Source organism: Trifolium pratense, linkage group LG2 (assembly GCF_020283565.1).
Source record: "Trifolium pratense cultivar HEN17-A07 linkage group LG2, ARS_RC_1.1, whole genome shotgun sequence".
Classification (NCBI taxonomy): Eukaryota; Viridiplantae; Streptophyta; class Magnoliopsida; order Fabales; family Fabaceae; genus Trifolium; species Trifolium pratense.
The window spans coordinates 62,983,181-63,055,269 of NC_060060.1; the positions used below are offsets into that span (position 1 = coordinate 62,983,181).

Below are 72,089 nucleotides of genomic sequence, written 5' to 3' on the forward strand. Positions count from 1 at the left end.
TCCGTTCATGTTCAGACATCTTCAAATCGTTGGGAACGAAATGGAGTTTCCAGAATCTGAACTCACCTTTCTCTCTGAGAAGATGATAGATTTTGATAGCTTACAGGCGAACGGGTTCGATGTGAAACAGTACTTCTCCACTCAAGGCTGGGATAAGTACTTCGACATGCTAAATGGTCCTATTTACCCAGATCTCTTGAAGAAATTCTGGATGAAGGCTAAGGTCTTTGATAAGTTTGAAGCTAAGCAGGAAGAACGTGCTGCTATTGAAAGAGATCCTAGTTTAAAAGGTAAATCTAGGAAAGAAATGGGTTTACTGGAGTTTACTGGAAAACAGATTAGGTCTAATATCTGTGGTATGAATCTGGCTTTCTCTCCTATTCACTTCAACGCTCTGCTTGGTTTGAACAACTCTGGGATAGAGTTAGATGCTTTTGAAAAGGACACAAGGTATAGAGATGATCTTCTGGATCTGATGTGTATAGATCTGAAACTGAAGGGTAAAGTCAAGGGTTTGACTGATGTTTGCAGAGTGCTATTCAAGATCATACTAGCTGCTATCAGTCCAAGAGTTGGTGGTACTGATACAATCTCCTGGACTCATCGTCATCTGATTTACTTCCTTTTGAAAGGAACAAAGGTGAATCTGGGAGAATACTTCTTTGAGAGGATCTGTGAAGCAATCTTCTCAAGCAAATCTCAGAGGAAAACAACCATCGTTTATCCAAGATTACTTTCAGATCTTCTTTATCAAGGTCATGTTGTTCATAATCTGAAGAAGTTCCATCCAGAACTTGTGGAAAAGAAGTTTACTCCTGAAATTCTGAACGCAAGTTTTCTAACCAAGATGCGTCTCATTTCATCAAAATTGGTTCAACCTCCACAAGAGTTTACAGCTCGTCTTGAAGATCGCCTGTATGTGGATGGATATCCAGTAATCTCTGAAATGGATGCTGAGCACATCATTCAAGATTATCTGGAAGTTCTTAGGAAAGAAGGGTTTATTGTTGATAGGAGTATGGTCCCTCCAGCTCCTGTAAACATGTACAATCCTAAGAGGAAACCTAAGAGGAAAGCTGAACAAGAAAAACCAGATCTTCTTGCTCAGAAGAAGGTTAAGGTAGAAGAAACTATTGCTGAGCAAAGAACGAAAAGGAAACATGAAGCTATTTCTGGAAAAGCTGCTGCAACATCATCAAAGGAGACCATTGTTATTGATGAAGAGGAAAGTGAAGAAAATGACTCTTCTGAAACTCAGTCTGATTCAGAAACTCAGTCTGATGAGGAAACTCTGAGTACTAGGATGCATCAGAAACAAGTTCCTGATCCCAAAGGTAAGTCTCCTAAGTACATCTTTAAAGAAGCTGAAATTGGAATAGGATTTACCAAACCTCTTAGAACTATCCTTCCCAACATTTCAACTTCTGATAACCCCCTCTCAGAACTAGAAAAACATCTTAGCCCTGACCCCCTCAATAATCAACCTCTTACTCATGAAACCCACAAATCTTCATCACCTTCTAAAACAAAATCACCTCAACCTCAACCCCAACCACAAAAAGAATCACCTGACATTCCATCATCTGAACCTCAACCAGATATTCCAACTGCTGAACAAATCTCTCCCACCAAACAACCTTCTCCACATAAATCTCCTGAACCATCCTCTGAACCTAAATCCCCTGAACCAACAATTGAACACACATCTCCTGAACCTCAACCCAATCCAAGTGCTGAACATGCTTCTCCTGAGCGTATTCACACTTGTGCCCCTAAACCTTCAGAAGCAGATGTTGTCATCATTGACAACCCTGCTAATGAATCAACTAAACACTCTACCATTCCCAATATCTCACCCCCATCATCTGACCCTTTTGGTAACCTCTCCAATCAGCTTTATGACGATTTACTTAGGTTATCACACATTCAGGACAGGTTCTTGGTGTGTCCCTCTGATGTGGATATGGAGGTGTCACTAATTAAGGCAAAAATCTGCAATGCTCTGGATGCAGTGGGTGCTGAGATCAAGACGGTTATTGGGCAACGGGATTTGGAAGTGGTGCATCTGATGAAGGAAGGCTTAGCAAGGGCTAGCTTGAAAAGATTGACTATGTATAGCCGTGAAGAGAATGAGCGTGCTAAGCTGGCTGCTATTTCTGCTACTGCAAGGCGTCTGACTGCCTTTAAGGAGTGCTGGGTGGATTCCAAGCTTTTCAAGAGTCTTGAGGATCAAAGGATTGAGAATGAACGTCTGGCTGAAACTGCTGCAAGACTTGCTGAAGAAATTCCTGAGCTGAACCAAGAGGATGCTCCAGATGCTGATATTCTGATGATTGATTATCCAGAGGATGGTGAACCCTCCTCTGATAAAGGCAAGGCACCTTTGGTTAAAGATCAGCTGCAGGTTCTTCAAGAAGCTCTGAGGGAACAACAAGAAGGTTTGGAAAGGCAAAGGACAGCTCAACTAAATTTGGAATCTAAGGTGGATGGTCTAGTTTCCAACGGGGGTTCTCTGAACGATAAATTTGACCAGCTCATAGCCTTTCTCCAAAAACCCTAGGATTCTATGCACCTTATGTTATTAATGTTTTCTTTATTTTTTTTTTTGGTATTGTCTGAACAATTTTATTTTGGATTTTAACTTAGTTATGTGGTTTGTTATTTTTATGTGTTGATTTTTTTTATAAACAAGACAATAAGAACACAAGCTGAATTTAAAAGAAATTTTTTATTGATGATCTAACAATGTTGAGTACATTGGTAAAACGAAAAAGACGACCTAATCCTAGTCAGATGGATAATACTCAGAAGAAATCTCAGATTTCTCCTCAGCATCCTCTGATGAAATCTCTATGGGATCTGGGTTCTGCTCTTCTTCTTCTTCTTGTTCTTCTTCTGGAACATAGCCAGCCAAGAACTCAACATAGTCAGCGTCATCTTCATTTTCCTCAGCTTTAGAGTCTGATGAGATGATTATAATTTCAGTATCTTGTGGTTTCTTGTCGTCTTCTTTATTTTTCTCTTCTCTTTCGCGTTCTTCTTTTCTCTTGCGAAACTCTGCTATGCGCGTGCTGAATCTTTTCATTCTTCCTAACCTTCTCTTGATATAATGTTTTATATTCTTTTGGTGTGAAGAATGTTTGTCAATCAAGCTCTCTTTTATAGCGTTTTTGGCACTTTGGTTTTCGCTTGTTGAAATAAATTCACCTTTGCAACAACCAATTTCCTTCTTTGACTGTCTTGGTTATCTAAATTTTTTTTACTTTTTGATAATGACAAAAGGGGGAGTAGGTTACGCATTAATTGATAAGTGATAAGTTTCAAAGCTGAAACCACGCTCACGCTTTTATCTGTTAAGTTAAAAGTTGTTTTACGTATTTCAATGTGGAGACTAAGTAAGTTGAAACTGAAATAAATTTCATAAGTAAGGATAAGTTAAGAGTGCAATTTTAACTTAGCCTTATGAGACTTAGGGGGAGAGCTTGCAAACCTCTCACTCTGAAGAAAGATATGAAATTTGTTTTATTCCAAATTATCTTAATCTTATACTAAATTAAAATATCATGGATAAAACTTAAAGCTTAGGCTTTATGGAGTATCAATCTTAGGGGGAGCTTGCAAACCTCATAAACCTAAGAGAAACATGATAAGTTAATTTAACAACAATTGTCAATTAATACTTATGTTTGTCATCATCAAAAAGGGGGAGATTGTTGGAACAAAATTGATTTAAAAATGTTTGCCCCTAAATCTTTTAAGGTTTTGATGATAACAAAGTATTAATAAACAATTGGAAGGACTAAAAATTTAATTTAAGTGTGCAGGACTTAGATTCAATTAAACTCTGATTAAAGATCAGAAGATAAGGAGTTCAGAAGTTTGCAAGCGTTCAGAAGATGTTGTAACTCAGAAGTTGTAATCTTAAGACGATGAAGTCTTCAGAACTTCTTAAGGTCTAAGCTTCGTCAAACTCTGATGATCTTCTTGAAGTTTGTAAAGATTCTCTTTTGCAAGTCAACTCTTCTACCAATGAAGAAAAGGACCTTTCAAGCCTGATCAGAACAGCTACTCTCTTTTTGTCTGTCCTATCTTGAGAATGTGGGTCATCAGTTGTGTTAGCTAAATAAGGAAAGTCTTCTCTGCAGTAGTCAAAGTACCTGAAACTCTTACTAAGTTTTAGATACAACCAAACTGCATCAAGACAGGCTGCTTGAAGACAAAAGGTTATCTCTTCAACGGTCATCTTTGCAACGACTCTTTTCTAGTTATATATATACTAAAGGAATCAGTTGTAAAGAATATCAAGGATTATCAACACGCGCGAACAAACTCTGAATTCCACATACTAGCTCTGAACCTCTGAACTGTGTTGTTGCACTTTTAGTTCAAATATTTAGTATTTGTTCTTCTAGGTTCTGATTAAAGAGCTGTTGTATTCATTCTATTTTTCATTACATTTGTACTTGAGAAGTCTCTTTCTTGTGTGCTTGAGCATTGTGGTGAAGTCTCTTGCTTGTGTGCTTGAGCAGTTGTAATCTTGTGTGATTATAGTGAAATCCCTTGGAAGTGCAAGGGGACTGGACTACTCTCGTTTTGTGAGAGGAACCAGTATAAATTGCTTGTGTGATCTCTCTCTATCTCTTAACTTGTTTTATTGTGTTATTTATCCGCTGCTGTTGAAGTTAAGTTAAGAACTTGAAAAAGTTTTAAACTTGACTAAAACACAATTCAACCCCCCCCTTCTTGTGTTTTCACACCTTCAAGTGCCCGCATAGTCCTCTGCCTACTAGTCTTACCGCACCTACCGGTGTTGTTTAGTAACCATGGTTGGGTGCGGTATGGTATTCGACGGGGAACTTTTGTGTCCCAATATTTAGGTACGGTAACAGTAGTCGAAAAGAGAATCATGGTCGGTTAGACCACAATAAGATCATGATCACTATGGTATCATGATCTGACTGACGAGTTTTTTATTGGGTACACTTTGCTCCAAGAAGTTCTTAGACGTTGCGCAAATGGTCGATAACAGATGGCAGGTCAAATATTTTCGTCATTTTTTATAGCACAAATTTGATTGTAATTCCAATGTAATTTTTGTGTCTATCGTATAATATTTAGTCGGTCCGGACCACTCTTTGTCTGCCTGTTTATGATATTGTCAAGTGGTCGGTAAGTGGTGTATCCGCGACCTTTATTATTTATGTAATATTTGGTTTTCCTAAGGGGAAAATTCCATATAGTTGAAACGGAAAAAGTATTTAATTTAATGTAATTTTTCTGTCTAATTTATAATGAACATTTATTTGAGTAATTTTTTCATCTTCTTTATCATTTTTTGTTCGGTTTATATTATGCAGAAGGAGCAGAATTTCATTTTCTGTGAAATACATGTCCGCTACTTAAGTAGCGAACGGCACCTGACCAGAAATGCAAAAAAAAAAAAAAAAACTCATTCATTAAATCAATAAAACCAAGGACGACGATAAAAACATAAATAAACACAGACGGGTTCAACTATAAACATAAATAAACACAGGATAATGTTATGAATTGGTGTGAATGAATGAGTGAATAAAACACCCACTCACCCCTATTTATACACGTGCTGGTGTGTTAGACCACACAACTTCTTACCATCGTGCATCCGCTACTAGAGTAACGGACACCCTACGCGGTAAGTCCGCGACTTAGGTAGCAGACAGTCGGTTGTCAGAATCAGTGTGGTCTTTGGTGACAGTCAATGGTCAAGGGCGGTGGTGGGCATTCATTGGCAGTCAATGAAGCTGTTTATTTGTTTTGGTCAATGGGTTTCAAGTTCAAACTCTATAAATTGAGACATTTCCTTTCATTTTTTTCATCATTCTCATTTCTTCATTCTAATTACGGGCCTGTTTGTTATATATTTTTTTAAAATAGATTCTTATAGTGTTAAATAATTTTGTGTAAAAAGTTTTTACAAAGAAACTTTTTATAAAAGTTTCAAATGGAAATTTGGTTTGAATAGTTATTCTTAAAACTTTTAGGTATTTGATCATTTTATTAAAACTTTTTTTGGATATCAAAATTTCGAAAAATCTCTTAATTTTGAAGCTATTTCAAATAAATTTTCATAAAAATCATTTTTGAAATACAACTTTTTGAAAAAATTGTGATTTTGACTATGTTTTGATCTTCAATAATGTGTGTATATGTTATATGATGTCAAAATTAATGTTTAAATTTAGAAAAAACGAACATAAAAAATCTTGTAATATTTTGAAAAACGGTTTTAGAAAATCTATTTTCAAAAATACAAAGAAAAAATCCATTTTTTTAAATCTAAAACAAACAGGCCCTTCATCTCCCATTTCTTTCTTCTCTCAATTTTTTTTTTTAATTTAGGCATTAAAAGGTTTATAATTCGTGGTTGAGATTAGTAATGGTGGTCAGTCTTCTTGGTGTGTAAAAATTTGCGAGTAAATCCCTTTGAGTTACACCCCAAAGAGGTCTGACCACTGTTACTAATCGATATGAATCACTTGGCGGGTAAAAGGTCGGGAGCTCAATGTAATGTAAAAATATTTTTATGTTCTGTCAACTCTTTCTCATGTTGTCTTATATAATGTTCTTAGGTGTTATAATAATTTGTGTTATAATGTTCTTGTGTTTTGTTACAACTGTCAAACGGTCGTCCGCGACCTATGTAGCGGACGGAAATACATAATGGGACTTTTGGTAGGGCGTGGGTTTTAAAATGGTTCAAAACTAAGACATTTTAACACGTCTGTTACCTATGCCACAAAGACATTTCTGTGACTAAGTAGGTGATAGGGGTAATATGGTAATTTTGTAGAACACGCCCCATAATTGATAAGGTGACAAAAGTAAATCTCAAAATTTAAGGGTCTATATTTTTTTTTAGGCCCAACAATCAAGATGTGGTCAAATATAGTGTCTCAAATATGTAATCAGGGAAAATTGCTTTTTTTTTTAAAACAAAATACATTAATTTTACCTTAAAAGTTAAAAGGGTCTCTCTATCCAATTAGCCCCGGGCCTCCAAATGTATTAGGACGGACCTGATGAGATCCTAAGATGGTGTTGGAATCACCAATGCAGTATCATGCATTCAAGACATCTGGTTGTCAGATTAAGATCTGACGATCCAAATTTAAAGCAATTGCAGTCCAATCAAATCTTCTTACAATTGTAACATGATCATGATCTTTCAATTGTGACTGCATGCAATCTGGATCCTTGATCTTCTCCCCCTTATGTTGTTCAAAATAGTATTGAGCAACCTGTGGGAGGGAGAAGAGCAATTATCACAACTGAAACCTATTTCATTTAAATTATTTGATCGGTTAACAACTCATCTAAGATGTTATCATTACAAAAACAGAACTACAACAGGGGGAATAGTAGAGAACAAGTGATATGATCACTCGACGATAGGATTCCCTCATAACTAAAACTTTCCAATACAAAACTTCAAAATGTTGAAACCTGGAACCAAATCAAAATTTAATCCTCAATCGTCTTCCATACTCTCAAATTTCAGATAAAATGACAATTTGATCATATCAGCTGAAAAAAGGTAAGAACAAAAGTCCAAGTATAAATGCAGTCCAACTGATAAACTAAAATGGACAGTATAGATGACTACAGCTACAATTCATCTTTGACCACCCAAAGAGTAACAAAAAGATGAGATTACAGTTCAAGTATTTCTTTTGTAATTTTGGGAAGCAAAACCAAAAAAATCTCATTCTTCATCAGAGCCTGAACTTTCGTCAGCTTGACCATTTTTTTTCGTGGTTCCATTAGCAGCTTGTTTCTTATTTTTTGAGTTTTGATCATCTTCTTCATCTTCACTATACTCACTCTCATAATCATCATCATACTCTTCATCCTCATGGTCCTCATCCTCCTCAATTCCATCCTCCATGATAGGTCCCTCATCAGCCAAAACAGCCCCCCTAGTGCCAGCCCGAGTCCGTTTCAAAACTTTGAACTTTAAATTTGTCTTCCTGTCACAGCCCAACCAAGAGTCGCACAAACAATAGCAAGTTAAATTATAGTTACCCTCTGATGGGGCCTGGAACTTGCCCATTACCAATCTAGAGCCTCCCTTAACCTTCTCCACTGCTTCTGCAACTGCCTTGCTGGTCTCCTTCGGGGTTGCTCCGGAACCCTCCTTAGATTCCGCAATTGCCTTAGAAGCAGCAGTTACAGCAGCACCTTCGTCCATGAAACTAACCTTCTGAAAAAACCACACATTGTTTGAAACAGAATCCGCAAGCAAAAACCAGAAATTCTCTTCCTTGTGAAATGGGTAGTAGGGGGCATGTGGAAGGGCAGCAATCAGGCCATTACCCCTTTTATTATTAATCCAAGCATGGATAGTAACAATGTCACCTTCTTGTATACCCTCTTCTCCTTCAGTTTCACAAGTTACGTCAAGGGTCAAGGAAGGCATCATACCCAGTACAATCTCAACATCCTGCACTTCTTCAGACGATAAGCCTGCCGTTTGAGTAAGTAGCTCATCTCGCTCTTGTGCGTCCATATCATAAAGTTCCTGAAATGTTCTCACCTTCTGCATATGAAGAAGGAAAAGGCTTAGTTCCAACTTGCAATAATATGACGAAAAAATCAAATGGAAAACCAACATTTAAATTTCAGAGCCATGAGTCGCATTAATAGTTCAGCCACTAGATCCTATCTGAAATTAACATAAACCAATATGAATAATATCCTTTAATATGAATCGATGCTATAGAAAACCTGGGAAAATTAAACTTATATTGAACTGGATCCAACGAGTAGCTAACTAGCTACAGTTGGATTCAATAGAAAAATGTGCATAAATGGTTTGCAAGTATGTGAACCCTCAAGATCAATAGACGTTGTAACTACACAAGCAATAGCATGAACATGGGCATTTAGAGCATGGATATTTAACCATATGTATAGTGTTTTGACGCACCTTACGGGCCACCTTCTTAACAACAGCCTCACTAATATGTGGCAGCTGCAGAAATGGTGCAATTCCTTCAGGTGATCCGCCGGTAGTCTTTCTAGCACTGAGAGGAACAGCCTGCATAGGAGGTCATAAAAAAAAAATCATATTAAAATTGTTTAAAATACTAAGAAAGCAAAAATATTAGTTAGTAAAATAAGTGGCTAGAATCAATGTCGTCAGGTTCTCGCACCGGGTCTCAGGTTCTTATGATCCTACGAGCTCGTGAAGGCCAAACGAGCTTAGAACCCATGTAGGTTCCTTTTTTAACCTGTCTGTAGTCAGGTTCTCGCACCGGGTCATAGGTTCTTACGATCCTAGAGGGTTTTTTGACCTGAGCTCTAGGCGGTGTCGCCGTCATGAACCTCGCCGGCAGTTAGTGTATGTTTGTTCGCACTCCTTTCTCACTTTCATTCACTCCTCTCTCACTTTCACTCAAACCTCTGTCCTCACTGAAACCTTCTGAACTCGTCTCTTTCACTCTCAAGTTTCAACCCTCTGTTTTCATTTTGTGTTTTTTAACCCTACTGTTGCTTCTTCTAACCCTTTGTTATGAACTTATGAACATTTGGAATGATGTCTATGAAATATTAATTAATTTTTTTGTGTTTATGTGTATATGTATGTATATATCTGAAGTTACAATTTTACTCGGAGTAGGATCTTACGAATCGAGCTACGATCTCAATCTTACGATTCTCAACCAGCCTACCGATCCTACGTAGGATCTCGAACCTGGCTACATTGGCTAGAATGCTTTGTTGAACAAGGAACAAACATAAAAACAATGAAAATTGCACAAATTAATTCCGTATCATAAAATTAAACCAACCAGACAGCCTTTCATCCTTAGCTAAGAACATATCAATGGGTGCAGCATAACCCAAAAGGTATCAGAATACGAACCAAAGGATCTAGGAGGAAAATCCAAAAACTTTTCATAGCATTTAACGAGCACATGAACAGTTAAACAGTTTTTGCAAATAAAAATTGTATCGAGTAAAATAGCACACCAATATCCTATGATGAAAATTTCTCCTACAATAGTAGACTGAAATGAACGGAGGAAACAGATTGAATATTTACCATCCTTGAATAATGGCTTTGTGCATGGGTATTTCCATTTTATTTAATTTTTTTGAAAAAGGTATTTCCATCTAATTATACTATCATTTTACCAGAGACGAAGGGAAATGTTGAAGTTTAACTTACAACAATTACATTATTCAATAGTCATTACATATGGCATATTTCATTAATCAATTAAATAGTATTCCATATTTTTCTTGTGATAAATAAAAGTATAGATGAAGGGGACTTTGCCCCATTCCCAGATCAGGGATTTAGATCATCTAAAGTGAGAAAATCAAGGGTTTGATTGTAACAACACGGTGATTTGTTATGATGTACCTATAATATCTACCTTTGTTATGATGTACCTATAATAACTCACTGTAGAGGAGATGGATCCCCAGATCAGGGTATCACCACAACCCTTAGCTAGGGGGCTTATAGTGAAACGTTCACAAAAAGTATCAGTTAAATGCAATTCCTTCATTGTTGAACATATGTAAAAGTGCAATTGAAGTAAATAAAATTGACTCAATTGTAATACTTTGCATTGACTTAGATTCATTACCTGGATGATACATTGAGAAAGCTCAACAACACCAATCGCAGGTCTCAGCCACCCATGTCCCTGAGCATTCCGTGGTATAACTGCCATCTTTTACAGAGACTAAAGCATTAAGCAACGGGGAAAATGCAAATATAACAGGTTAAAAATGATAAATACAGAAACAGAAATATCATATCCATCGCATAAGAGAATAATGAGCATATGGTGCAAACATGCTTCATTTTAAATGTAGTTTATCATTTTAGTTTTGGTAGGAGTCCAAGTATTTGAATAAGGAAAATACTAACAGCGATCAAGACATTTCATGTAAACCCACAGGAATAACTTAGCATAAGTGCCGTTAAGTCTGCTTCTATTAATTTTATGTAGTTTTCAAAAGGAAATCTGGAGAAATTAAGTTACGTATTTGCCAAGACAGTTGTGGTCGAGTTGGTCAATATCATCAAATGTAGCATTATCCCAATACATTTGTATGACCAAAAACTGAATATATTCCACATTCTTCCTTAAGGCATTTACATAAAATTTATCATGCTTCAATCAAAACACAATTTTTATTCCTCTAAAATGATGTTTGAACAAAATCTACTTCAGCAATTAACTGTTTTCTTTCACTCTGTGACCACGGTCTTCAAGTAACACACACATAGAAAAGTTAATAGCAGTACATTGATATTGTTGTCAGAAATTTTTATTAGCAGTTAATTTGAATTTTTTATTGTTGACAGGGCCTCTGACATTTTGCATCTTACACAAAAATTAAAGCTTGTCAAGTAACTAAAACTCAACAAAATTATAATGGTTTAAGTTGGATGCAGGCATGAGCGCATGCAGTGGGTGATTTAGTATGTATTGGACAATGTTTAAGGATTCAGTGTTTCAAAGTTGGTATTGAAACAATTATCTGAAATATTTTTGCAATTTACAAAATATAGTGCAGACTAAAGGGAACAGCATGATAAAGAAAGCATGAACATTGAATCTAGTCTACCAACAACAACAACACAAATAGTCAGTCAGTCACCTTCATTAGCTCTTCAAGCAGACGAGGTGCTGTTTCCAAAATCCGTCTGAAATCTCCTGCTAAAGATGGAGACAAGGCACCAAATTCACGAGTCAACTGAGCTTGGACTAACAGCTCCGTCTAAAAGAAAATAACATACGTGTGAGCACACAAAGGACTATTTGAAATCAGAATTAAATACGTATATACAAGTAAAAAAAGAAAAAGAAAAAAAAAATACTATATTTGGCATAGCCAGCCATACAATAAGATACCTTAACTAGTGCAGGATGCTGCTTCCAAAACTTGGCCTGCTCTTGCTTAATGTTCTTGAGGTCAAGATTCAACTCACTCCTTACCAACATAAAAAGCTTCTGAAGAGGTTCATCATCAGTCCTTCGAACTGGAATTTCCATGTATTCAGCAGCCTTTGTGAAGACATCCATGACTTTGCTGAACATAATATTCACATTAAAAATAATAAGTATGTAATATAGATAGTGTTGGTTCTCAAACTTCCCAAAAAGAATTACACAAGGAAGTCTTGGATAAAAGAATATGGGCCTATTTGGATTGGCTTATATGAGTTTATGCGAAACAAACAAATAAATAAGCTTTTATGTATTATTATAAGTTTTTCAAGGTAGTTTATGAGAAAACAGCTTATAAAGATACATTTTTTGTTAGTGAAAACTTATAAATTAACATAAAAGTTTATTTATTTGCAAAAGCTATTTTCATAAGCTAAAAAATTAGTCAAATCCAAACGGGCCCTGTATACATGTATATGCATATATGTGTGTGTTAACAGCAAACTGAACTACTTATAACAAGCTAAAATTCTAAAACAAAGATATTATCAAAACTTCTACAACAAAGTTAAACAATGAATATACCTGGGAGCCAAAGAAGGCTTCATGAAGTAATAGTAAGTGGAAAGTGTTTGATGCATCACATAGTTGCCAGTATACTTTGATGATCTTGAGAGATAGACAACAGCCACGACCAATGGCAAAAGAATGCACAAACCAACAATCCAAAGCAAAAGTATCCCACCAGATGCCCCGTCAATATTAAGCAGGAATTGAGGGAGAGCTATACCCATTTGAAATCCCTGCAATAAAATATTCCACATCTAGTAAATTCCTAACAATGGAATATTTATAATCTTGTAAATTGCATTCTGATTTAACTATTAGTACAATGGTGTATTTATAGTACATCTAGATGTAACTAACTATTAACTGAACTCCTAACTGTGACTAACAGAATACAAGGCAGTAGCCCACTATATATTTTCCTAATACAAACAAAAACCGCAACAAGCTGTTGCTCACTTTTACGACATTTCAGTTTTATTACCTGTCTACCATCAGGATGGCCATACTTTTCGTAATTTTCACGAGCTATTGGATCAGTCAGAGCTTGATAAGCCTTAGCAATGTGCTCAACGAAGTACTTGTGTGCCTCTGAAACAAAACGAATAAAAAAACAATATCAGTTACGTGGGTAATGGCAGAAAGCCCATTTTCTTGCAAGCAGAAAAATTGCAACAATGAGAAATATTTATTAAACATCAGAAACGCCTTCAACCTGGATCTGGATTTTTATCTGGATGGTACTGAATAGAAAGTCTCCTATAGTTTTTCTTTATTTCAGACTCTGTTGCTCCAGGCTCTAATCCAAGAATACTAAATGGATCAAAAACTGTGATCTGCAAAAAATTTACAGGAGAAATCTTAGAACATGCCTCATCGCATTCGAACACTCGGCAAACAAGTGAAATATTATACAACATATACAACAACCATCAATACTAAATTCAAATCTCATGCATTGAAATCACAAAATCCATTTTAACTTCGGATCGTTTACCTCAGTACTCCTAGTCTTTATGTAATAAACCAGAATAATCATAATCACCCAAAGTAGTAATAATGTCAAATTACTATATGTTGAGACACTCAGAATCTGCAAAATCAAAGAGACGAGCAAACAAAAATCAGCTGGAAAAATCACGGCAATATCAGAATCAGATTAGATCTCAAAAGTGAAAATCAATAATATGCAACAATTCGAAATCATTAAAATGCAGATAGGGGGAAATTGATCTCACCCTCTGAAATATTGATTTGCGGTACTTCCCGGATCGTGAGCAGTCATTGCACTGACAGTGAATGCTCTTTGATTTCTTAGAAGCCGCACGACATAATTTTGTTATTGTATAAGGAACTATAGGGATGGCCATTATTGTCAATATGAATATCGGGAACAATGCACTCGTCTCCTCCGAAGCCGCCATCGTTAACCTTGTACAAAATTATTATACCTACAAAAACAACTCAAGTCAGTTGTAACTTATCACCACTCCTAATTCAATCTATGAACATAAACCTTAATAACAAAACCAACAATTAACAAATAACAAACACAAATAACACAATCAAAATTCAAAACACAATTAAGAAAAAGTTCATGAAATCACTCATAATGTGCAGGTAGCAAAGTGATGTATGAAATTGAAAATATGTAAATTTTATTTATTTATTTTCAATTTGTGAAAAACCCAATATAAGTTTCTACACAAAACTTAAAAAAAAAAACCAATTAATTAAATAAGAATCAAAAACACCAAAACAAAACAAAAAATTCTCACACACAAAGTAGCATATATAAATATTCAGTTACAATTAAATAATAAATAAGTCTATAGAAGTTCAATTCATAGATTCAGAATCACAAAATAATTCAGCACAAAATTAAGGGTTTAATCCAATTGAAACCAGAGTAAACAAAAAATTCGAAACACTGAAATCAATGAGATCGAGATTATCAACAACGCAAAAAAAAAAAAAACATGCAGGAATAATGAAATTGAAGAAGAAGAAAAAAAACTGAGGATTGAAACAGTAGAAAAACAAAACCTAGGGATTGAAGGGTCAACTTGAAATTGAAGGAGATGAATTGAGAAACGAAAAAAGTGATGATAATATATATGAGATCGCAGCAAAGAAAGGAAATTTAATTAAATAGTAAAAATAATAAAATAAAATTGTTTTTGTTTTTGTTGAATTGAATGTGTTTGTGTGTTACTTTTTACCTTTTTATTACAGTTTCACAGTTCAACGACCTCACGCGTCACAGAAGAGTGATGTTGTTGTGTTGTGTGTGTTACGTTTTTACGTTTCACAAGTACGTGAAGTGGTGATGTGTATTTTTTACCTTTTACCCTTTTCTCATATTGCATAGCTCATCGTAAAAGCCCATAGATAATTTATAATTATAATTATTATTATAAAATGAGTTGTTTATTTGAGATTAAAAAAAGTGGTCATTTATTTGAGATTAAAAATGAGTTATATTTTGCTTAGTAGTTATAAATTCCATGTGAAAAGAAATGGTGTTGTTTGTGCAATGTTGAGAGAGTTTGAGGATGAGGTGAGATGAGCGTGAGGTTGTTGGAACAAAATTGATTTGTTAAGTAAAAAGTATTCAAGAGAAGCAAATGTGTTGAAGTGTGCAGGTTTTCAAGAAGACATTCATCGTACACTCTTAAGCAAAGAGTATCCAAGAGAAGCAAATGTGTTGGAATGCCTCTGAAGAATCGTGTCCACAAGTTTGAAGAACAGACTCTGGAAGCAGTAGGCAAACTTTGAATGTTATGCCTCGAGGTCCAAGTTCTGAATTAATGTCTCTAGGACGTCAGCCTCTGAGTGAGCAGGCCATGGGTGTTGTTACCTTTGGTAAGACCAGAACTTGTCTTAAAAGGTTTGACTTGTGGAACGAATAAAGCAGAAAAGTAATTGTCTAAATCAAATGTACTTTCCTGTTTTGGCATAGACATTTGTACAAGGACAGAAAGCGAGGAGCGGATAATAACCAAAGAACAAAGCTTCAACATGACTGTTGCGGACAAAGTCCAACAACTCTTTGCAACTCACAAGGCTCTATGCAAAGTTTCTCCAACAACTTCTCCAACGGATACATTTCTTCAACGGTCTCATTCTCAATGCCTATTTAAAGAAGACATCAGTTGAAGAACAATACAAGACTTACAACCTTTGAACGTGCATTAACTCTGCCAAATTTGAAAGTTGTTGAAACACTTCGAATTCACAAAAGTTGTATCTTAGAATTTAGTGTTCTTTAAAGTCTTGAACTGCGTTGTAATTAAGAGCACATCTGATTGTATATATATCAAGTGTACATTTGTAATATATCTTAATTAGATTAAGTTAGAAGAAGTCTCTTGTACGTGGTACTTGAGCAAAGGAAGTCTATTGCAGTTGTGCTTGAGCAAGGAAGTCCTAAGCTAGAGAGTTTAGGCAAGGAAGTCCTAGGTTGAGGTTTGGGCAAAGAAGTCCTAAGTAGGTGTACTTGGGTAACGAAGTCCTTAGAAAGGTGCTACGGCATTTGTAATCAGTAGTGATTATAGTGAACTCATTTGAAGTGTCAAAGGGATTGGACTACTCTCGTTAGTGGGAGGAACCAGTATAAAAATCTCTTGTGTTTTTTCTTCTCACTCTCTCTATCTTATGTTTGATATATCTAATGCATGCTCTGTTTATTGTTCATCAAACACTTGCATTTTTCAAAGAAGAAAAAGAAAACACAATTCAACTTCCTTCTTGTGTTTTTCTCATCTTTAAAGGTTGTTTGCGGCTATGACTGTGAGGATTGAGGCAGAGAGAGTTTCTAAGTTAAGGTTTGTATCACTAATGTGAGTGAGCAAAAAATTTTAATTTTTTTTACAAGTAGTTGGGCCTGTTTTATTTTTTAATAGATGTGGTTGTCTAAAAAAATTATTAACTTAATAATATATAGGCATCATGAACGTCGTACCGGAATCCACAACTACACCACCATCACCTCTCTTATTCACCCTATGCAAAATCTCCGGTATCAAAATCTTCTTTTTTCTAACATTTAAGTCCAACACGGTAAAAATAAGAATATCCCTTCTTGTGTTTTTCTCACCTTTAAAGGTTGTTTGCGGCTATGACTGTGAGGATTGAGGCAGAGAGAGTTTCTAAGTTAAGGTTTGTATCACTAATGTGAGTGAGCAAAAAATTTTAATTTTTTTTACAAGTAGTTGGGTCTGTTTTATTTTTTAATAGATGTGGTTGTCTAAAAAAATTATTAACTTAATAATATATAGGCATCATGAACGTCGTACCGGAATCCACAACTACACCACCGTCACCTCTCTTATTCACCCTCTGCAAAATCTCCGGTATCAAAATCTTCTTTTTTCTGACATTTAAGTCCAACACGGTAAAAATAAGAACCGCGGTAAGAGTATCACGATATAGAGAAGCTATTAAGCTTCCGTTGCCATAAGCATAGTAAAACGGTGGATAATGAAAAGAACGGCAATCTTTTGTTTCAATGGAGTTTAATGGACAATGAACCATTGTGCAGGGATTGGAGGGAGTTGTATGTTGTAGAGCATGCTTTGGAGTTGCATGAGATGGGGGTGTTGTAAGAGATTTTGGTGTTTGTGATGGTGGCAACGTGACGTGGAACAAGTGGTGGTGGGTTGCAGGGCCGGTCCCGGATATTTAGAGGTCTCGGGCTAATTAGAGAAAGAGGCCCTTAAAAGGTAATATAATTTTGTTAAGCATACAAATTCTTTGGAATTAATCTAAAGGTTTGAATTGAAGTTTTGACGATTCTAAAAAAAGTTTTCTAATTAATAATGTGGATCGTAAATGAATAAGAAGAGGAATGTAATAAAATGAAATTTAAAAAACATGGAAGAGGTGAGAGTAAAACCCACACCTTTCGAATACTAGAATCCTTAACACAAGGACGCTAACCGCCACACCATTTTGACTTCTTGTAAAACAATGTCTCAGCAAAACTACTTAACCAATGTTCTGTATGTTGGGCTTAAAAAAAATTGAGACCCCAAATTTTTGAGGCCTTGGGCTGTGGGCCTAAAAAATTTAATATCATAATTTCAGTTAAAAATAAATAGAGAAATGATATATGGACACATATTTTAGACAACACTGGACAACAATAATAAAAAATATTATTTTTTCTCTCTCTCTTATTATTTGTTTGAGTTTCCATTTTTTTTTCAGTAAAAAAATCCCAATGTGTTAAGCAAGTTCCCTCTTCTTTGTTCCCGCTCACCCATTTTTCCCCTTTCCTGATCAATCAGCTCCTTGCTCTCTCATTTAACTCATCTCTCATAGATCTGTCAACTATGTTCACTCTATTCACCTATAGCTTCCAATGAAGAACTATGTTGCAGTGAAAAAACCTCCGATGATGTTAACATATTGAAGATATTGAAGATGTTCAAGTCTGACTTTGATGCAAGAGGTTAGTATCGTATATGAATCATTGTATATGTGTCAATATTGTGACTTTTTCTAACTATTTAGAGATAGGATTTTTCGGAAAAAAAAATAGAGATAGGATTTGAAAGTTTCTTTTGATGATGACATTAATTGGGAAAAAAATCACAGACCCACTTTCTCTTTATGTATGAATTGAGAAGTTGTCATCTATTTCATATGTGGGGTGACATAATTTATGAAGGATCTAATTAGGGTAATTTGTGTAGATTTGGTGAACACCTATGATTGAAAGTTTATGGATAGCACAAACAATATGGATACTTGTGTTGTTTGCAATGACAAGTTGTGTTGATAGTGTTTTGTTTACCTTATCTTGTAAAGATACCTCAAAGTCATCAATCTGTAAAGATAGAGTTGATAATATTATCATATGTATATTATTTTGTTTAAATGCAACATAATGATTGCTTGGTTAATGAATGTGTCTCAACAAAAGTTCAATCCTGTGGTTTTTTTAATATAGTTATATATTTCTGTTTCTTATGCTCTTTTGGATGCAATGAGTTTTTTAGTTAAGTTCAATTCATTTATGGTTTTGATTAGCAAAGTTAACAAAGGAATGCAACATGGCTGAATGTGCACAGGAGAGAATACAATATGGCACAAAAAGTGCAGTAATATGACATGTTTACAAACTACAATACAAATATATCCCTTTGATGATACATTATACATCTCTTAATAACCAGCAACACATCATAAATTTGTTTTCCTAATTTTCCTAACAATCTTAAGCACATTGAACTAATTTCAGAATTTGTCATTTGCCAATGAGAAAACTTCAAATTCTCCATAGTGGTGTATTTGTCCTTTGCCAATGAGAGAACTTCAAATTCTTCATAGTGGTGTCAAAGCATATGTCTTTTGTGTTGTGAAATCTTGGTCTGTTAAAAATTATGCAGAAGATTATCAAGCTATGTGAATCAAAACCAATCCAAACATTCTTCACTTATGATGCACATACTAATACTTTCCTTTGTCAAATGTCATTGTTCATCCAAATGAGCAAGATTCAACAAAATTAAAACACAACCAACACCAACACAAAAGAATATAACAACAGCAGTGAGGAACATTGAAAGCATAAAAATACTCCTCCCAAATTCACTTCCATTTCAATTGAAATATGGAAACAAAGTCACACAATCACCAGGATTGTTGTTGTTGAGGAACAATGGGTTTTGTCTCTCTCTCTCTCTCTCTCTCTCTCTCTATCAGAGTATCACCGCCACTCCAAACCTAGCACCTCTCGCTCTGTTATCGTCACGACGGCACCGCTAAATCCTTCTTACTCGCCGGCGAATCTCACACCATCGTCATTCACCCTCTCGCACTCTCCACGATTTTTTCCTCAGGTAACCGTGCACGACCACCTAGCTCTTCTCGCCGGTGTATTCTGTTTCCTTAATTTGCAGTTTTCGGTGAAAGCAAATTCACACCCTCTACAATTGAAATTTGGAACAACTATTTAAATTGAAAAAATGATTTAGTGAAAGCAGATCAAGAAGAACTGAAACAGGATGTTTTCCAAACAAAGAACAAGACTACCGACGTCGACGGAAACAAATTGTGGAAGGAAGGAGACGACCGACATAGGAGGAAACAGGTTGTGGGAAGTTGTTGCTGTCATGGTTTCAAGAGTTGCAACTCTCAGTTCAATTGTTTTCTCTCAGTTCAATTGTTATTGCCGACTTATCGTCATGGTTTCAAGAGTTTTTTTTTAAAAAAATAAACTGAGAGAAAATAATAATTTTTTATTATTGTTGTCAAATGTTGTCAACAAAATTGATGTTAGAATATCATTTCTCAAATAGATATTAGTAGGCTAATGCTACGGTGGACCACATTCATAAGAGGTGGTCCACCGTGGACAAGTGATCTACCGAATATGAATTTTACGAAATTCACTGTTGGATTGAAATTTTATATCGTATAGATCATCCATAAATTTTTAAAATTTTTTTGAAAATCATTTGATATGTTATTGAGACCCATCAATATTTACGTTATTTAATAAACCGTTAATCTTGATGTGTCTCAATAACATATCAAATGATTTTCAATTTTTCTAAATTTTTCTATGATGGTTTCTCTCCCAACCCCTCTCAATTCTTTTCTACCCCCAAAATTTCCGTTTTTGCCCCTGGGGGTAGAGCTGGGTATACGGACCAAGGTCCGCGGGCCGACCCGTTTAACCCGCAGCCCGCACGGACTTAAACCAAATTTTTTTGGCCCGTTTACATTTTTGCCCGTGTGGGTTGGACCGTTAAAACCGCGGGTTAAATCCGCGGGTTCGCGGGTTAGCCCGTGGCCCGCCTGCTTTTTTTTATATAATTAATTACAAAATTTATCATATATAAATAACTTGGTCCATGTCCAAATTCAACTTTTTTAACAGCAAAAAAAAAAAAGACTTAGTCTAAACCCTAATTATAAAAAGCAACAACACACTCCAATTTTAATCAAGTAGACAACAACACAAAACATCAGGTTTCACTATCTTTTACTTTGTCTTAGCTGTATATACATTTGCTAGTATTTAAAAGATACATGTCCAAATGGGTAGTTATTTTTCTTGGGGGTATTTTCCGTTATTATATTTTGAATAATTTGGTTACCTTGATGTGATTTAGTTAAGTTTAATCTGTTAATCTTTTTATGTTTTTTTGGGTACATGTAGAAAGTTTTTCTCACTAAAATGGACGGTAAAAATATAACGATAAAAATCAGTTGAATTTAATTTTAGTTGCATTACTTACAAAGAGAAGATATATAAACTCAATGATATCACAAACTTTATTTATTTTTATTTGTTAGTTACAATTTATATGTTATAACATAAAATTATTAATAATATATTTTTTTAAGCTTTCATTATATCAATATTTTACTAATTTAGTTTATTTTTTGAAAAAAATGATTTTTTATTTTTTTTTGGTAATAGTCCACGGGTTAACCGTTTAACCCGCGGGCTTATGCGGACCGGACTCGGACTTAATATTATAACTCGTTTATATTTGCCGACGGGCTTGTTCGCCCCGTTTAATATGCGGGTTTATGCGGGGCGGGTTAAACGGGGCGGGCTAGCCCGCATACCCAGCTCTACCTGGGGATACTGCGGTTTATACGAACCGAAATAAGCTGACATTCTGATAAATTTCGGTAACCACTTACCGAAATCTGAGACATTTCGGTTCGCAGGTACCGAAACAATTATTTCGGTAAACTTCTACCGAAAATGGCATAATTCCAGCGACCAACGTACCGAAATCTAGGACATTTCGGTTCGCAGATACCGAACAAGCTGACGTTCGTTTTTTGTGTACCGAAAACGCTAATGTTCGGTTTGCAGTTACCGAAATGGTCTAATATATGGCTTCGGTGAATACGAACCGAAGTTTTTTGGCAAAAATGTTTCAAACCGCAAGAGGCAAACTTGGATTTTTGGGGGGTAGAAAAGAATTGAGGGGGGTTGGGAGAGAAACTTTCAATCCAACGGTGGATTTTGTAAAATTCGTATTCATCGTAAGGTTATTCATGACTGGTCCACCATGAGCCACTTGATGAAGTGGTCCATATTAGAATTTACCAATATTATACCCAAAGTGATATCATTATTGAAGATGCTCTAATATTTTATAAAAACTAAAAAAAAAACTAAATAAACAAATATAAGAAAAATCCTAAATTTTTCTTTTCACATAAGAAAAATCCTAAACCTTGTTGTAGTTAATAAAAGGAAATTGTTTATTGTAAAAAAAAAAAGAAAAGGAAATTGTCAATTAAAAAGGAAAAAAATAATGGTAATAAATAATAATGATGATTGATATCAAAATTAATTTAATTAGTTTAATTGTTTTTTACCCTGTTACTTGTGCACCTTGCTTGAAAATTCTATAAGTATCGTACATTCACACACAAAAATATGAGAAAAAATAGAGAGAATATATATTTTTCATAGAATTAGGAAGGGCAAAAGGAAAACCTTTAAACCCTAAACCCTACTTTAGTTCACGGCAAAGAGGAACTTTCTTTTTCTTAGCAAAGCAATGAGGTACGTTTTTTAAATCTATATTTATGTTATTGCTCATATCATAAATTTTCATAATTTTTGTTTTGTGATTATTTGAATGTGTTTAAAAGTAAGTTAAACGATGAAATTTTAAATTAGAACATATAAAAAGGTGTTGGGTAAAGGGGTAGAAATTTTTAAATCTTATATTCAAACTTATGGTTGATTCGTTATTGTATTCGATATGATTAAAAAAATGTTTAACCGTAATAATGCGGATTGCAAATGGGTTTGATTTTGTGTGAACTAAATCATTATAATCAGTTTCATAAGTATTAGCTCAATCGGTAAAAATGTCAAAATTGTTAGGTCGGACATCGTGATCTGAGTTCGAACTCAGGATCTCACCAAAATTTCAGTGAATTACCATTTCATCTAAGATAAAAAAAAAAATCCCCATAATCAAATTTGTTTATAACTTTTTTTTTTACGATAAAATTTGTTTATAACATCTTAAGTAAGAATTTGGGAAACTTGATCATCGACTGAACTTTGTCACTTGATTATAATTTATCTATTACTAATGTATTAAAATCAATTTTTTTATCATAATATATTGACAAACTTAAATACCGAATAAAACTCAAAGATTCGTGCTGTCTTTAAACTAGCTTATTTGGTTAGTGTCCGATGTATACTGCAAGACACACCCTTCCTTTTTCTTTTCTTTACTTTTTTCTTTTGTTTGTTTTAGTCTATGAACACTTTGAAACTATAATATACTGATAAAAAGGATTAAAACTAGAAAAAGAAATAAATAAAAAACTGCAAGATATTTACTATTTAAAAAAGTAAAATAAAAAATGCAGTGATATGTAATAAAGAAGAAAAATATTCGTCAAAAAAATAAATAAACACCCCAAGGCAAGGAATTAATGCCTCCCACCGACAACTTATAGAGTTAAATAATTAAATTTTTTAAAACCATGAATTTTTTTTTATTGTTTAAAAAAAACCATGAGAATTTTCAAAATCAAAAACTTAAAAACAAAACGTAAGGAAACACAGTATAAAATATTGGCAAATGTCTTTTCATTTTTTCTCAGGATCTTTTTCTTTCAATTCTTGATCAATGTTAAATTAATAGGACAACTAGTTTTTATCACAAATTTCTTACATTTTCCATACATAAAAATATAATTGGGCGTTATTAATAATATGCCAAATATCGTAACATATACGATTTTTAATGCTAAATTATCTTTTTCTCATTTTTGTCTCTAACTCATTTCTTCCTCTATAACACTATCTTCAATGCTAAACAAAACATACAAACAAATCGGCATAAGTCTTGGCTTGCTCGATGTACCGCATCAAGTTTCTTAACATGCAAAAATGTGTTTTGTATTTTTTTTCTTGATTAATATTTACCACTTTACTTTTTCGGCTTTAATTATAAGCAAATTTTTACTTTTTAGATTTATTGAAAAACTAATGTATTTGATATTTAGTATATAATTAAGTTCAAATATATTAATTTTTCAATGAATCTAAAAAGTAAAAATTTGCTTATAAATAAGGCCGGACAAAAGTACATAGCATTAAAAGATGACAAATATTCACTTTTAGTAATTTTTTTCTTGATTCTCTAAACTTTCTACATGTGATCATGAAAGTGCTTTGTGATTTAGTGTGAGTGTGAGAAATATGATATATTTGACAAGATAAAAGACAAAAGCTTTAGTAGTATCCACAAAAACATTTTTCAAGAACAAAATACGACAATTAGTGTTAAATGACAAACCAATGATAAATGATAAAGTTGTAAATAACTTTCATTATTCAAATTAGTCGTTCACTTTAGAATTTATAGCCTTCTACTTTGAAGAGAATGAAACATTTGATTTAGTGAAAGGGTGTGACACAAATATGCATAATATGCACACCTTTGAATCTTAAGATATGTAGCCATTTCTATTTTCTTGGAGTGTGTTTGGATGAAGTAATAAAAAAATTTAAAGAAATTTAAATTGTAGGCAATTCAAATGTGTAAATTGAGAGAAATTGGACGAAGCATTTGAATTTCCTACGATTTATAATTTCCCTAGATTCTTTTATTACGTCATCCAACAAAAATAAAAAATAGATACATTCCTTAAGAATTAACAGCAAGTGCTTGCTACACCATATTCAAAGCAAAACACAATTTGTTCAAGTTTATCTTCATTCAAAATGAATGACCAATTTTTTTTTTTTGAAGGATGAATGACGAATTTGATCATTATCAAACATGTTTACAACTTTATCTTTTATGATAAAAGTTTCTCTTACCACAATTTGTGTTTCACAATGACAAATTGTTTTTCTGGAAGCTATTAAAGTTTTTATTTTTTTCTCTTGTCAAATTCATATGTCTCACACCGACACGAGATGATGAAGCCTTTTCATGATCATTTGTAGAGAGTTCATAAAATTAAGAAACAAATCTTAAAATTAAATGTTTTTCCTTCTTTATTGTTCTTAAGATGCACAGGAGTAAAAATTAATCATGAAAAAAAGACAAAGCATATTTTTGCATGGCAAGAAACATGATGTGATCCATTCGGCAAGCCAAAACTATGCTTATTTTTTGTTTAGATCTTCGGTTTCCCGTAGAGTGTATAGAGAAAAAGAGGAATACTTAGATTGTCACAAGCTTAAATGGTAAATCTTTAGGCACACTCACACAACTAAAAAGAAATATTAAAGATAACAATTGAGTGATGTGACTAATTTATTTTCCTTTTGAATTCTTCTCATTTATTAGTGTGTGTCCAAATATTTTCGTTTTGGCTGTTGTCTATCTAAGTATTCCCGTGAGAAAAATATGAATTGGAGACAAAGAGAATAAGGTAATATAACATTTGAATTCAAAAAAATCATGGGGGTTACCATATTTAAGCTACAATTATTGATGACACACTTTGTTTTTCTCCACTGAAATGTAAGAAAATTTGTGACAAAAACTAGTTGTTCTATTAATTTTCTACTATGTATTAAACCTAGACATGTTTGATTAAAATTTTTATTTTATAATTTGCTGATTGAATAAAATATTATAATATTCAATTTTTTAAAATTTAATATGCATATTTATAAATAATAGACTTAATTATGAAATTTATATTTTTTAAATAAAAAAAGATAATACTATGTAGCGGTGTAAAATTTTTTTAAAGTAGTAGCGATATAATATTGTAAGATAATAATTATTATTATTTTAATAATAACAAACTCAAAAAACAATGCAAACAGTATTTGGATAAACATTGAAAAAAGCTAATAATAACATAGACAAAAAAGATGATTAAAAAAAGGAATATTATTACCCAAAAAAAACTAATTAAAGTAAAATTTATTAGGTATATCCGGCACAAATAAAAAGAAAACCAAATAAATCTTTACTCAAAAATTAAAAGATTAGTTTTGTCAAAAATAATAAAAAATATAAAAAGATTAGAGGGGCATTACAGATATTGTGCTTGGAGAATCCATTCCCTTCTCTATGAGTGTTTTTGAAACAACGAAATCCCTAAATTCCATGGAAGTAAGCCACCGTAGCACTTGGTATTTTAAATTAATCTTTGGTCAAATTTTTGTTTCTCACAGGAACTGGTTTATGTTGTTTGATAAATATAGGCATATTGATCTGTGTAACATATTCAATGGTTGATTGGAATAGTAGTAGGTTGAAGCTGCCCCTTCTCTTATTCACGAGTCATCTTGTTTTCTATATAAAGGTACTTATCAAACTCATTAAACTTGCTTCTAGGTGTCAGCATATACTTATATAATCTAAAGTACCAATTGCAATTTATTGATTATAATAAAATGTCTTCTTCAATTTTTGTTGGTGTGATATTTGCATTTTATAGTAATTAGATTGTAAAGTTCATGGAGCGCATTTGGGTAGCATACAAATAAATTTGACTATTCAATATTTATTATCTATCAAGTATATTTACATTGAGGAAGACCATGAAAAATTTCATGGTGTATTGTACATAATTCTCATCGTGTCCAATAATGAGAATTTTCAAACCGTTTGGTGAAGTCACTCTTCAAAAAACAACATACAGTTATCCATGACTAAATATAGGTTTTGGTAAATATAGCCCCACATAATTTTAATGATTGGTCCTGACTTTTGTTTATTGTCATTGTGTAGGACACCTTTATGGAAAACTGCTTCATGCGCTAAATAAAAGGCCAATTGGAATCATTAGATGTGTCAAAAAATTCTTGGGATTAGTACTTTTGAACCAACATTAGATCCTTTAATTATTTTTGCCTCTATTATCCTTTCTCTTTGATGCAAAATAATGAATCTTGTTTCACTCCACATTCCTCCATTCCACAAATGTCGCTTTAAGTTTGGATATTTTGCCCTTTGTCATTCCTCCAAGCATAACAAACACCATTAAAATTTTACTCCTTCATAGACCCATTACACAGTCATTTCATGTTTATTCCATTGCTGCATTTGACAATTGCACTAGTATTCTTTGAGATTTTTCACCATCACCTGCAGAAAATAGTGTCAACAAGTAAAATACTTTTTTCCTTTTTTAAAATTTGTTTGCCACATTCAAGTGTACTATACTTATTTTGTGTTCCTTCCTTTTGTATAGGATGAAAGATGTCATAGCTGATGGTGTGCATATCTTTCTCAACGAACTCTCCGGTGTTACTTCTTAGTCCATTGTGACGGTCAGAATAACTAAATTGTGGGACACTTGGAACATAAACAATAGGAAGAGCATGATTAATACAGACATTGTATTAATGGACGAAAAGTATTCCTAATTGCACTTATTAAATTATTTTTCATTCAAGTACAATTACTTTGTTGTTCTCTCCTTACTTTATTTTTTTTTAGCACAATTACATACATGGCACAATACTAGATGAGTCAGCACACTTATTCAAGAATATTTTGCAAGAGGGAAAGATGTATGTGATTGATACTTTCACAGTCTCAAAAAAAATAAGAAAACATATATTATAGTGGAAAATAATACTTCCCCTCTACAATTCTCAGGATTAACAAAATTTACACCTGAAGACTATGATGATGGGAAAATTCCACCCTATATTTTTGAATTTGTTCATTTAGAAGAGTTACACAAGCGATTTGATAACTAGACTCACGCAGGTATATTTATCTTATTATTAAATTCCATTTTTTGTTAATATCTTTTCATATAAGACAAGTTTGGTGTGCTGTTGAATTTTTATTACTTGACACTAGCATTTGAGATCACCTACACATCAACTTTTGTTGACTAATTGTGACTTCTATTTAAGATCAAAGTATAGGTGACATCAAATGTCAGTGTCAAGTAATAAATATCCAATATCACACCAAACTTTCCTTATGTAAAAGAGATTAACCAAAAATGAAATTTAATAATAAGATAAGCATATGTGTGAAGTAACAATGTTTGTCACAAGAAAGGGGGGGGGGGGGGGGGGAGGGGGGGGGGGGGGGGGGGTTGAATTGTGACCCTTTTAAAATTCAACTGCAAAATTATTTAAGCACAATAACAAACTATGATAGTAAATGGTTAGACTAACTGGAGAACGTTCTCCTCGAATGTAAGTGCAATATAATGATTAGTGTGAATTAGTGTTTGCACAAAATAAAAGAGTAAGGAAGAGAAGATCACACAGAGAAATTATCCTGGTTCACCCCTTAATAGTATGGGCTACTCCAGTCCCCACTTGAGTGAGATTATCCACTATAATCTAGACCAAGATTACAGAAACTTCCCTTTGATCTAAGCCCAGATCAAAGACCCTTTATGATCTAAACCAAGATCACAAAGTACCCAGCTATAACCAGCTGCTCAACCTTTACAAGGTAACCTCAATCAATTATACCCAATTGACTTGAGAGAATCCTAAGGATTTTTCAATGATTTCTTTGGATCTAAGCTTATACACCTAACCGGATGTTAAGCTTACAAATTGATACACTCAAAGTACTCTACAAATATATGATCCTAGATTTCTAAAGAGCTTTAGAGTAAGAGTGAAAAGGAGAGCTTGATTGAATGTATTAGATTGCTTTGTGTGCTTCAAGTTCTTGCTCTTCCAATTAAACCAACATGCTATTTATAGATGGAGATGCTCCTTTGTTGCTTGAACATCACACATATACGTTGTGAGTGAGGAACTAGCCGTTGTGAGAGAAACAAAACAGCCCATGTGATTTTGTCTATGAGATGCTCCAGGAGATCATTCTTCTAATGGTCTCTGACTGTCACATTGTACTTGTTGGTCAGAAATATTCTTCCACCAACTGTCAATGAGTTGTCTCTGAGTGTATATCCTTTGCAAATGTATTTCCCATGTGGGAAAATAAAATTTGAATTTATTTGGATAAGATTGCCACCTAAGTGCAGAAACTGGGAGATCATTCTCCAGGACGTTGGAGACCATTCTCTGAGATGGTGTGGATAAGGTCCAACGAAAATAGAGCTGTTGCAAGTTGTTGCAAGTTGTCAAACAGCTGTAAACTCTTCATCAAAGGCATAGAGTAGCCACTGTTCACTTGTCCTTCAAAGGACACATGAATAGTGAGATAAGTACTATTTTATGGGAGAGTGTAGCCACCCATGTCATAAGCTTGTACTTGGATCAGATGTGAAGCTTCTTTGCAAGCTGTATGTACTTGTTGTTGAGTTCTTATTGGTCTAGATTAACTTCTTTAATGATGTTCTTGGAGAACATAAAGCCTTGTTGCAAGATGTGAAATTATTATTCCTTAAAGAAGCTTATTCGAGTAAGCTCAAGAACCAAAATCAATTCCTTGCCTTAAATGACTTATTTGCACTGTTATGATCCTTTAATAAGTCCAACTTAAAAGTTCATTCTTGTCTTGTACCAAGTTGACTTGAATAAGTGCTTATGTTTTAGAACACGTAAGTCTGGAGACCAATCTGAGATCATTCTCTGAGGCAGATTTGTCTAAAACGTGTTTGATTCTTTTCTTATGAGTGAAACAAGGTTAATTTAATCCATTGCATCTGTTCTTAAATTAAATCACTCAAGAGCACTTGTTAGATCACAAAATGATCAGAATCAAATTAAAATTTAATTAAGGGTTGTTATCTTTAAAACATCAAAATAGGATTTTGTCTCAACAATGTGTGAGTCTGATTATCAAATCGCTTGTGTAACTCTTCAAAATGAACATATTCAAAAACATAGCGTGAGATTTTCCTATCATCATATTCTTTGGGTGTAAATTTTGTTAATCTAGAGAATTATAGCATGAAAGTATTAATTTCAACTATAATATATGTTTTCTTATTTTTTGAGACTGTGAAAGTATATATCAATCACATACATCTTTCCCTATTGCAAGATATTCTTGAATAAGTGTGCTGACATACCTGATATTATGTCATGTATGTAATTGCGCTAAAAAAAATTAAAGTTAGGAGAGGTTAACAAAGTAATTGTCTTGGAATGAACGATGATTTAATAAGGTGCAATTAGGAATACATTTTCGTCCATTAGTACAATGTATGTACTAATCATGCCCTTCCCATTGTTTATGTTCCAAGTGTTCCACAATCTAGTTATTTTGACCTTGACGGTGGACTTGGAAGTAACACATGAGAGATTGTTGAGAAAGGTATGCACACTATCATTTATGACTTCTTTCACCCTATACAAAAGGAAGGAACACACAATAAGTATAGTACACTTGAATATGGCACCATAAACAAATTTTAAAAAAGGAAATAAACAAATTTATAAAAAGAAAAAAAGTGTTTTACTTGTTGAGACTATTTTTTGCAGGTGACATGGTGAAAAATCACAAATAATACTAGGCCATCGAACCCGAGTTCGGAAGGTAAATAGTCTTGGACAATTACCAATTTTTTTTATGAATAATGGACCTATGGAAAACAACAAATTAAATCACATAGAGATCCCATAAAAGAATAAAGTCGCAAGGGGACTCATCCTGATCAGAGTCTCATTTCGAAAGGGCAGCAGGATCCTTTGAAAAGGAAGGCTTGTGGGATACTTCGCCACCCGCTTCATAGTATTAAAAGAGTTGCCAGGATGCCAACCAAGGATCGTAGCGAGGTTCTAAAAGTGTTGAAGAAACGTGTCCGTCGGCGCAGGGGTGGGGATGATGTCAATCGCTCGTGTACAGTGAGTCGCCAAGTTCCCAGTGGAGAGTCTTCCTCATCCGGATCCATTAATAATGATTGGACGAATTGGGTGGCTGTTCAAGGGAACGATCACATGGCAGTGGACGATGTCTGGGGTATAGGGAAGGCGATAGGGTTGAAGTTTAAGGGAGACAACGTGAATATGTTTAATATTTTGTCAAGGGCGGGCAAAGGAAAGAAGGACAGTTCAGGTCGGGTTTCGGTGGGAGGGCCTCGTAGTGAGCGAGGGTGTTAGTTTGTGCGTTTGCTTTATTAGGGGGGTGAGTGTTTGCGAATGAGGATCGTGTCTTGGAATATTAGAGGGTTGGGTGGGATGGAGAAGAGGAAGGATGTGGGTAAGTTGGTAAGGGATTTGAAACCTTTTATTCTTTGTCTGCAGGAGACAAAGTTACAAATCTGCGATGTTCTTCTTTGTTCAAGTCTGTGGGGTAGTTCCTCTCATGGGTTTTCCTTTAGACCATCGGTGGGGGCTTCAGGCGGGATTTTAACTTTGTGGGATTCTTCTGAGGTGGAGATGTGGTGGACAGAGAGTCGAGAGCATGTGTTGTGGTGCCATGGTCGATTCACTAAGTCTGGTGAGGAGTTTTTTGTGGCAAATATCTATGCTCCTTGTGACGTTTTGGTTAAGCAACGGTTGTGGGAGTCTATTTCGGAGCGACTCCAGTCGTTAGCGGGGAAGAGAGTGTGTGTTTGTGGGGATTTTAATGTTGTGAAATGTGTGGAGGAAAGACGATCGGTACGGGGAGGGCACCGTTCGTTAGATCACGTTCCTTTTAGTCGGTTTATCGAAGATAACTCCTTGGTAGATCTTCCCTTGATTGGTCGTAAATTTACTTGGTTTAAAGGGGATGGTGTTTCAATGAGTCGTTTAGATAGATTTCTTCTTTCTGAGGAATGGTGTTTTGTTTGGCCTAATTGTAGGCAGGTAGCCAGGTTGAGAGGGTTATCTGATCATTGTCCGCTGGTCTTATCTGCGAATGAGGATGATTGGGGACCTCGCCCGTCTAGGATGCTTAAGTGTTGGAAGGATGTGCCCGGATATCACTCGTTCGTGAGAGAGAAGTGGAACTCGTTCCAGGTCGTTGGCTGGGCCGGTCATGTGCTCAAGGAAAAATTTAAGTTAATTAAGGCAGGTCTGAAAGAGTGGCATAGGGTTCACACTCATAACCTTCCTAGTCGTATTGATTCGTTGAAAGCTAGGCTTTCGGCCCTAGATGTGAAAGGTGAGGAAGAGGCTCTTTCTGAGGAGGAGTTAATGGAGTTTCATGGGGTTTCGTCGGATATCCAATCGCTCTCGCGGTTGCATGCTAGCATTAGTTGGCAACAATCCCGTTCTTTGTGGCTTAAGGATGGAGATGCTAACTCGAAGTATTTTCATTCGGTTCTGGCGAGTCGTGGTCGAAGGAATGCCATGTCAGTTATTCAGGTAGATGGGATTACTATTGAGGGCGTTGAACCGATTAGACAGGCAGTGTTTTCGCATTTTGAGTCCCACTTTAAGGCTTCAAACGTGGATCGGCCCGGGGTGGAGGATCTTCAGTTTAAAAAGTTAAACCATGCGGAGAATGGTAGTCTAATCAAACCTTTTACGGAGGCAGAAGTGAAATCCGCAGTGTGGGATTGTGACAGTTTTAAGAGCCCTGGTCCTGATGGGATAAATTTCGGTTTCATAAAAGACTTCTGGGCGGAGTTGCGGGGTGACATTATGCGTTTTCTTTCTGAATTTCACCGGAATGGAAAGCTTGCTAAGGGTATTAATTCCACATTCATAGCTCTGATTCCTAAAGTTGATAGTCCCCAAAGGTTGAACGATTTTCGGCCTATTTCGCTTGTGGGATGCCTCTACAAAATTCTGGCAAAGGTTTTAGCGAATAGGTTGCGTCTTGTGATTGGAAGCGTGATTTCTGAGGCTCAGACGGCTTTTGTTAAAGACAGGCAAATCCTTGATGGCATTCTGATCGCAAATGAGGCAGTGGACGAGGCGAGAAAGACTAGAAAGGAACTTATGTTGTTTAAGGTTGATTTTGAGAAAGCTTACGACTCGGTGGATTGGGGCTATCTGGATGACATTATGAGGAGAATGTCTTTCCCTACCCTATGGAGGAAGTGGATTAGAGGGTGTGTTTGTACGGCTACGTCATCCGTTTTGGTTAATGGTAGTCCGACGGATGAATTCCCCCTTAGACGTGGTCTTAGGCAAGGTGATCCGTTGTCTCCTTTTCTTTTTCTCTTGGCTGCTGAGGGTCTCAATGTGTTAATGGAGGCTATGGTAGAGCGTAATCTGTTTCAAGGGTATAGCTTTGGCGAGCAGGGTATGGCGTCAGTATCACATCTTCAGTTTGCGGATGATACTCTTCTGATAGGGGTTAAAAGTTGGGCAAATGTTCGGGCTTTGCGAGCTGTTCTTGTGCTTTTTGAGACTATGTCGGGTCTGAAAGTTAATTTTAATAAAAGCATGTTGGTTGGGGTTAATATCTCAGATTCCTGGTTGGGCGAAGCTGCATCTGTTCTGTGCTGTAAGGTGGGAAAGATTCCTTTCCTTTATTTGGGTCTTCAGATCGGGGGCGATCCGAGGCGTTTGAATTTTTGGGACCCGGTGTTACATCGAATAAAGAATAGATTATCTGGGTGGAAGAGCCGCTTCTTGTCTTTTGGTGGCCGTTTGGTTCTGTTGCGATCTGTTTTGTCCTCTCTACCTGTCTATGCTCTTTCCTTCTTCAAAGCTCCTTCAGGTATCATTTCCTCTATTGAATCTCTTTTTATTAAATTTTTTTGGGGGGGGTGTGAGGATTCTAGGAAAATTTCTTGGGTGAGTTGGAATTCTGTTAGCTTACCTAAGGAGAGTGGAGGTTTGGGGGTCAGGAGGTTGCGGGAGTTTAACCAGGCATTATTGGGCAAGTGGTGTTGGAGGTTGTTGGTAGATGGCGGGGGACTTTGGTTTAGAGTGTTGGCAGCTAGGTATGGGGTTGAGGGAGGCAGAATTCAGGATGGAGGTCGGAGGGGGTCTCTGTGGTGGAGGGAGATAGTTCGTATTAGGGAGGGAGGAGATGAGCCAGGTGGTAGGTGGTTCGGGGAGCATGTGGTGAGGAGGGTGGGGGATGGGTCAGAGACTTTTTTCTGGACCGATCCCTGGGTGGATGGTACTCCGTTGTGTGAGCGTTTTGGGCGTTTGTTTGTTTTAACGGCAAACAAATACTGCACGGTAGCTGAGATGGGGGCTCTAGGGTGGGGCGTAGATGGAGGAGCGTGGGTGTGGCGGAGGCAGTTGAGGGCGTGGGAGGAGGAGATGTTGGGGGAGTGTCAGGCTTTACTTTCTAACATTTCCTTGCAGGCTATTTCTTTGGACAGGTGGCAGTGGCAGCCTGATCCTAACACAGGTTATACTGTTAGGGGGGCTTATCAGCTCCTGATATCTCATGCTTTGGGTACTATGGATGCTGCGGATAATCTTATTTGGCACTCTCAGGTTCCTTTGAAGGTTTCCATTCTTGCGTGGCGTTTATTGCGTGACAGGTTGCCCACGAGAGTGAATCTGGTTACTCGTCGGGTTTTATCTCCTACAGCTCACATGTGTGTTTTTGGGTGTGGTGAGGCTGAGTCGGCTCATCATTTATTCATATCTTGTGGTTTTGTTGGCTCTCTTTGGGATTTAGTGCGGTCATGGATTGACATTCCTTTGGTGGATTTTGTTTCTTTGCGCGATCACTTTATTCAGTTCACATCATCAGCAGGCGAATCCCGAGCGCGCCGCTCTTTCCTTCAGCTCATCTGGCTTGCTTGCGTTTGGGTTGTATGGACGGAGAGAAATCATCGACTGTTCCGAGGATCAGCAGTTATGCCCCATGTTTTGTTGGACAAGATCAAGCTGTTTTCTTTTAGGTGGTTGAAGCCGACGAATATTACGTTAGCTTTAAACTACCATAGCTGGTGGTCTAGTCCTCGTTCTTGCTTGGGATTTGTATGACTTTTGTATATACTTTTATTTTGTTATGACTACTCTTGTAAACTTTTATAGTCTGCCATGGTACGTCTTGTGCCAGGAAGACTGTTTTGATTAATATATCTCATTTTGGCTTGTTCAAAAAAAACAAAAAAAAAAAAAAAATAAAGTCGCATAGAGATGTTAAATTAAATATAAAAAACTATTAAGTGAAAATGCGGATATTAAGTAAAAAACTATTTTGCATTATTAATTGACTTATACACATTAGAAGAATAGAAAATGCGGGCAAAATATCCTACATTTTTTATTCTACTAACGTGTGTAAAAGAAAAATTTTGAATTTTTCATAAATCTATCTATCTTCTTTTTTTTTCTTTTTTCTATTTTCTTTATTTTTATTTTTATAAATTGTTATTTTTCTCATTTTTTAGGAAATTCCAAAATACTGCAGAGAGGGAATATACTATTGGTACTTACACCAGTCATAATATTTTAGTAATCTCCATGCTTTCAAAATTAACAGTTTGCGTCTTTTTTTATATGTCGTTAATCTTTATGTGTCGCAATAGCATATCAAATAATTTTGGATTTGTCTGAAATTTTACAAAATGATCTATATGATATAAACTTTTAATCCAACGATGGATTTTATAAAATTTATATCGGTTAAAACGTTGTAACATTTGGTGTCAAACGTTATTCATTTAGTAAAATACTTAATTATAATTACGACTGGAGGTTAACAACTTGGACCTTGAGTATCTCATCAACTCATTATTATGTTGAAAAGAAACCTGGAGGTCAAGGGAGAAACCTGGAGGTCAAGGGAGAAACCTGGACATCATACGAAATACATTTGTGATCTTGTATATTTTCCATCCAAGGAGAGAATATAATGATTAAAATATTACCAAAAAAATATATGTTTATACGGTGTCAGATGTCATATTGTGTGTTCAGATAACATTTCTCGAAAGATATTTCATGTATCTCTTCTAATGTACCACATCTACTAGTCTCTGTTTTCTTCACTATTCTTGTACAAAAGCCTCACATTTGTCTTTTGTTCTTCTAGGATTTAACTCGTTTCTTTTCAAATAGTGAATGAATGAATAACTACTTCAATTACTTACTTTCACACACAAAAAGAAGAGGCAGGTTGCACAATAAGCTTCAAAGCAAGCTTTAGAAAAAGAGGGGCAGAACAAAACAACTATTTATTTCACCAAGATTTAATGTCCACCAATCTTCATTGGAGTCAAAAGAAGAAAAATAATTTGCTTTTGATCATATAAATCAATATATTCAAGTGCAACCTTTGTTTTGTCTCAGCAGTGGTAAAAAAACTTCTTTCAAATACTTAATATGTAGATATCAAGTTGATTATTTTATTGGGGGAAACTCGATATCTGACCTAAAGATGAATTAATTTAGAGGACTAATCCCGCTATATACTAACGGGGGGGTCCAATTGAGGCCAGAGTAATGTCCTGTATGTATGTACCCACCCAAATCTTTAAGCAATTCATATGAATAATACATTCTAGTGATGAAAGCTTTAACAAAGTCTCTATGTTCTAAGTTAAATGAATTGTTCTCTTGTACATTCTATCTGTGAAATGGAACATATATTCACTAAATTTATTGTAAATTCAACAACTGATTTCAATTCATCAACTAGATTGCTTATAAAAAAAAATCATCAGGTAGATACTCCTCATTTACATTTGAGCCATCATAAATTCCAAATCCCTGAGTTTTAAATAAATCAGCTTTACAAATCGTTAGTTGGTTCGGTGGTGGTTAGCGTTGGACTTAATAGGGAGGATCATGGTTCGATCTCCCGGAACTACGATCGGGAGAGGACTGAAATCACTTGATGCCAGAATTGACCTCCGAATCAGATTAGACGGTCCAATAGGCTAAATGGTAGAAGAAAAAAAAATCAATTTTTTCTGAGTAAAAACTTCTAAAAATATTCCCATACAACCAATAAACTAAGCCTCACATACTTAATAAACTAAGCCTCACATCCTTCAAAATAAAAAACCAATAAACTAAGCCTCAGATACTTAATTAATTAACGAAAAATGTACAACATATGACAATGTCACAGTGGGATAAACATCCAAAACTAAGTACAAAAGAAATAAATCAAAGATATAGAACCTACATTATATATATATATAGTTATCCTACTATTCATCTCAACCTTAATCCACGTCAGCCACTTACATCCAATTAAATCACTTTACAATGCCACATCACTTCTACTTGCATCATTTTTTTCTCTATTTAGGTTTCACATCATTTATATACTACTTTATCACTTCCACTTACATCATTTTTATCTCCATATACTTTTCATATCCCTCATTTATATAGATATATTACGCAAAACATACAAAATTAAAGTGAAAATTGAAAAGACAAAGGAAGTTACAACTCACACCAATACCCCATTGTGAATACATTTATATAGTTTTATAGCATATTGGCTTTTCATTTATATTTCCCTATAATCACCCATCTATAAATATGTGACTTCTCCCACCAATTGTGTGACTTAGATTTTGTCATATTTCTTTTCATCTAATCTTTTGCGTGTTTTAAAATGAACTCATATACTGTGCAACTGCAAATTGCTCTTGCAAAATAAACATTGAAAGGTTCATTGGTATTTACCGTAGGTTTCTATTTTTTTACTTTGACATAATTAAGTTATATTTGTTTGCAAACTTTTATTATGGGCAGTATCAGGAGCTTAGATAAGTGGTTGAATTGTGCAAAAGCAAGGTTCAGACTAATATTGTTGACTAAGGCGCTGAGCATGAAATCGGTTGCTGATCAAATTTGTATTTGGGGTCTAGATTTTTTTAATTTAGTATGGGGTGCTGATTCACAATCATTGTTTGTAGTTTTGTATTCAACCCTTATAGGGTGTTCTTTATTGCAAAAAATTTCTTTTATTCTCTTTATACCAAAAAAACAAACTTTTATTTTCCAAAAAAGAAACTATTATTTGGTTTACATGTCTTAATCAGATCTTGAGTACTTTTCTTTGCTTTTACATGCCTTAATAATCCGATTAATATTAATATCCTTCAAAATTGCTTTTGTAGATTAAGTTACAATTTTTGTTTTTTCAAGATACAAAATTATAGTTATAGGTGTTTTGCTTTAGGTAACTTATGAATCAGTTGACAATAAATTTTATTTTGTTCCACAATTGACATTGGTTTTTCTATTAGACTTTTTTTTTTACAGTTTTCTCGACTAAAATATATTAATTGTGACTTTTTTTTTTGTTTTTGGAAGGATTAATTGTAACTTTTTAGTATATTAGCAACTCTACAATTTAATAGATAATAATAAATAAATATACGTTCCTTCAAAAAAAAATGTTCTTTGTAGATTTTATATAGATGCACGAGACCGAGACCAGAAGTAATATTGATGATAATTAAGATTTTTATTTTTAAATTATCATTTACACCATTTGATATTTATATTTTATCCAGATAAATTTTATTGATACTATTATTTTGAAAATAGCTATTGCTTCGATTTTAAATTTATTAATTATACAAATAATTTTTGGCATTATAATATAAAAAAATGCATAAGACCCGTGCGAAGTAAATGTGTGGTTGCACTTGCATCACATCAATTTTTTTTTCACTTTGATTCGATTTTTTTTAAAAAAAGAAGAATGTTAACATGTGCATATATGACACATGTTAAGGTAATAAAAATAGAAATTATGCTTTAGAATTTGTGCATTTTAACTTTTCAAGCATTAAATGTCTTGTATCATTAAATGCTAAAGTTCTATATTAAGATACCTTATCATGTGCCATATATGCACATGTTAACAAGACCCTTAAAAAAAATATTTTTGACATCCAAACACTTATTTCCTTTTCTTTAACTAGATGTTGATGGTCTTTTAAAATATTACTCCCTCCGGTCTTTTTTATAAGGAACACTTAGGGCAAAAAATTTGGTCCTTTTTATAAGAAACTTTGACCAATTTTCAAATGTTTTAAATGTCCAATTTCACTTGTGCCCTTATTTATTATGAGAGAGAATTTAAAAATAAGTAAGTTAGTTAAATAAAGAGTAATTAAATAAGGATATACATGGAAAAGGAAATTTTAAAATTTTATTAAGATGGAGAAAACCAACGCTCTGCTAGGGTTTACCGAGGCGGCCAAAAGAACAAACATTGAAGACGATGAACTCAGGGAACGAAGCGCAAAGAAAAAAAAGGGAGAAGAGAAACCGTATGAAGCTGGTTCTTCTATGCCAGTGTCATATGCGGATATCCATGAGTCACCGAGGAAGAGAGAACATCCGAGAAACAAGTCCTATAAAGACTCGGTTTTGGGTGTAACTAGCGATGAAGATCCTGAGGACGAGGAGACATGTGAGTTTGCTGATGGGGAGGATGAGAGAACATGGCGAGATGAAGATGCAAAGTTCACTGGAATGGAAGTCATAGAGAAAAAATTGGGTGATCACGCATGCCCTGACTTTGTTTTAACAGAGGAGGAAGAGGCTAGGTTACAGAAACCATGGAGGAATGGAGTGATAGTGAAGTTGCTAGGGAGGAAGATTGGCTACAAAGCTCTTGAAACACGACTGAAATAGATGTGGGTGAGGAACGACATCATTAATATTGTTGATGTGGGTAATGATTTTTTCTTGGTTACGTTTACCAGCAAAGAGGATCATTATCGTGCTTTGATTGATGGCCCTTGGATGATATATGATAACTATCTTGTTGTAAGGGAGTGGAGTCCAAATTTCCATCCATCTGGAGAAGTGATTGAGAAGGTGGCAGTGTGGGTAAGATTCTCGGGACTTCCGATTGAGTACTATGATACAAAGATGTTGCATTTTATAGGAAATAGAATTGGAAGAACTGTTAAGGTAGATAGAACAACTCAGACACAAGCAAGGGGCAAGTACGCTAGGCTTTGTGTAGAAGTTGACCTTACAAAACCTTTGTTAGCCATGTTCCAAATTAAGGATCGATGCTACAAGGTAGAGTATGAAGGCCTACATATGTTGTGTTTGGTCTGTGGTACCTTTGGTCACTACAAGGAAGGTTGTGTGGCGAAAACTAATAATAATGCATCGAATGGAGAGAAAGCTGCAGAGACCAATAGAGGGGAAGCTCTATCACATGCTTCTCCGGCCCAAGAAGGTCCATGGAGGGTGGTTCAAAAGAATAGGAGACCGAGGAAGAAGGTGGAGGGTGGAAGAACAGATGGTACAGGGGCTACTGGAGGCCACCCACCTTCAGGATCTCGCTTTGACATTTTACAGGAGAATAATGCTAGAATGGAGGAGGAAGATCATATTGTTCACACTGATGCCCGTACCAACATCCCTCGTGTTACCCAATCTCATGGTGAGAAACACGTTGCTAGAAAAGAGGTGATACCCGTAATAAGAGCTAAGAGCGGAGGCCACATAGTTGACATCGCGGGGAATATGATACCTTTTGAGTTTTCTAGTGGGCCCACTCCAACGGCACATGTTCAGAATCGAGAAGCCATCAAGAGAAGTTTCAACAGGGAAGCTAAAACAAATGAATACCAAATGGAGGGAGTTCTTAACCAGACTATTCTAAGTGGAAGTAAGGGAGGTGTTCCAGAAGGGGGTGTGAATAAGGTAGCTGAGGTGAAGAGTAGAGATAGTAGCTTGGGGTATCCTACTAGAGGCCCTAAGCACTCCACAAGACCTCCAGATATAGTTAGTGGATCATTGATATCTAAACCTTTATTACAACGGGTAGATGTGGATAGTGGCAATGATTGTAGCCTAGAGGGTGTAGGTCGCGTGACTAGCGATACTACTATGGAAATAGTGGACGAAACTCCTATTTCCAAACAAGGTGAAGCTAGAGAGGATGATATGACACTTAATTAATTGTTTACCATGAATTGTTATCCTTTGAAGATTATGGTGTGGAATGTTCGTGGAGCGGCGAACACTAGCTTTTATCGCAATTGCAAGCAATATTTGGATATTCATCATCCAGAGGTTCTTGTTATAATGGAATTACGTACTCACCCTTTGAAGATCAAAAATTCAGTTGTGATGATGGGTTTTGATGGTTATATTTTTTCAGAGAATCGGGGGTTTTCTGGAGGAATTGTAATTGCCTGGAAGAAGAATATTGTAGAAGTTTCCTCTATTCATATAGATTTTCAGTTTATTCATACTCGACTGGCGATTCACGGAAAGCAAGAGTTCTTTTTTACAGCCATATATGCCAGTCCAATGGAAGATAATAGGCAGGAAATGTGGGACAATATTAAGCATATCTCTAATACTATGCAAGATCCGTGGCTGTTAGCTGGGGATTTTAATGATATTACGTCTCAAGATGAAAAAAAAGGAGGTGCCCCAGTTAATTTACGGAAGTGCAGGGTGTTTAGGGAGAGAATTATTGATTGCAAGCTGCTTGATCTTGGTGTCATAGGATCAAAATTCACTTGGAGAGGTCCTATATTTGATAATGGAGCTCGTATTCTTGAACGTTTGGATCGTGCCTTGAGTAATGATAGCTGGCGTGTTCTTTTTCCCAATGCCATGGTTCGGACATTGCCAAGAATTGACTTCTCTGACCATCACCCGTTACTAGTAAACTTGACTGACATGGTTAATGCTTATATTGAAAGACCCTTCAGATTTGAAAGTGCCTGGCAAACACATGAATCTTTTCAACAGGACCTTAGGTCATGGTGGAACCAAGGATCAAATTTAATTGAAAATTTGAGTCAGGTTGAGGATGATCTAAAGGAGTGGAAGGTAAACACTTTTGGGAGTGTGAGAAAGCGAAAGCGAGAATTACTGGCTAGACTTGGTGGTATTCAGCGCAGACGTGAAACTCGAACCATGAATCCTCATCTTGATTCGCTGGAAAAACTGTTACAAAACGATTTAGCAGAGGTGCTGAAGCAAGAAGAATTAATATGGCACCAGAGATCTCGGGCAAAGTGGCTTTATGATGGAGATAGAAACACTAAATTTTATCATCTCAAGGCGGTGAATAGAAAGAGAAAAAATAAAATTATTATGCTTCGGAACAATGATGGTCAGTGGGTGGAGGATGATGTAGCTCTAAGGGAATTAGTTACAAAATATTATAAGGACTTATTCACAGAGACAAATGACAGAAATATTACTTTTAGTATGAAATATGGTTTCAAGCCTCTGGAGGCAGAAGTAGCGTCAAATCTTGATCGGGAGGTTGGCAATGATGAGATTAAAGAAGCATTGTTTGATATGGGAGCGTGGAAAGCACCAGGCCCTGATGGTTATCCTGCGGGTTTTTATCAAAAGAATTGGAGTATCGTAGATACCAAATTGAATGAGTTTGTTCGACAAGTTTGGCAACAGCCTGATAGTATTTCAAATATTAACAACACGGACATTTGTCTCATTCCTAAGGTTGACAAACCTGAATTTGTAAGCCAATTTCGGCCAATATCTCTATGCAATGTAAGTTATAAGGTATTAACCAAGGTAATTGTCAATAGACTCAAGCCGTTGATCCCAAATATTATTTCCCCTTATCAAACAGGCTTCATCCCCACAAGAAGTATCCATGAGAACATAGTTGTAGCACAAGAAATGGTCCATAGTATGAATAAGATGAGAGGGCGCAATGGATATGTTGCTGTCAAAGTGGATTTGGCAAAAGCATATGATAGGCTTCAATGGTCATTCATTTCAGCAGTTTTAAAAGAGGTGAATATACCAGCAGGTTTGAGAAGGATTATAATGCAGTGCATCACGAGCGTGAAGACAAACGTCATATGGCATGGGAGTCGCTCTACCTTTTTTCAACCAGGTAAAGGAATTCGCCAAGGGGATCCTATGTCTCCTTATATTTTTGTTCTCTGCATGGATAAGCTTTCGCATCTCATTGCTGAAGCAGTTGATGGGGGGAATTGGCAGCCTATTAAAGCCGGTAGGTCTGGGCCGCTTATTTCTCATCTCATGTTTGCGGATGATTTACTGCTATTTGGTAAGGCTACGGAGCTGAATATGAGGACCATCACAAATACTTTGGATAAATTTTGTGAGTTATCGGGGCAAATTGTAAGCATAGAAAAGACTTCAATCTTTTTTTCTAAGAATGTTCCTCGAGACTTGCGTAATATGTTACTTCATCAATCAGGCTTCAGAGAAGCTAATTCTCTTGGTAAGTATCTGGGAATCCCACTAGTTGGTAGAGCCCCTCGTCACAGCGATTTTGAGTATCTAGTAGACAAAGTTCGGAGGAAACTCTCCGGTTGGAAGGTGACTAACCTTTCCTTTGCCGGGAGAGTGACTCTTGCAAAGTCTGTTATCCAAGCAGTGCCGATATATTCCATGATGACAACTACTATTCCCAAGCGAGTTTTAATGGACATTCATCGTATCCAGAGAAATTTCATATGGGGTCATGATACGGGTCAAAGGAAAATGCACATGATCAGTTGGGGAACTTTATTGTTACCTAAAGAGTGCGGAGGATTATCTATCAGACATTTACCTACAATGAACACTGCATGTTTTATGAAATTGGGGTGGAATATGAGAGAAAGTAATGGCAGCTTGTGGTGTAATGTGCTGCAAGGAAAGTATGGCAGAGATAGGGATGTTCATGGTAATTTTGTTGTCAAGCCTACTGATTCTTTTCTGTGGAAAGGAATAGTAAAAGTGTGGGGGAATATTAGTCAATATGAGGAATGGTCTGTCGGGAATGGTACATCAGTACTAGCTTGGACAGATAAGTGGCTGGGAGATAACATTGTTCTAGGACAAAATATGGAGATTATTCCTGAGAATGTTGATAATTGGAAAGTAGCAGACATGGTCAATGAGTTGGGTGAGTGGAAACTAGATGTGTTGACAAATTTATTACCTATAGCTTTGATTAATAGAATTAAAGCATTGCCTCCCCCTCAGAATACTGATGGAAATGATGAGAGAATTTGGCCGGGAGACCGTTTGGGACGTTTCACTATAGCCAGTGCGTATAATCTATTGCGTGGCCATCGTGAATTAGAGGTGGATAATATGTGGAATAATATTTGGAAGATGGACGTTCCGGAGAGAATTCGGTACTTTATTTGGCGACTGCGTTATGGCCGATTACCGACAAATAAAGCTTGTCATCGATGGGGTCATGGTGCACCGTATTGTGGACATTGTGTTGGTGTTGAAGAAAGTATTATTCATGTCTTGCGAGATTGTCCGTTGGCTCATCACATATGGAATCATTTACTGCCAATGCAGAAAAGGCTTGCTTTCTTCACATGTCATTATCACAGTTGGTTCCATAATAATATGCTTAATCATGAGAAGATGGAAGGAGGCAATGAATGGCGTGTGGTATGGGCTGTGACATGTTATCATCTATGGTTATGGAGGAATAAGGAAACATTTGACTCTGAATTTGTGAGACCGAGGCATGCTTCACAATTTATCCAACAATATGTTGAAAATTACATTAGTGCAAAAAATAGTTTCTCTTTCATTATGGATAAATCAAGAATAACTATCAATGTCAGATGGGAAGCTCCAAGCAATGGTTGGATAAGTTTAAACACGGATGGTGCTGTGCAACATGGAGTAGCCGGATGTGGCGGTGTCTTGCGTGATCAACATGGAAATTGGATTACAGGATTTTCCAAATATATAGGTACCACGTCTGCCTTTAATGCTGAACTATGGGGAGTATATAGTGGGTTATGTCTTGCAAGAAGGAGAGGCCTCAACTATATAGAGCTCCAAATGGATTCCTTGACAGTGGTAAGGAATCTTTGGGGTGATAGACTTGGCAGTAGTGAAGGAAGGAGTTTAGTTCGACGTATACGAAGTTTACTTCAAGAGGGGTGGGATGTTAGAATCCGACATGTATATCGAGAGGCAAATAGAGTTGCCGATGCCTTAGCATCTATGGGATGCGAGCAAGCTGCGTTTACTTTGTTTGATGAACCTCCCTTAGGGGTGGACCTATTGTGTTCTTCTGATTCTTCGGGAGTTTCTACTCCCCGCATTATTTCCGTGTAATTCTTTTTGGGCATAGCCCCTTTTCAATGCAAAAAAAAAAAAATAAGGATATACATGGAATAAATTTAAATTTATAAGAGTATTAAATGAAAATAACTATGTTAAATGTGCTTCATTGGTCTGTGTGATTTTTTCAAAGTGTTCCTTATAAAAAGGACCGGAGGAAGTATGATTCAGTTTGAATTGATTTATTTTTGAGTTTATCTTAAATAACTTATGCAAATAAACACGGTAAGTTTTTATGTAGTATTATAAGTTTTTCATGGTAGTTTATTAGAAATACAGCTTATAAGGATGCAATTTTTGTAAATTTCTTTATATTTACATTACTATAGTTACGTTGATTAAAAAATATATTTAAATACACCACCTTTCAATATTCTTGATAAACAAATAACAAGGAAAATAAATGGTTTTTTCTAATCTACTGATCATAATTTGAGGGTATTTATCCATTAACCAATGAGAAACAAATTATATGCAAATTTGTAAATTTAAAAATTTGTTATAAGTTAGTTGTGGATACTACGTGCAAATTCTTTTATGTGGCTTGTTTCTCAATTGATTGATGAATAAAAACTCTCAAATTATGAAAGGTAAAGTATGTGTTAAAAAAATACTACTTTAAAAACAAAAAAAACCAATTCAACAATACATAAAAACACTTTGAGAAAAAGACAAAGAGTCCTCCATAGACAAACCTGCTCACAATGCAATTACTTGCTCTGTTATCCAATCCCTTATTCCATAACAAAACCACACCAATGCTTTCACCAACTTCACCATAACCTCAACAACACCAATTCTCTCTCTCTCTCTCTCTCTCTCTCTCTCTCTCTCTCTCTCTCTCTCTCTCTCTCTCTCTCTCTCTCTCTCTCTCTCTCTCTCATTTTACATGCCATGTCATCATTATTCTTTTCTTTTCTTTTCTACTTAAAAAACTGAAAAAGAGAATTTCAGTGTAACAAAACAAACCAACAACACTTCATTCTTTCCTCAAAATGGAAAACACCACCAATTCTCCACCAAACAACTCTTCCTCACACAACCTTCTCATAACAATAACGGTTTTCACCGTTACCGTCACCGTTTTCCTTATTCTCTACCTTATACTCCGTTACCGTTGCAATTGCCTCCGTCGCCGTTCCTCTCCGTCATCCTCCACAGTTTTCTCCTCCTCCTCCTCGGGAAATAGAATTTCGCCGGAGACGGAGACAACTTCGTCTTCTATAGTTGATTCTCTCCCGTTGTTCACATTCTCTTCCATCACACGCCGTTCTTCCTCCGTCGTCTCCCTCGATTGCGCCGTTTGTTTGTCCAAGTTTGAACAAACCGATCTCCTCCGTCTCCTCCCTCTCTGCTGTCACGCGTTCCACACCGAATGTATCGATGCTTGGCTTCGTTCGAATCTTACGTGTCCACTTTGCCGATCAGCCGTCGTTGTTTCAGAGTCCGAGCTTATGAAGATTTTCCGGCCGTCTTCTGCTTCTTCCGGAAACAGCTTCCGTTTGGAGATAGGAAACGTCAGTAACCGTCGTGGAGACGGAACCGCCGCGTCTAACAATGTCAGTGGAGAAACTGATCGGAGATTGTACTCCGTCGGTGCGTTCGAGTATTTCGTTGACGAGGAAGCGGAGATTCCGTTTGGTCACACTAATCGGAGAATTGTTTCCGGTGAGAAAGATGATTCTCCGGCGTCGGAGGTTCCGGTGGTTTCTCAGGCGAGTTTGGTCGGTGAAGGTAGTTGGTTGAAGGATTATGTTGATAATCTATCGAATTTGGTTTCATTTGGAGGTTCTGGAAGGTTCTTCACTGGGAGCAGTAGACGAAACGACGTCGTTGGTGTTGATTATGAAGTTCAAGCTAATCATGGTTTTGGGGAAGAAATTACGGAAATGTTTAGATGGATTTCAGGAGTTTGATTATGTAATTAAGTACTAATACTAATGTAATTAGGTAAGTAAACAAAATAGTTAGTGAGTGAGACAGAGACTTTCAATTTTCTGGAAAATATTTTCATTTTGTGATTATTATTAGTTAGTACATGTTTGTTCACAAATGTGTGAAGGTTAGCACATACTAGTCTCACAAATCAAAAGTTTAGCACATAGATTCTGAAACAAACATTGTAGAAGTTTCAAAAAAATTTCAACCTTGGTTGATTCAGAGTATTTTGATTACTTTTCCTAATTTGGTTATTTGACTTTGTTAAATGTTTTGCTTTGTTAATTTAATTATAGCTTTTTTTTACAGAATAATTTAAGATTATGCTTTCTGGCAAAATGCTTAGCTGAAATGTTGAACTCAAGCATATTGGCAAAGCTTTTAAAATTGTGTGAAGCATAATCCACAAAAGAATGGAAAGGGGTCCAAATTCACTATAGTGATATGCAATTTTATGCTATTATCAATTTTAATTATTAATTTTAGATCGAATTGTCTAAACATTTAGCACAATTTTATAAAGTAAAATGATTATAGCTAGCAATAAAAAATTAGACAGTTTAAATCCGGTATAGCACCCTATGACCACTTTCTTGTAACTGTGGAAAATTCAATTTCTGGTTTGAATTTAACACACTTGCTGTGTGATGCGGTAACTGTTTCTGACCATCTGATTAACATGGATGACTGAGATTTAATAATTGTTTATGATCGTCCGATAAAGAATTTATGGCCAAGATCCTTTAAAGTGTGTAACCGCATGAAACAATTACTGCAGAGTGGTTCATGCCCGTGGTGAGCTGTGGTCTCAAGTTTCGAGTCCTTCAATTTTATAGAATGTGTAAATAAGTTTTTTGTTTGAAGGACTATAATGAAAATGAAATCTATAGCTCATTTTGTATTTTATGATGATAGAATATGATGAAAATGGAATCTATAGCTCATTTTGTTTGAAGGACTATGATGAAAATGGAATCTACCAGCACTAATGCATCGGATTTCATCAGAGCTCCGCAGTTAAGTGTGTTTAGGCGAGAATAATACTAAGATGGATATTTTTTTTAGAAATTTGTGTGTAGCACTTTTTATTACTTTGACAAAAAAAAATATGGATTACCAACCATATCAAAGAAGTCCTTTATTATCCTATTTATTAATTAATGTAGATAAATGACAACACCATAATTTCTTTAAGAATTTCAGTTAAATCGGTGTATAGGGATTCCGGTCTAAGGTACGCAGAGCATTTTCAATCATGATACTATTTTGAATTTTATACATTATTGATAGGTGATTTCTATAATTTCATGTAATAATTTTATAATTCATATATATTTTGCTTCAATGATATAAAATTATTCAACTCATTTATATATATACGGGGGTTCTTAATTTATACACACCTAAAAACATTAAAGTGTAAATTAGCAATATTTACTTTTTTGGTATTAGAAAAATTTGCTCACCCAAATAATTCAAAGAATCGGTGGCGTTTAATTTTGAAAAAAAAATTGTATTGTTTTACGTGAATGAATGAATTAATATACACCTTCATGTTTTTAGGTGGATCTAAATTAGCAATCTCATATACATGAATTATGATAAACAGTGACTCGTGACGTAACTTGTTAAACATACTACTAAATAAAGAAATCAAAGACAAAATTAATATTGTGAATATAACTTTTTACATTTTTCAAGTATTGAAGGCACACATTTTAAGACAAATTTTTGTTATTAATATGTTTAACTTGTGCCGTCAGAATCAAGTGGTTAACGAGCTCCTCATGGGACGGGTCGTTTGGTAGACCTCGACTTCAATTCTAGTGGGAATGATTTTTAGTTTTGGTCAGGCTTTACATACCTTGCAGCTTAACTCTACATTACTGTGACTCGTTTTCCCTGAGACTGAGTACTAGAAGGTTATAAAAAAAAAAAAAGGTAAAGTCTTTTTGAAATGTGTCAACCTTTAAAAAGTGTAAAAAAAATGTTATTTTATATACAAAATTTTAGGCTTAACTACACATTTGGTCCCTTACGTTTATTTTAGGTTTCAATTTGGTCCCTTACGTTTAAAAAGTATCAATTTGGTCCCTTACGTTTATTTTAGGTTTCAAGTTAGTCCTTTCCGTCAATTTTGTCACATGTGGCAGTCAATTTGCACATGTGGACTGACACGTGGCACTTGGACACACTGACACGTGTACTGTTCAAACGGTGTTAGTGACAAAATTGACGGAAAGGACCAAATTGAAACCTAAAATAAACGTAAGGGACCAAATTGATACTTTTTAAACGTAAGGGACCAAATTGAAACCTAAAATAAACGTAAGGGACCAAATGTGTAGTTAAGCCAAAATTTTATCATTTTTGTTTATTTAACTAGTGCCTCTGGAACACTAGTTAGCATGACCAAATATTTAATATGATATACTAAATAAACCAATATTATGTACCCAAAAAATAGTCAATATAAAATTAATGATACTGTACCTTAAATAAGGTACTCAAATTACTTTTTATATATTCACTCTACCACGTGATGGTTGCTCCAATGATAAGAAAGAAATAAGGAACATATAATTAATCTATAAAACTCTCTTAAATATCCTCATTTGAGATGCTCTTAGATTCAACCAGATCTTACTTTTTCATAAATAGAGAAGTTTAAAAATTATATTGTTAGCATTATTAAAAAATTAAGGGTAAATGATCATTTACCCCCTGCAAAATAAGGAAATTTTCGTTTACCCCCCCTGCACATATTTTTTTTCTGTTTACCCCCTACAAAAAATAGATTCTCTCATTTCGCCCCCTAGGTGTACAGCAGGACAAGTGACTATGCAAATTTGCTGACGTGGCTTGTACACATGAAAAAAAATCATTTATATTTATTTTTAAATTTCACGTCAGATAATAATTTTTTCAAATTTTTTATTTCCTACAAAATAAAAAAAAACGAATTTTCTTATTTTTTTTTCAAAATTTTTAAAAAAAAATTCCTACAAATAACTGTTTTTTTCGTACAAAATTATTGAGTATTTTTTTCCTAAAATAATAAAAAAAAAACCGAATTTTCTTATTTTACTCCCAAAATAAAGATTTATTTTCAAATCTTTTTTATTTTAAAAAAAAAAACATAATCTTCGCCGTAATCGTTTGCTTTCACCGTCGTGATCGTATTCGTCGTCGTCTTCTTCAATCGCCGAAATCGTCTTCTACTTCATTATTGTCTTCTGCTTCTTTCTATTTTTCTAGTTCTAGGGCAAATGGTTTTGATAGAAGAGGAAAACACGAATAAAACTTCTTTTTCTATTTTATATTTTTTTGAAAATCTTTTTCTATTTTTTTTAATTCAAAGAGAATAACAAAAAATAAAGTTTTTTTTTTTAAAAAATAAAGATTATGTGTTTTTAAATTCAAAAAGATTTGAAAATAAATCTTTAAAATTTTTATTTTGGGAGCAAAATAAGAAAATTCATATTTTTTTTTTATTTTGGGAGGAATTTTTTTTTGTTGGAAATTTTTTTAAAATCATTTGTATGAAAAAAAAAATTAATTTTTTTTTTTGTAAGAATTTTTTAAAAAAATTTTGGGGAAAAAAAACAGAAAATTATTTTTTTTTATTTTGTAGGAAAAAAATTATTCTTTATTTTTTAAAAAAAATATTATCTGACGTGGAATTTAAAAAATAAATATAAATGATTTTTTCCACATGTACAAACCACGTCAACAAGTTTGCACAGTCACTTGTCCTGCTGTACACTCAGGGGGCGAAATGGGGGAATCTATTTTTTGCAGGGGGGTAAACAGAAAAAAAATATGTGCAAGGGGTAAACGAAAATTTGTTTATTTTGCAGGGGGTAAATGATCATTTACCCAAAAATTAATACCAAAGAACATTTCTCTATGATTGATAAATAGTTGACTCATAAAGAACTAAATATTTCTCTTCGAGGTACCCTATTAGACATGACAATAAAACTCAGACCCACGGGTACACGCCCACCTCATCCCTTGCCATGCCTACCCTCTATGACTCTCTTCCCCCACCCCACCCCCGAATTTTATTTTTGTCCTTGAATAAAAACTTTATAACGTATTTTTTGAAGTTTCCCTAATTCAAATATTATTTTAAAGGCTTAACTACACATTTAGTCCCTTACGTTTATTTTAGGTTTCAATTTGGTCCCTTACGTTTAAAAAGAATCAATTTGGTCCCTTACGTTTCCATTAGGTTTCAATTTAGTCCTTTCCGTTAGTTTTGTCACTAACACCGTTTGAACTATACACGTGTCACTGTGTCAAAGTGTCCACGTGTCAGTCCACATATGCGAATTGACTGCCACATGTGACAAAATTGACGGAAAGGACTAAATTGAAACCTAATGGAAACGTAAGGGACCAAATTGATACTTTTTAAACGTAAGGGACCAAATTGAAACTTAAAATAAACGTAAGGGACCAAATGTTTAGTTAAGCCTATTTTAAACGGGAAAAAAAAACCATAAAACGCATTCCAAATAAAAATTTGGAGGAAAAAAAGAGTGATATGAGGGAAAGAGAATTCGTCTAAATCACTTAGCCAAAAGTAGACTATGCCCAAGGTCGATCATGCCCATGTGCATTTTGAGAGGCCAAAGTTTCCCAAAAATATTAAATAAAAATGTTTGTGTTTACATTTTAATAAAATTTGAAATTCTAAACTTTTTTTATAAGCAAAAGTATGAATTATAAGGAGTACAAGGAGTACTCAATCTGTTACAATTTAAAAGAAGTAATTCTTAACTACATTGCAAACAGACTAAGGGATTACTACACCCGTTAGAATAACCATAAGAAAAATTACAACCAGTTCTCCCTAAAAACCAAAACCAAGAAATAAACTTAATTTGCTCTACTAAATTTGATACATTTTCAATCTCGCCTCTCAATAAAATGTTGTTCCTGAGACGCCGAATGCACCAATTGGTGGCCAACCAAATTAAGTTCCTAACTCTCATGTTTTTCTTTGATTTTATCATGTTTCCAAAATGCATGAAGTGCCTCCATAACATATTGTGAGAATTGAAAGCAAGTCCAGGCCATTTATAGACGCATTGCCAAATCTGTTGAACAAAACTGCAGCTAAGGAAAATATGAGTAACATCCTCTACTGATCTTCAATGGTAAATCATTATTCCACAATTTATTTGAAGTCGCTATAGTATTCAGACAAATGTGCTCCGCCGCAGTACCTCGTTGCAAGAATTGATAAGTGGATATAACCGAAAATCATCCCGATGCTTCTGGAATCCATCTCCGATTATCTTTTCTATCAAAAGGATGATAATCAGTCAACAAGGACAGCAACATCATTTTCATCGGTACCTGTCAAAAACCCTTCTTGAAACAGGAGCCAAGACCACCCCTCTGCCTCCCAATGCCCCTTGTCGGCAACAACCACGTCTTTATCAAGCTCCTTTTCAAACAAATTTGAAACAACTCTTTAAGAGAAACAATATCAATCCACTTTTCCTTCCAAAAGCCTATCGACTTTCCATATCCTAGAATACTACTAAGAAGAGAACCAAAGATCCCCCCCTCCAATCTTCCTACTTTGAGAATATCCCGCCACCACAAAGAATCGGTTCTTTTTGCACTAATTACGGAACGACTCAAAAAATTATCTGGAAAAGATCCATATCTAAAACTTAGCAGCTTCGACTAAATAGCATCTGGTTTAGATAAACATCTCCACTTTCACTTACTCAATAACGCTAAATTGAATAATTCTAGGTTCTTAACCCCTAACCCACCTCTTTCTTTTGGCAAACAGATTGTATCCCATTTAACCCAACAAATTTTTTTACCTTCCAAACCACCACCCCATAAAAAATTTCGCTGAATACTAATCATATATTTTAAGATCGAGGTTGGAACCTTAAAGAAAGAAAAGTAGTACAAGGGCAAACTAGATAGAACAGTGTTAATAAGAGTGACTCTACCTCCGATAGGTAAATGACGGTCGCCCCACCCGGAAAGTCTTTTCCTCATAGTTTCAATAATAGGTTGAAGGGAAATCGATATATCAGAGGCAGCGGAATTTTAAAAAAAACCGATTTCCTTTCCTTGGATCATTACGAACTTAGAATGAATCAGTGATAGAATTGTTACCTCACAAAGTATGGAAATAGTTTCGATCACTAGCAAAGCAAAGAAGCGATGCATCTACTTAGTCCACACGAACAGAACTTCTCCGATGACCGGTGCTAGCCAATTCCACCAGAAATTCAGAGAGAATAGGGTTTAGAGAGCGGCGGCTAGGTTTTACTTTGTGAATTAGGTTAAGCTTCCAAAACTTCATCACAAGGGTTCTATTTATAGAACCACTTGTGTGGTCATCAAGCCAAGCACTGCACCGTACCTTACGGTGGACCGCATTTCTCTATTTTTCATGAATTAAATAATAAGTCATACTTAATTATTTAATTACTAATAAGTCCTACTTATTATTTTATAAATAAGTCTTACTTATTTATTTCTCTCATCTATCTGTCCTTTGTGTGTGACCCTATAGGTTCTCGTAACGTTGGCAATAATATTAAATCACATATTTAATATTATAAACAGTGAGCGGTATCTAGCAACACATCACTGCTACCCAAGTGACGAGAATGTCATGTGATCTGACGAAACCTTTCCGTGATAACGATCGTGTGTATAATTACCCCTTTGCCCTTATATCTATATTGAACACAAGGCATAGATTGTGTCACCCTTGTATGGTTCAATATCTTATTTCTTGATCCCAGAATATACTGAGCAACGAATAAGCTCAATATCTCATATTGACTTAGTTCGGCGTGGCCACGCATTTTATCAGTCATATTCCATCAAGAGGCCTACAGATATTGCTCCTGTTATGTAGGAGGGGCAAATTCCATCTAGGTCACTCATGTCCCTCAACATGATTTGTGGAGTACCCATCAACCGACTTTATAGTCATCCTGTTACGGACAATGTTTGAACGGCAACTAAGTACTCTACTCCACATCTAGGGTCCATAGTGGTTTCAGGTCGAAGGGTGGTATACACCATTATCACTATGAGAATAACTTATGACACTTTTCATAACATACAATGTAGCATTCTCATGGCGGGTCAATCCAATATAAATATTACTCCTAATATTTATATCTATGTGAAGACTTGATATCTCATATCCATGACTCGTGAGATGAAGTCATCGGTCTACTCACATAATAGTCTCTATGTTTTACTGTTATCCCACATCACAGTAAAACTTGACTATGGATACTTTAAGAATAGTGTCATTATGTTTAATGGAGTCTCACTATTAAGTCACACTTAATGTTCCATTAATTAGACTAGCTATTCTAGGGACTTTATTAGCTTGAAACAAACATAATAAAGAAATGTCTTATTATATATATTAAATATATAAATCAAAGTCATCATACAAAAGACGATTCTATCAAAATAGATTGGCTTTTAGGGCTTACTCCAACAATCTCCCACTAGCACTAAAGCCAATCAGATATTAACTCAACATCTATTGGACTAGCGTCATCATCAAGCATCTTCTATGCAAGATTTTCTATTAGTGGATAAGAAACTCTTTCTCATGTTGGTACCCATTACATCTTCCAATTTACACTTGTGATCTTCTATAAAAAAATCAAGTGTCAAAACTTGTATTTGAATCGTTGGTGTGATCTGGTTTTCCGTTGCTTGCAAGATTAAACTATTACCATCTTTAATGAGGTCAAGGGAATCTGCAACGTAAGGAAAACAATTTTCTGCCTCATCTTATGAGACAAACGATTCAAATCATATATTTGACCTTTGTAATAGATATATCAATCTTCTGAAGCTTGTAAGCTTACAGATTTGACATCCGAGCATAAAGTTTATTCCAGACTACAATCTGGGTATACTGTTCTTCAGTTTTGGACAATCAATATCATTGTAACTCATTTACAATGATCATTTCCAGAACCGATCAAGAAGTCATCCTTAGTGATTTTAATATATCCATGGATATTCTTGATGGTGATCTAATGACAATCACTAGAAATAATTGGTACATATTGTTTATGCTAATAGCATATAGTACATCTGTTCTTCAGTTTTGGACAATCAATATCATTGTAACTCATTTACAATGATCATTTCCAGAACCGATCAAGAAGTCATCCTTAGTGATTTTAATATATCCATGGATATTCTTGATGGTGATCTAATGACAATCACTAGAAATAATTGGTACATATTGTTTATGCTAATAGCATATAGTACATCTGGTCTAGTACATATCATAATATACATGATCAATCCAATTGCCAAAGCATTTGGATACTTCTCATGCATCCCTTTCTCATCCAATGAGGTTGGATATTGTCTTTGAGACAAAAAATACATCATGTGATGTATGCAATAATTTCAATAAAATTAAGCACATGAGGTGTCTGTACACTTCATCAAATTTGTACATAGGCTAAGGTTGATATATGTCAACAATCTATCTCTACAGATCTTGATTCCTAACTTTTAGGAAGTCTCACCTAAGTATTTCATCAAGAAACAATTACCTAATCATGTCTTACATGTGTAGTGTATGAAAATTGTCTTGATGATCAGTACGTCATCCACATACAATACCAGATTAATTTAAATACTCCCACTGACTTTCTTGTGTGCACAAGATTTCCTTTATTAATCTTTGTTTTCATAAAACTTGATCAATAAAATTGATAATTCAACTATGAGAAATTTGAACAAATTCACAAATGAATTTTGTAATTTATATACTTTTCTAGCATCCTTTAGATTAACAAAACCCTATCCATATGTCAAATACATATGTAATGTCATTCCAATTAAGGAATAGAACCTCGTTATCTATCCGCCAGAAGTGTTATGGTGAGGCCATATCCTTCAACTTTTGATAGGACATATTAGACTCATCTAGTTCTTGTGCTACTCGAACCGGTAGTCCAACAACAACCTTGTGGAATTGATTCGTGTTCCAATTTTGAAAGGACATGTGTTTTGTGTTACTTGAATTTACTCAAGTTTTACGTCACTCCCACTGTCTCTTTTAGAGACATATTTCTTCTAAAGAAATATTTCAGTTCATGTAATAAAACAACTTTTATCCTAGAGAGTGTCGTAAAATTAGTATCCCTTAGGTACTTCCACAAATACACATTCATTCAATTTGGGATTAAGTTTATCTAATAAACCTTACAATCTCAAACTATCATAAAGTCAAATAAGGTACTCTTACCTCCATATCGAATATGGTGTCTTTATGATTTGATTTATTGGAACTTGTTGTGGGTAAAGAATAACTGTAATTAAAATAATTTTTCAAAAAGAGTCGTAAGAGATATAAATGAACTATCTTATATGTAAACATGTCAAACATGATGTAATATAAATAGTTATTATTATACTTCTTATTTAAGCATTTACCATCACGACATGTTCGTATGGTCTATATACTTTTCAAAATTTCCTTTACTTCATTCATTCATGAATTCTTTGAACAAATTCAAAGAATCATAGTTTGTGTCAAATACACATATTCACATCTATTAAACTTATTAGCAATGTAAATGAAGTAAGAGAAATGAAACAAGTAGTCCTTTTCTTGTCAATACAAGGTTTAGGCTCAATGCTTCTATTATTAAATGAAACTTAATAACAATTATTTGGTTCCATGTTAAACTCAACTTATACGATCAATGAAACTATTTCATTCTAAACGTAAGTTGACTTTATCTATAGTCAAATTTTTACTTCTTTAAAACAATTTCATATTTCAACAAATATGAAATTTGCATCTAGTATCATATACCTTAGATGTAAAAGTAAATAATTTAACTGTCTATAACAAGATGTATGAAGAAGTCTTACTTCTTTCTCCCATTTTGACTCTTTCAAAACTATTAGTAGTTTTTCTCGTATTTGAGAACAATTCTCAATATATGTACCAATTCAGAAACTCTTTTCCGAACCTCATGTCCTTCGTAGGGACCTTTAGTGAAATATAAACTATATGCCAAATATATCTAATTATGAAGATAAGAATATTTGTATCATGATTAAAACATATTTAACTAGGTCTTTAATTAAATATGCTCCCACTATTTTACTCAAAACAAATGACCCTCGACATTTGATTCGGAAAATCTCGTTGAAAATTTTTTAGTGGGAATGAGATCCATATTTCACTTTGTTTTAAGTCAGCGTTGGGCTGATTACACAAAACGTAGTTATTTAGGTAGGAAACTGTTTCCAATTGTATCTCATACAACTCTCATATCCTTTCCGTTGGGTGAATAACACTTATTTTAATCCATCATATGGAATAACCCAACATTTGCTTCTAAAGTCATATAATCATATTATATCTTTCTTTAGTTAAGTTAAACCCAATAAATAGCAATCGGATAAACTGGTTATCTCACCGCAACTTATCAATATTGACAATGCACTTTACGTTGGCAAAACCTACATTAATCGATATTGATCTTGAAGGGTGCTATTCTTTGGAAAGCATAAAACTTAATATAGACACATCTTACTAGTATAGAAAATGCACCTTGCGTTGGCAAGACCTACATCTTCAATATTAGTCTTTATGAGTAATTGAAGGATTTTTAATTAAATTTGATCTCACCGACATGTGTATCTTATACACGCGTTTCACTTTACATGACATTCATGTAAATGTGCGTTTAATAATTATATAAAACATACATGGCAAATATAATTAAAACATACATCTCATGCATCACATACATAAAATAAAATAGACTAGGTAGTATGGTTATGACCTCCTAACGCACAAGAATTAAATAAACTACTTTATTACAATTCTTTGACCCTCGAGCAAACTTCTCAAGCTTCTCCATCGGTATCATCATTTGGCGTTGTCTCTTTTGAACTCGAGCAATTACATTATTTAAGTAACTAAATAAATAAATAAATAAAATGCACGACACGCAGGCCGTATTTTAAAATAAACCACGACACGCAGGCCGTATAAATTAACGCACCAAATATCTAAGGTCATAACCATATACCATATATTTAATAAATAAATAAATAAATAAGTAATAATAACATCTTATTATTACTATTATTATTAAATTAATATTACATTGTTATGCCAATAACAACGTATCTTAACAAACTAGCGCCAAAAAAAAAAAAAAAAATTATTCTTTCTGTTTTATTGGCATAACAAACTAATATTATTTCAAAATAATATCGCATCACATGGATATATATCAAATAAAAGTAAAACTGATTCAAATCTTTTAATCTACAATCAAATCTTTTGATTCATAAAAAAAAAATTATGCTAAACTTTTAAATCAAATCTTTAACAATTAATCAAAACACTTTTGAATTAATTTAAATCAGAATCAAACCTTTTGATTCATCATCGCTTTAAAAGTACCAAATCAATTTTATTTGATTCAAATCTTTAAATTCTAAATTAAATATTTTGAATCAAATCTTTAATGATTCTATAATCATCAAATATGGTAATTTAATTAATCAAAACTCCTTTTGAATAAACTTTAAATAATTCAAATAATTAATTTTAAAAACAGAATCAAACATTTTGATTCATAATCGCTTTGAAAAACCCAATTAATTAAATTTGATTCAAATCTTGTAATTCTAAATCAAATATTTTAAATCAAATCTTTGACAATTCTCTAATTATCAAATATGGTAATTTATTTATTCAAAACCCTTTTGAATAATATATTTGCAAAAATTGATAATATTATCTTTTAAAACAATTTCAAAAGATATTTCTAAAATTTTGAAACAATTTCAAAATTAAATTATTTGTCAAAATCACTTTGAGTTACCATCTAATTTATGCATCAACATTTGATACGTTTTGCAAACCCTAATTATAATGGCACAACACATGCGCCGTTATGAATCCTAATTGCAATAACATGATCATACCAAATCAAGTACTCTGATTTTTATTCTATATGATGATCGAATATTTTAAAACTTCACCAGATTCGGTTCCGAAGCACTTCACCAGATACGGTTCCGAAGTACTTCACCAGATACGGTTCCGAAGTTTCAAATATCAATTATCAAATAAACAAATATCATCTGACTTAATTATTTTATGATAAAAACCAGTATATCACATATACTATTATTGCTTAAGGTTCAAAGTTGTTGCGATGTCGATTTTAATTCCCTTTATTATTTAATTGATTCAAAAATGTTTAAACAAATTTAAACAAATTGTTTAAACAGAAGCAGTTCTAAACAGAAACATGTTTAAACAGAATTGCAATTAAACAATATAAACAAATCGCGTTTTAAACAATTTAAACAGAATATGTAACACCCAACCCCATTATTTATATATTTCTACCTCAGTAAAATCTTTTTCAAAATACGCAACGGAAAATCACATTTAATTTATTGAATATCGGTTCGAGTATTACACTCCTCTATCAAAATAATACTAATGTAATTAATTAGTAAAAATAGTGTTTATACAAATGTTAAATCAAATAATGTATTTATTGATTATACAAAACAACCTAGACAATAGACTTTATATACAATATAAAACCCTTTCCCGTGTCACAATCAGAGCGGAGCTTCACCGACGACTCGACATCGAATACCACAAAATCCTGTAAAATCTGGACCCCCAACGGTCCAGCACATAACACATAAAAGAGAGTTAGATAACATACTCAAAATATAAGTGTAAGTAAATGGTACTTAAACACTTCTTCATAAAGACATGCATAATCATACATTATACATATACACCACCATCATTCATGCATATTCATATATCATGCATATACTTCATTTATCACATAATCGATCATCCACAATTATACACCAAACATATAGTTTCACGTCGTCTCGGACAATACCAAAACATCAACAAAATACATTGTTCAGATTATGGTCATGACGGACCCTGCGTTGTTCATTTTATAGTCATGATGGACTCTGCTACTCACATACGGATTATCAATCAACATTTACCAAGTATGTGTCAAACATCATTTATAATAAAATGCACACATAATCCCTAATGCAATCTAATGCTTCACATTCATGTTATGTCCTCTAGACACCTCTAATGCATGTGGTACCATCGTCTTTATCAGAGTATTTCACCTCCGATATCCGTCTTTATCAAACAAATATAGTTCGATATCCTTCTTTATTGGACAAGCCAATATCCCTAAATATTCATGATGCATGCACTCAAAACTCATGAATATATTCATCAACAATTTTGGCATATAGCCCGTCAACAATAACGTGGAACACTATCCAACGTCCGTCTTTATTAAGATAATCAATACCTTAATATCCGTCTTTATTAGAATAACATAATTCTAATATCCTTCTTTATTAAGTTGATTAACACCTTAATATTCTTCATTTATACTTCATACATGGTTAACAATCATGTAAGCATCAACAAGCATCAACAATCATCAACAATCATGTAAGAATAAGACACTGATTGAAAATACATGCAAAGAAAGACAGCAGATGAAAATCTGGTGAAAACTGCAACATTTTCGCCTGGGGCGAAATATATTTCGCCTGGGGCGAATTTTCTGCAGAATGGACTGGTTCTCACTGTCCAAATTTCGCCTGGGGCGAAACAAATTTAGCCTGGGGCGAAATTCTGGCATTTTCTACACCAAATCACCCAAAAATCCCATTTTTCATGTTATAAACCCCAAATAAGTTCATATTCAAGTGCAACAAGCATATCTAAACACAAAAGGACAGTTCATTTCTCAGATCTACATCATAAACATCGAAAAAGTAAAGATTGAACACTTTTTCATCAAAACTCTCAAGAACACAAAGTTCTTGAGTTTAATCTTTCATAAACTCGTATTTTACCCATTAAATCCGTTCATTAATCATGTTAAAAGCATGTTAAACATATTAAGAACCTTAGGAACGATTTCCATCAAGAAAATCCGTTCTAAGCTAAAACGAAAATGGGGTGGAGGAAGTTCGGGTGAGGAGAAATCGACATTCTCCCCTTCCTCGAGTCACCCACGAATATGAAATCTACTCTCTTACCTGGATTCGAAGAAAACACGACGAAGATCTCGAATCCCTAGCTCTCCCTTTGCCCTAGCTCCCAAGCTCTCCTCTTCCTCTCTTCAAGAACACAAGAACATGAGAAAAATGAATTTCTCTCTCTTTCCTTGCCCTTAATGGGCGCCCCCTCACACACACTCAAGGCCCATTGGGCCTCAAGCCCAATTGGCTTGGCCCAATAACGCGTTAACTCACTCTACTCGCTTAATAACTAAAGTATTCGATAAATAACCCTAGTTATTAACTTAATTAAAATGCCACGTTAAATAAAATATTTTAACACATAAAAATAATAATACGAAAATTGGGTCGTTACAACTCTCCCCCACTTAAAAGATTTTCGCCCTCGAAAATTACGCAACTAAAACAACTCCGGATAACTCCTGTATCCGACCCTCCAACAAAACGCTCAAAACGCTACACATTACCAAGTTTGACAAAATTAGTTTATCCCATCCAACACAATTTTTGTCCATTTATCAACAAGAGATCAAGGACGGTCAGTTCCTCAATTTGTCGATAAATATTCAACAATCATGATATCGGCACAAACCATTCTTATCAAACCGCTAAAACATCCACTTCGTACGAAACATCCATAGACTCACATGCTACGGCCTCACAACGTTACTCTAAAACAACCAATTGAACACACTCCGAAAAGACGCGAAATACTCCACAACTCCCTAAATCCTATAAATCTTTGATTCCCTCATGAATCACTTAACCGTGTTACATCACCTATTCATATCGTATCTCATTCCAAACATATCACTCGATAATTCAATTTCAACGATCACTTGATGACCCACATTCTCAAATCTTCCTCGACACATGCTAAAAACTACCGTCTCTAACCGTCAAATTCCTTTTCTCACATTGAGTCGAATTCAATACGACTACTTTGTTCCCAAGTAATCTCTCAACCAATATTTGCATTCCTTAACGCAAACGTTTTCCAACACCACTTCTCCTTAGTACATTCGATCCCAAAATCAAACTCTTGAATTAAATCCACAAAGCTCCAAATACTCGTCATACGATCTAATCCCATCCATTAAATTCTAATCAACCTTTGTCTTAGTATTCTTACTAATGACTCCTTGTCTACTCCCAACATGACATTTCTAGAAAATTTCTAAAAATTCTCGCCCAAAAATACATTTTAAGTTATGCACCAAATCACTACCGTTCCATCATCCATGATGAAACAATTTAAAATCCTTTACTTCATTGTCACCGATCACGATCATACTACATCAACATCCACGATGCATCTAACAAAACTAGTCTCTACCGACTCTTCCATTCCACAAATCCAAATTCCTTAGCAAATACTTACTCACTCTTATCTTGTGGGCACTACCAAATGCTCTCTGACACTTACCTTAGGCATCACCTTCAACTCCTTACTATATGTGCTCAAACACAACATCTACTCATATGTGCGGTAATCCTTTTCGCAAACTCTCACCTAACACAAGTCATTTCCAACATGACCTCCTATTACTTATTCTCTGAACGTTCTCCAACGGCTAACTTTCTTATTTCAAATCATTCTAAGACGTTACTACTCACTTAGCTTCATCTCAACCTCCAAGGCTCTACGTTCTCATTCAACTTCGACACAAATTGCCCTGTCATTATCCAAATCCAATTACCCTTTCTTCGGCAAGACTCACACAAAATCTTTCGAATTGTTATCCTACTTCCATCTTCGAATAAACTCGACTACTCATACAATCCTCACTTCCAACGATTCAACAAACATACCAAACCTATTATGATATTTCTCAATTCCATTCTCATTTACTTTAAAACCTACTTCCCTTCATCGATTAATTAACACCAACGGTTCACTAATCTTCACGTCTCTTTCTCTAAGCTTCTCAAACCTCTTCTAGAAATCACCTCGCATACTAGACTTAGAACTCCGACTTGTTCAACCAATTCAACCTACTACCATATGCACGACTCACATAAAGCTTCTTACTCAAGAATCCGGTACAACATCCGATCCACTTGGATGACAACTGACTTCAAAATCATCACCTCCTCAAAATCTTAATCACTCCCTCTTCTTCATATTCGACTCATTTCGATCAAACAGATACTTCAACCTTGGTCCACAAAAACACGCCTCCATACTTTTAGTGCAACACACGATCTCCAACCGTTCCGAATACTCTTCATCTCACTTAACCAATCTCACCAACTCCCTACGGCGAAATACTTAGTCTGACAACTTCACTTCTAGTAGTTTCTCACAATTTGTTGCTCCCATTCATTCCACTTCGAACAACGTCACCACTTCCTGAATATTCCGTTTCAAGAGCATCTCTACTCATCTCATCTTCTCACGTTCGAAACATCTCGGAGGGATATAACCTTCTCCCCCACTTATCTCAAACCCACCTACACGCTTCCACTATAACTTCTGGTGCTCACACCTAACGGTTCTATCGTCTCTAAACATATTCTTCCTAAGAAGAAACTAGTATCGACATCGTTTACACGCATGTCGCATACAAGGGACAAAACCTAACCCACGATACCTAAACACTCACACAAAATCATGCAAGCATCCAAGTAACCTATACTCCCCTCATTTCTCAAAGTTAGGAAATTAAAACAACACAAGAAAAATGAACATTGCAACGCAATAATCCATATTCACATTTATTCTAGTCCTAACAAACACAAGAAGACAAGAAACTCACATTCAATCAACTTAGGACACGACATCAATAAAATAAAATTCTAGTCTGGCTCCCTCGATTAGCAAAAGCTAGCGAGTTCCCGGCGAGACAAGTCAAAAACATTCACAGGATATAGCAAGACTTAGCGAGACTCAGCGAGGTTCATTCTTCGCCTAGCGAGCACATCCAAAAATCTGGGTGCTCTGCTACGGTTTTGAACTTACGCTCACTAAACTCTCGTTTTTTTTTCGACTCACTAATCCACAAAATCCAAAACATCAAGCATATAACATCATTATAGACTTGAAAGCACAATTAGAATCATGCATCACAATTACAACATAGAATTATGAGATCTTCATGTTTTTACTCATAAAACGCATAGCAATTCAAATGCCTAGTAATCATCTAGCACATGTTATAAACAAACATATAACAAACACATACCAGGACACATTAATATCCTACTCTTCTCACCATTTTGAAAATTAATTTTCACTCACCCAAAAGAAAATAACTCTATATTTTCACCAAAATCTTCAAGAAATAATATTAGTTTTTAAAATTATTTCAAATCATTACCACATGCAGTTTTATATCATGCCGGATCGTCACATGCAGTTTTACATCATGCCGGATCATCAACAATTAGCAAATAAGCATCAATCAATCAAGTTTAAACTACACAAAGGTTAAACTCTAAGCATATACAACTATTATAAACATAGAAGTATAGCACTCACACCACTACTCAACAAAAGAATGGATCGATTAATCCAATTCACACCACTCATAGTTCCTAAATGAACAACATAAGTGATTTCACAAAACAAACACAACAAAAATGTTAGACAAACGCGACTAACACACAATACTCACTTGGTCTGACTGCACAGACCTGCTCTGATCGACACATAACCCACACAGTCCGAAGACAACGGGGCTCTGATACCAATTGTAACACCCAACCCCATTATTTATATATTTCTACCTCAGTAAAATCTTTTTCAAAATACGCAACGGAAAATCACATTTAATTTATTGAATATCGGTTCGAGTATTACACTCCTCTATCAAAATAATACTAATGTAATTAATTAGTAAAAATAGTGTTTATACAAATGTTAAATCAAATAATGTATTTATTGATTATACAAAACAACCTAGACAATAGACTTTATATACAATATAAAACCCTTTCCCGTGTCACAATCAGAGCGGAGCTTCACCGACGACTCGACATCGAATACCACAAAATCCTGTAAAATCTGGACCCCCAACGGTCCAGCACATAACACATAAAAGAGAGTTAGATAACATACTCAAAATATAAGTGTAAGTAAATGGTACTTAAACACTTCTTCATAAAGACATGCATAATCATACATTATACATATACACCACCATCATTCATGCATATTCATATATCATGCATATACTTCATTTATCACATAATCGATCATCCACAATTATACACCAAACATATAGTTTCACGTCGTCTCGGACAATACCAAAACATCAACAAAATACATTGTTCAGATTATGGTCATGACGGACCCTGCGTTGTTCATTTTATAGTCATGATGGACTCTACTACTCACATACGGATTATCAATCAACATTTACCAAGTATGTGTCAAACATCATTTATAATAAAATGCACACATAATCCCTAATGCAATCTAATGCTTCACATTCATGTTATGTCCTCTAGACACCTCTAATGCATGTGGTACCATCGTCTTTATCAGAGTATTTCACCTCCGATATCCGTCTTTATCAAACAAATATAGTTTGATATCCTTCTTTATTGGACAAGCCAATATCCCTAAATATTCATGATGCATGCACTCAAAACTCATGAATATATTCATCAACAATTTTGGCATATAGCCCGTCAACAATAACGTGGAACACTATCCAACGTCCGTCTTTATTAAGATAATCAATACCTTAATATCCGTCTTTATTAGAATAACATAATTCTAATATCCTTCTTTATTAAGTTGATTAACACCTTAATATTCTTCATTTATACTTCATACATGGTTAACAATCATGTAAGCATCAACAAGCATCAACAATCATCAACAAGCATCAACAATCATGTAAGAATAAGACACTGATTGAAAATACATGCAAAGAAAGACAGCAGATGAAAATCTGGTGAAAACTGCAACATTTTCGCCTGGGGCGAAATATATTTCTCCTGGGGCGAATTTTCTGCAGAATGGACTAGTTCTCACTGTCCAAATTTCGCCTGGGGCGAAACAAATTTAGCCTGGGGCGAAATTCTGGCATTTTCTACACCAAATCACCCAAAAATCCCATTTTTCATGTTATAAACCCCAAATAAGTTCATATTCAAGTGCAACAAGCATATCTAAACACAAAAGGACAGTTCATTTCTCAGATCTACATCATAAACATCGAAAAAGTAAAGATTGAACACTTTTTCATCAAAACTCTCAAGAACACAAAGTTCTTGAGTTTAATCTTTCATAAACTCGTATTTTACCCATTAAATCCGTTCATTAATCATGTTAAAAGCATGTTAAACATATTAAGAACCTTAGGAACGATTTCCATCAAGAAAATCCGTTCTAAGCTAAAACGAAAATGGGGTGGAGGAAGTTCGGGTGAGGAGAAATCGACATTCTCCCCTTCCTCGAGTCACCCACGAATATGAAATCTACTCTCTTACCTGGATTCGAAGAAAACACGACGAAGATCTCGAATCCCTAGCTCTCCCTTTGCCCTAGCTCCCAAGCTCTCCTCTTCCTCTCTTCAAGAACACAAGAACATGAGAAAAATGAATTTCTCTCTCTTTCCTTGCCCTTAATGGGCGCCCCCTCACACACACTCAAGGCCCATTGGGCCTCAAGCCCAATTGGCTTGGCCCAATAACGCGTTAACTCACTCTACTCGCTTAATAACTAAAGTATTCGATAAATAACCCTAGTTATTAACTTAATTAAAATGCCACGTTAAATAAAATATTTTAACACATAAAAATAATAATACGAAAATTGGGTCGTTACAGAATAGCGATTTAAACAGTATTATGTTTAAACGATTTAAACAGAATTGCAATTGCGATTAAACAATTTAAACAGAATCGCGTTTTAAACAATTTAAACAAATCGCGTTTTAAACAATTTTAAACAGAATCGCGATTTAAACAGTTTAAACAGAATCGCAATTTAATCATAAACATGTTTAAACGATTTAAACAGTAAACAAAACAATCTGATTCAAGGTTTCGTAATTGGCTCTGATACCACTGAAGGGAAATCGATATATCAGAGGCAGCGGAATTTTAAAAAAAACCGATTTCCTTTCCTTGGATCATTACGAACTTAGAATGAATCAGTGATAGAATTGTTACCTCACAAAGTATGGAAATAGTTTCGATCACTAGCAAAGCAAAGAAGCGATGCATCTACTCAGTCCACACGAACAGAACTTCTCCGATGACCGGTGCTAGCCAATTCCACCAGAAATTCAGAGAGAATAGGGTTTAGAGAGCGCCGGCTAGGTTTTACTTTGTGAATTAGGTTAAGCTTCCAAAACTTCATCACAAGGGTTCTATTTATAGAACCACTTGTGTGGTCATCAAGCCAAGCACTGCACCGTACCTTACGGTGGACCGCATTTCTCTATTTTTCATGAATTAAATAATAAGTCATACTTAATTATTTAATTACTAATAAGTCCTACTTATTATTTTATAAATAAGTCTTACTTATTTATTTCTCTCATCTATCTGTCCTTTGTGTGTGACCCTATAGGTTCTCGTAACGTTGGCAATAATATTAAATCACATATTTAATATTATAAACAGTGAGCGGTATCTAGCAACACATCACTGCTACCCAAGTGACGAGAATGTCATGTGATCTGACGAAACCTTTCCGTGATAACGATCGTGTGTATAATTACCCCTTTGCCCTTATATCTATATTGAACACAAGGCATAGATTGTGTCACCCTTGTATGGTTCAATATCTTATTTCTTGATCCCAGAATATACTGAGCAACGAATAAGCTCAATATCTCATATTGACTTAGTTCGGCGTGGCCACGCATTTTATCAGTCATATTCCATCAAGAGGCCTACAGATATTGCTCCTGTTATGTAGGAGGGGCAAATTCCATCTAGGTCACTCATGTCCCTCAACATGATTTGTGGAGTACCCACCAACCGACTTTATAGTCATCCTGTTACGGACAATGTTTGAACGGCAACTAAGTACTCTACTCCACATCTAGGGTCCATAGTGGTTTCAGGTCGAAGGGTGGTATACACCATTATCACTATGAGAATAACTTATGACACTTTTCATAACATACAATGTAGCATTCTCATGGCGGGTCAATCCAATATAAATATTACTCCTAATATTTATATCTATGTGAAGACTTGATATCTCATATCCATGACTCGTGAGATGAAGTCATCGGTCTACTCACATAATAGTCTCTATGTTTTACTGTTATCCCACATCACAGTAAAACTTGACTATGGATACTTTAAGAATAGTGTCATTATGTTTAATGGAGTCTCACTATTAAGTCACACTTAATGTTCCATTAATTAGACTAGCTATTCTAGGGACTTTATTAGCTTGAAACAAACATAATAAAGAAATGCCTTATTATATATATTAAATATATAAATCAAAGTCATCATACAAAAGACGATTCTATCAAAATAGATTGGCTTTTAGGGCTTACTCCAACATAGGTCTCCATGTACTTTGTCTTCGAGGATTATCTCCTACGGGAAGGCCTAATAAATGAAACGGGAATCGATCAATGCTATAAGAAAGGAAGGCCGATGCTGCCTCAAGATACCTGTCATCCAAATTAATGCCATACAATTTGCTTTTAAAAAAATTTATCTTTAGCCCAGACACCTTTTCAAAGCTTCTTATGACTGTTTTGATAGTCCAAAGGTTGCTTCAGTCACTTCACCGACAATAATAGTATCGTCTACACACTGAAGAATATGAAAATTTAAATTGTCATGAATTTTGAATCCTTTAAATTTTCTCAACTCAACAGCGTTTTGCATTAGCCCCGTTAATCCTTCAGCTGCTATCAGAAATAAAAAGGGTGACAACTGGTCTCTTTGTCGTAGCCCTTTACCAACCTGAAAGTCTGTAGGACTCCAGTTCACCAAAATCCACATTGAGCTATTAAAAATGCAAGCTTTCATCCACTCTAACCATCCCTCCGCAAATCCCATCTTCAACATCATGTCTTTTAAGTACTCCCAATTGACAATATCATAAGCTTGTTTAAAGTCTACTTTCAACAACAAGCACTTGTTTTTTCGACGTTTTGCCAAATCAATAATCTCATTAATTAATAACCACAACCCCATCTAGAATTTGTCTATTTGGTAAAAAAAAGTCGTTTGACATCCTGATATTATTTTCCCCATTACACTCTTTAACCGAGAAGTCAACACCCAATTAAACAAATAGACCTATAATCTGAAAGTACTCGAGGATGGTCCTTCTTGGAGCTAAAAAAGATGCAGTGATTGCTTTGGGTAAGGTATTGTAACGACCCAAATTTATTATTCACTATTAAAGTGTTTAATTATTTGGTGACGTGGTTTTTAAGTAAGATAGTAACTTTAAGTTACTTATCGAGAGCTTTAGTTAACGCGTGAGTTAGTGAGAGTTCACGTGTTCTTGGGCCAAGCAATTGGGCTTGAGGCCCAATGGGCCTTGTGAGGGGGCGCCATATGGCCTAGGAGGGAGAGAGAACATTTCATTTTTCTCATGTTCTTGTGAAGCTTAGAGAGAAGGGAGAGCTCAAGGAGCTAGGGCTTAGAGAAAGGAAGGGATTCAAGAGCAAATCTTTGAGTTTTCATCGAATCTAGGTAAGAGAATAAATTTCATATTCGTGGGTGATACGAGGAAGGGGAGAATGTCGATTTCTCCTCACCCGAACTTCCTCCACCCCATTTTCGTTTTAGTTGTGAATGGATTTTCTTAATGGAAATCGATTCTAAGGTTCATAACATGTTTAACATGCTCTTATCATGATGTATGAACAAATCTAATGGATAAAAACGGGATTTATAGAGGATTAAACTCAAGAACATTGTGTTCTTGAGTGTTTTGAGTAAAAGTGTTAAATCTCTACTTTTTCGTAGTAAAAATGGTAGATCGGTGAAATGAACCGTCCTTTTGTGTTTAGATATGTTTGTTGCACTTGAATACAAACTCATTTGGGGTTTATAACATGAAAAATGGTATTTTTGGGTGATTTGGTGTGGAAAACGCAGTTTTTGAGTTATCCTGACAGAAGGCGCTCGCTAGGCCTTCGCTCAGCGAACAGCTCGCTGCTGCTCGCTACGGCTCGCCAGGAGCCAGTGTCCCACTGGTGTGGTTCGCTGATGCTCGCTAGGCCTTCGCTCAGCGAACACGTTCGCTACAGCTCGCTACGGCTCGCTAAGCCACCGTGACAGCACAGCACAGTACTTTGCTGTTTTGAAATTTGAATGGCTTTGAGGGTTCTAACATGTTATATTATGTATTTTACCCAGTTTTTCGCGTAGATTCCGATTCCGGAGTTTATTTTATGATAAAATGCATGCTTAATACACTTTACTTATATTATTAGTATTGTGTTAAAAATGTGAGTAAATGCATTGTATGTGTTGTTGATTGTGTTGATGATGTTTGTTAAAATGTCAAAGAAGTATATTAAGGTGTTAATTAACCTAATAAAGAAGTATATCGAATTATGTTATTCGATAAAGACGTATATTAAGGTATAGTGTTATCTTAATAAAGAAGAAATGTTGGATAGTGTTCCACATTATAAATGAAGAGCTTAATGCTATTAATTGTGAGTGAATTCATGAAATACATACATGCATTCATGAATATATGTGATATTGGATATTCCAATAAAGAAGGATATCGGATTATATTTATCCGATAAAGAAGGATATTAGAGGTGAGATACTCTAATAAAGAAGATGGTACCACATGCATTAGAAATGTCTAGGATGACATAGCATGAAGTTGAAGCATTAGATTTGCATTAGGTTATGTGTACATTATATGATAATTGGTATGTGACACATAATTGGAATTGTTTGATGTATTTGTCTATATGATGATGGATAAGTGACATTAGTTGTACTTGTTGATGAATCGTCTTTATGTGTTAGACATTAATTGTTTGATGATTATAAATGAAGTTTTATTTCAATTATGTGGTATTCATAAGTAATTGAAAATGAAGCATGCTAATGAGTTAGAATATGATGAAGTGTTAGGTTTATTTACTTACACTTGGGTATTATTTGAGTATGACTTCTAACTCTCTTTTATGTGTTATGTGCTGGACCGTTGGGGGTCCAGATTTTACAGGATATGTGTGTTTCGTTGTTCGAGTCTTTGGTGAAGCTCCGCTCTGATTGTGACACGGGAAAGGGGGTTGTATATAGTATATAGAGTCATTCGTGACTCATGTATTTAGATTGGAAAAATGTATCTTTTATAAGGGAATTTATATTGTATAAAACGAGTTTTATTAAGTAATCATGTTAGTATTATTTTGTAAAGAGGAGTGTAATACCTAGAACTAATATTCTATAAATTAAATTGTAATTTTCCGTTGCGTATTTTGAAAAAGATTTAATAAAGGTAGAATTACTTAAATAATGGGTTCGAGTGTTACAATTGGTATCAGAGCCCCGTTGTCTTCGGACTGTGTGGGTTATGTGTCGATCAGAGCAGGTCTGTGCAGTCAGACCAAGTGAGTGTTGTGTGTCAGTCGTGTTTGTCTAACAATTTTGTTGTGTTTGTTTTGTGAAATTACTTATGGTATTCATTTAGGAACTATGAGTGGTGCGAATTGGATTAATCGATCCATTCGTTTGTTGAGTAATGGTGTGAGTGTTATACTTCTATGTTTATAATAGTTGTATATGCTTAGAGTTTAACCTTTGTGTAGTTTAAACTTGGTTGATTGATGCTTATTTGCTAATTGTTGACGATCCGGCATGATATAAAACTGCATGTGACGATCCGGCATGATATAAAACTGCATGTGGTAATGATTTGAAATAATTTTAAAAGAAAAACTAATGTTATTTTCTTGATGATGTAGATTTTGGTGAAAATATAGAGTTATTTTCTTTGAGTAAGTGAAAATTAAATTTTCAAAATGGTGAGAAGATTAGGATATTAATGTGTCCTTGTATGTGTTTGTTATATGTTTGTTTATAACATGTGTTAGATGATTACTAGGGATTTGAATTGTTATGCGTTTTATGAGTAAAAACATGAAGATCTCATAATTCTATTTTGTGATTGTTGATGCATGATTCTAATTGTACTTTCAAGTCTATAATGATGTTATATGCTTGAAGTTTTGAATTTTGTGGATCGGTGAGTCGAGAAAACAAGATTTTAGTGGGCGTAAGTTCAAAACCGTAGCAGAGCACCCAGATTTTGGATGTGCTCGCTAGGCGAAGGATGAACCTCGCTAAATCTCGCTAAGTCTCACTAAATCCTGAGGAAGTTCTGACTTGTCTCGCCGGGAGCTCGCTAGCTTTTGCTAAGCGGGGGAGCCAGACAAGAATTTTATTTTGTTGATGCCTTGTCCTAAGTTGATTGGATGTGAGATTCTTGTCTTCTTGTGTTTGTTAGGACTAGAATAAATGTGAATATGAATTATTGCTATGCAATGTTCATTTTTCTTGTGTTGTTTGATTTCCTAACTTTGAGAGGTGAAAGAAGTATAGGTTACTTGGATGCTTGCATGATTTTGTGTAAGTGTTTAGGTATCGTGGGTTGGGTTTTGTCCCCTGTATGCGACATGCGTGTAAACGATGTCGATACTAGTTTCTTCTTTTGGGAAGAATATGTTTAGAGACGATAGAACCGTTAGGTGTGAGCACCAAAAGTTCTAGTGGAATAATGTAGGTGGGTTTAAGATAAGTGGGGGAGAAGATTGCATCCCTCCGAGATG

The 72,089-nt window shown here is 34.8% G+C and overlaps 3 protein-coding genes across 3 annotated transcripts; 2 read left to right on the forward strand and 1 right to left on the reverse strand.

The window, feature by feature from the left end:
* Positions 1-7,496: 7,496 nt before the first annotated feature.
* LOC123911369 (dnaJ protein ERDJ2A) lies at positions 7,497-14,723 on the reverse strand. Its single transcript, XM_045962772.1, has 11 exons — positions 14,568-14,723; positions 13,760-13,972; positions 13,519-13,614; positions 13,237-13,357; positions 13,006-13,112; positions 12,540-12,757; positions 11,919-12,096; positions 11,665-11,784; positions 10,641-10,727; positions 8,969-9,079; positions 7,497-8,578 (listed from the first exon to the last, which is right to left on the reverse strand). The coding sequence occupies exons 2-11, from the start codon at positions 13,943-13,945 to the stop codon at positions 7,745-7,747; spliced, it is 2,058 nt and encodes a 685-aa protein (XP_045818728.1). The 5' UTR covers positions 13,946-13,972; positions 14,568-14,723; the 3' UTR covers positions 7,497-7,744.
* Positions 14,724-30,147: 15,424 nt separating this feature from the next.
* On the forward strand, positions 30,148-34,224 carry LOC123905190. The gene is made up of 3 exons (XM_045954816.1): positions 30,148-30,396; positions 30,640-32,583; positions 32,791-34,224. The coding sequence occupies exons 1-3, from the start codon at positions 30,148-30,150 to the stop codon at positions 34,222-34,224; spliced, it is 3,627 nt and encodes a 1,208-aa protein (XP_045810772.1).
* A 10,747-nt stretch (positions 34,225-44,971) lies between these two features.
* On the forward strand, positions 44,972-46,463 carry LOC123911370 (E3 ubiquitin-protein ligase ATL4-like). The gene has a single exon (XM_045962773.1). It carries the CDS (start codon positions 45,285-45,287, stop codon positions 46,203-46,205), a length of 921 nt encoding a protein of 306 aa, XP_045818729.1. The 5' UTR covers positions 44,972-45,284; the 3' UTR covers positions 46,206-46,463.
* The last annotated feature ends 25,626 nt before the right edge of the window (positions 46,464-72,089 follow it).

Coding starts and splice junctions, on each gene's coding strand:
- LOC123905190 (XM_045954816.1), top strand. CDS start 30,148: ATGCCAACCAAGGATCGTAGCGAGGTTCTAAAAGTGTTGAAGAAACGT. Junction 30,397..30,639: donor TGAAGTTTAAGGGAGACAAC/GTGAATATGTTT, acceptor CTTTGTCTGCAG/GAGACAAAGTTACAAATCTG. Junction 32,584..32,790: donor GCGAGCAGGGTATGGCGTCA/GTATCACATCTT, acceptor AAGGTGGGAAAG/ATTCCTTTCCTTTATTTGGG.
- LOC123911370 (XM_045962773.1), top strand. CDS start 45,285: ATGGAAAACACCACCAATTCTCCACCAAACAACTCTTCCTCACACAAC.
- LOC123911369 (XM_045962772.1), bottom strand. CDS start 13,945: ATGGCGGCTTCGGAGGAGACGAGTGCATTGTTCCCGATATTCATATTG. Junction 13,615..13,759: donor GCAAATCAATATTTCAGAGG/GTGAGATCAATT, acceptor TTGATTTTGCAG/ATTCTGAGTGTCTCAACATA. Junction 10,728..11,664: donor TGCTTGAAGAGCTAATGAAG/GTGACTGACTGA, acceptor TCTCTGTAAAAG/ATGGCAGTTATACCACGGAA.